At 32.2% G+C, this 60948-nt stretch overlaps 2 protein-coding genes across 7 annotated transcripts; both read left to right on the forward strand.

The window, feature by feature from the left end:
• Positions 1-13912: 13912 nt before the first annotated feature.
• LOC127701606 (uncharacterized) lies at positions 13913-21177 on the forward strand. Of its 2 annotated transcripts, none has more exons than XM_052205564.1 (7): positions 13913-14099; positions 14216-14310; positions 15391-15543; positions 17915-18004; positions 18382-18550; positions 18970-19002; positions 19459-21177. In XM_052205564.1, exons 2-7 carry the CDS (start codon positions 14251-14253, stop codon positions 19617-19619), a joined length of 666 nt encoding a protein of 221 aa, XP_052061524.1. In that variant the 5' UTR covers positions 13913-14099; positions 14216-14250; the 3' UTR covers positions 19620-21177. The 2 variants fall into 2 exon arrangements, with proteins under 2 accessions (XP_052061524.1, XP_052061525.1); XM_052205565.1 differs by having other exon boundaries at positions 13945-14099; positions 20929-21177.
• An 11453-nt stretch (positions 21178-32630) lies between these two features.
• On the forward strand, positions 32631-54947 carry LOC127701608 (uncharacterized). Of its 5 annotated transcripts, XM_052205569.1 has the most exons (8): positions 32631-32732; positions 32852-32946; positions 35412-35564; positions 36433-36522; positions 36933-37101; positions 37394-37426; positions 38166-38228; positions 54752-54947. In XM_052205569.1, exons 2-8 carry the CDS (start codon positions 32887-32889, stop codon positions 54766-54768), a joined length of 585 nt encoding a protein of 194 aa, XP_052061529.1. In that variant the 5' UTR covers positions 32631-32732; positions 32852-32886; the 3' UTR covers positions 54769-54947. The 5 variants fall into 5 exon arrangements, with proteins under 5 accessions (XP_052061529.1, XP_052061528.1, XP_052061532.1 ...); XM_052205568.1 differs by lacking the exon at positions 54752-54947 and having other exon boundaries at positions 38166-38409; XM_052205572.1 differs by lacking the exons at positions 38166-38228; positions 54752-54947 and adding an exon at positions 37865-38006.
• The last annotated feature ends 6001 nt before the right edge of the window (positions 54948-60948 follow it).

Genomic DNA, 60948 nt, shown 5'->3' on the forward strand with positions numbered 1-60948 from the left:
TTTTTGTTTGAATTTTGATTATAATGCCAAAATCACTGAAAATATTAAAAGAGATACGGATAGTTTCTTTCTCGCATTGTGTTTGAATCAAAACTTAGTTGAAACTAAGTAGAATTTGAATATTAAAGATCCTTGATGTTATACGTTTATATACCTTTATACTGTACGATACTACGCTAAAGCAAAAATAATAAAAAAAATCAATGTGCATATAGAAGTTAAAACTCAGTTTTACTTCCAGTATGTGTTGATTTGGAGAGTCCTCTATTTAATTTCTGTTGAAAACGTAAAATAAAAAAAAAAATACTTCTGATTTCATTGGACAAATTGTAAACCGGGACGAATATGTATTTCTCTGATCATCTAGATGTTTCAGTTATGTACATCCTATTTCCTTGTATTTTCTATCTTTGGAAGTTATCGTAGGAGTGACCGTCATATACGAAAATGTTTTAACAATATATTTCTGTAATATTAGAGATTTCCAATAAAATGACATACGTACCTAACTCGACGTACGCACGTAACGGGACCGGTTATTGCTAACCTATTATTTTTGTTAAATTCGTCACTCAAGTCTTAACTAAGTATTCTTAAACTATCAAACCCATTCACGATAAATTTTATCAATATCAAGTATTTCTAAGATGATGAAAAACGAAAGAAATCATGATTTTAATATATATCACGTGATTATTGAGATTCCCGCCTAAACTTCACTGTCATAAGACCACGTATATATACGTATATTTACCTATCATACGATTCATTTGAGTTGTCTTTCATGGCTTTGACCATGACTTTGTTTTTCGATATACTTTGCAAATGAATTTTATTATTTGATATTTGTCACGCTTTTATTTGTCGTTATCAGATTGGTGTCCCTTCTTTTTTTCGTTTTTTTTTTTTATGTTTTATAATATTTAATTTCCGTGGGTATTTATTAGATAGATTTTTTTTAGCAATTTCAGAAAAATCGAACTCAAAGTGTTAATCAGAATTTGTCTCTGTTAAAGTTGATAACTGGGATTGCATCATACTTTATTAAGCATCATTTCAAACGTTCTCTTCTTCTGCAGTTAATTTCGTTTATTTACAATCTCCGATTTTTTTTTCAACAGGGAAAACGTACGACAAAGGGATGTGTATATTTAAAAAAAAATTAATACAGGTCTTCTACTTCTTTAAATTTTAATAGTTGACATAATCTTTTCTTTCAAATGAAAGTCAACGAACATTAAAAAAAAGAATATTGTAATTGATAATAATGTATGTAAATAAATGTGTACACCAATTCGTTATATAGATTGTAATTTGGAAGGTGTACTTGATTAGCAACTGATGATTAATAATCTGCATATAAACATTGACCGCTGTGGATAGTAAACTATCAATTTATAGTATATAGTAATTGGCTAAAAAATATCCTGTCCCCAAGTATCTCTGATTAAAAGTGGATGAGAATGCCAATTTACATACAACTATAATGTCACTTAGTCTTTACGGGAATTTTCTTTTACTCTTACTTATCCAATAAGTGGATTCTCAAACTATCACACATATTGATTGAGTTCGCGAAAATTTTTAGTTTCAATTCATGTCTCGCTTTGGAGGTATATATGACAACTCTGCGACAGATCCATGCATATGATCACCAGTAAAGTTGATACACGACTGAAAAAAACACATTTTATATTCATAATTACTTTAAATATGTATATATTTGTGTAAACCAAGCTCTCTGAAGGAAGTTTTTTCCAGGTTGTTCTTATGTCGTGCTGTTGCACCACTGTCCCAGGCTGTAGGGGAGGGGGTTGAGCACTCACAAACATGTTTAACCCGGCCACATTCTTTATGTGCCTGTCCCATGCCAGGAGCCTGTGGTTCACTTGTTGTCGTTGATTCATATCTGTTATATTTGTTTTTCGTAAATTGTTTTGTTTTGTAAAATCAGACGGGTATTTTTTTCAATTGAATTGTTTCATATTTTTCAAGTTGGCCCCTCTTATAGTCGACTATATGGTATAGATTTTTCTCATTGATGAAGACCGTACGGTTGCCTATCATTATTTACATCCACTTCATTTCTCATTGGCAATCATACCACATCTCCTTATTTTTTTATTTTTTTTAACTAAATACGTTGAATATTTTCAGGTAACTAAACATGTAAGAATCCGCTTTCAGTACCTGGTGGTACTTCAAGATCGATACTCGGTATCTTTCATCATAGAAATGTAATTATTTTGCATGGGCTTCATTCAAATTTGATAAGTCGAGCGTCCAACTGAATTTTACAGTTTTTTCTTATACTGTGCTGTTACACCAGAGTGTTGAGCGCTGATAAACGTGTTTAATCAAGCCAAATTCTATATTGGCTTTCCCAAGTCAGGAGCTTTCAATTCAGTGGTTGTCGTTGGTTACTTTCGGTCATGTTTCGGTTATCTTTACTCGTGTAAAAATGTTTTTTTCTCTCGTTTGAACTGTTTACACTTTTCCAAGTCAATGCCTTATATACTAGTATCTGATAATACTGTATGAGTATTTGCTTATTGTTGACGACAGTACGAGCCACTGTAGTCGTTATTCACGCCATACCAAAGACTTTTTATTCATTTATCTGTATTTAAAATATCTGTTCGTCTTTTGGAAAGACCGGCGCACAGTTCTACTAGATATTAATAATAGCAATTCACAAAGAGAATGGAAGCTGTGAAACACCATTTTACAATAAAAACTGAGCTTTATGATACAAAGAAACAAGCAGAAAAAACAAATAAATTATGCAACAAAATGTGTTATCAAAACAAAATAAGTGTTGCTAGAATAATAATATATGCACATAAAGCATAAAATATATGAACAGGTTTTTTTTTATTAAATATGGGATTGACTGGTAGACGGCTAGCCTCGATTACGGGTTCAATTATTTTGTTGGACCCCCTGATCGAATGACTTTAAGACTCGATTTTTCGGCTTCTCCACCAGGCATGATGCATTCACGAGTAAGAGCAGGTATTGGTTTACTCGTAGAAAGACAAGTGTGTCTTTATAGCGGTTACGCTATCTTGTTACCTAGCATATAAAAATGCGACTCTAAGTGTTGGGCATGTACAAAAAGGTATATGCATTTATCATTATCATTTCATCATCCTTAATATATATGTAATATTTGTCGATGGATATAAGACATACATCAGTATCATCATCAACATAAGTACTACAGTTTGAGGCTCAATCTTCGTCGTAAGTATTATATCTTGAGGCTTCTTCGTCGTAAGTATTATAACTTGAGGCTTAATTCTTATCTGATATTTTAGCCAATTTATGCCAAGAACTTATTTTACGCATGCATCTCTATGCTACATAGTTTTTATAAATGTCCAAGTTAAAGCCAAAAGAGATCATAGAAGTATGTTTATCAAATGATCATGTCACAATTTAAACAGTAAGAAAGGGACTGACTCGTGAGACTGAAACGAAGCACAAAAACAGCTATTTCTAGTATTTCCAAATAAACTCCATGTACCGATCTGATAGTATCCACAGCTGCTGAATACTATCTTAAAAACAACTCCAACTAATAAATAGAGAATAATTATCCAGTTAAGAATATTGATCAATTATATCGTACTGTTACACCACTGTCCGAGGTCAAGGGGGGGGGGGGGGGGGGGTGCTGATATTTTTAACGCCGCCAAATTATGTATGGATGTGCCTGTCCCAAGTCAAAAGGAGCCTGTAATTCGTTTGTTGTTGTGTTTTCGTTCATTTTTTTTTAACATTAATTTGGCCGTTAATTTTCTCGTTTTAGTTGTTTTACATTTGTCATTTTGTGGCCTCTTTTAGCTGACTATGCGGTATGGGCTTTGCTCATTGTTGCTCATTGTTGAAAGCCGTACGGTGGCCTTTAGTTGTTAATTTCTGTGTCATTTGGTCTCTTGTGAAAAGTTGTCTCATTGGCAATCATACTACACCTTGTTTTTTGTGCATATTACAAATTAAGCATAAAAAGTTCATAGACAGTCTAGAAAAGCAAGACCTTTTGTCATGTCAAAAGCACAGAGTGTCTGTAGGACAATTAGTGGTCATGACTGTATAGCAGATTATATGTAGTTTCTATAAAATGTAATGATAATTTATCGGCAAAAGATACATGATGATTTGTTTTTTGGAATATAAATAAATAAATATATATATTTATATTAAAAGAAACATCAGAAACAAGAATATGTGTCCATTAGATTACACGTTAGTATAACATTTCTGTGTTAAGTGAGCTACTAAATCCAGGAAAAAAATCCAGTTCAGTATGTAGTCTTAAACTTTTAAATCTCATGCGAAATGGCTAATGTTCAAACACTGTTGTTTTTAAAACGTATTTATCAAAGTCAAACAACAATCATTGAATTTTTTTTTCGTGCATTACAATTTGTGATTATAACCGGATCCAAGATATTTGAAAGAGGGTGTAGTTCCCGATAATTGAATTTATACTGCCGAACGGAGCGATGCGAAAAATAATCTGGACGATTATATACTAAAAAAAAAACATGAGATTTTCAAAATTATACAGCGATCGAAAGGGGGGAGTACGCCCACTTCCCCTGTATCCGCGAATGCACGTTTAGGTTTACATGGACAAAAACCTCGTCCCAAACATTAGTATAGGTTAAGACGAAAAAGTATTATTTGATAAATATATCAATGATATGAATTTCTGCCCACGTCAAATTATCTTCAATTAAATTATAGAAAAATGATTTTTAAAAAATTAGTCGCGTACACCTTTTAAATTCGGGTGTGTTGGAATCTACTTTAAACGTTAAAACTTAAAAAAAAAAAAAAAAAGAGATAACCTTCTCGCTTCGGAATTCATTATTGTAATATTTTCATGCTAAATTTTGACTTGGTAGTTTTTAAAATTCATATTTTGAGAAGAACTAAAATATGGGTCAAGTGAAATGACAAGAAATGATGGGTGTATTTGATTACAAGTTGCTTACTTACTTATTCCATTAAAATATTTGTGTCAATAAAATCATTCAAAATTTAATGACAAAATATTAAACGATTACAAAATTAGTTGGGGTTGATTTTTACATAAAGTATATTCCAGCAAAAAATGTGTGTTCAAAGAGCAAAACATGCATGCAGTGTATGCTCCCCTCCGTCATGCTTCAATGCAATAGGACGAAATACGTTGAGTTAGGTCGGTTATGTCGAGTAAAGTCATTTTATTGGAAATCTCTAATAAACAATACATGTAGCTTATTCCATCATTTACTTTTAGAACACACGATATATATACTATCTAACTCCAAGGTAAATTCAAAACGAGGAAAGTCCATAAAACAAAAAACAAAAAACAAAAAAACTCTCAACTATATCAACAAACGGAACGAATGGAATTCAGCTGTCATATTCCTGAATTGGTATAGACATTTTCCGAAGAAATTATTATGTTTCGAATTGTAAACAACATAAAGAACATTACAATATTCGAGGAATGATTTGATATATTTGATACATGAATATAAATTAGTTTTTCTTGTGAAATGATCCATACAAAGCTATATAGATGATCCAAAGGGAAAAATATGAGGCAACAGTTAAATAAATATTCCGAGTCGTCGGACTTGATATGGAGAAGTAGCATCTATCCTAGGGAAAAATACCCTATGACGCGACTTTAACGTCTATTGAAAACCATTATACAAAATTGGTATACAAATATATGTGTGTATATACATATGTACTTCATGTGAATAATTGAAGGAAATAAAGAATACTGCATATTATTGAAATTGACAGATGGCAGAATTAGAATTCGTTTGAAGTACATTGATATGAACGAAAAATACCAAAAAAAATGTCTTATTCAGACACAACCACTAAACAGTGGAAATACATTAGTCGGAATAAAAAGGGTGGGATGAGCTACATGTATATAAACATGATAAGTATCTCTCATCACAATCATGCAATCCGGAGTTCCCCTGCTGTTGTTGGAATATCAGTCTCCGAGGGTAGCATCATCCCAGTAGCCAATACTTCGGTACTGACATAATTAATAGCAAATCTTTCGGAAATTCTTCAAGCAAGCCTTAGGCAATTGACTTTCACTTGCATCTAATGCGGTTAGAAGCTTTGCAATAGGTAATTTGTTACGAATTACAAGGGTTATTCATACCAGTACCCTGCCGTCAATTATGAGACAGGGTCTGTTGTCCTAACAAACCTAAGCTATTACCCTTGTCTTGGACCAATTGCGGAAAAGGCTTTGCTGTTTGGAATTATTTACAAGTTAAAGTAAAGACCACAGCTTTGTTGAAGGCCTTCCGTAAATTTATCCATCTGGATCTTTTAGCTCAACAAGCCTTAGGGAAGAACCTTTGACTTGCACCATATGCAGACAAAAGCTTTGTTGTGGGAATTATTGTTTTCGAATTACTTGCTGGGAAGCGAAAGTTACACCATATCTTATATTTGGCCCTATCTTATTATTGTTGTTACATATTTTTTTGTCCTCTCAAACCAGTAAAAGTAAATTTTTCTTTTAACGATGTCGGTTTTCTAATTCTACGTCACAACTTGAAATATTATGAAAAGAAAAGTGCGGACTTTTACAACTTGACAGCTTATATTTGTTACTTCAAATTAAGGAATCAAACTGGAATATTCTGTCTCAAACAATCAAAACCAAAGATTTTCACACAAGCATGGCTTTATGGATTTCATTATATCTTTATACAAGATATGTATATTTATTTGTTTACTTGTCTCATTATCATAAATGCAAAACAGTTACAAAAATATCAAAAAAAGGGGGGGGGGGGATAAAGAGATAGAGATTCCCGGTTGTCAAAAAGGATTAAGTTGGCTTTAAAAAAAAAATGAATTTTGTCTCTGAAAATTTATTTCATTTCGGTTTCCTATTGGAATGATTGTCACGTTTCGTGCTATTTATGTATTTGGTTCTATAGCTTTAAACATTTAAAGGTCTAATACATCATTGGCTTTCAAATGTTGGGCTTTGTGCGTTCCTGATGAAGGTAAATCCAAAAAAAGCGCTTCGGACGCACGACATTAATAATGTTAATTTCATTTACTAGTCGATACCACTCCTGATTGACATTAGCCCGAGAATGTATCACCAACTCATAACTATTTTCATAATATTCAAACATATCAATAAATAATCAAAGCCTTGTAGATAATGTACAAATAATTGACGTTTAAAATTAAAAAAAAAAAACAACATGTATTTGAAAATGAGAGCTTTTGGTAACAATTAACGAACAATGAAAGGAAAAAAGATTTTTAAAAAACATGCTACTGGAAGCTATTAGAAGTGTACTGACCGTTAATCCCCCTGCAAATTAAAGATGTTATAGTTTGACACTTGTCCTAACAATAGATATCGGAACCTTTTCTAATATCTGCAAGTACAACGCTTTTATTTTGCCAATACAAACAGATAGTTCATAAGAATTTTTTTCCGATAGCTTTTTGTTTCGCAAGCCAAACATAGAATAAAACAAAGAGATGAACATACCAATAACTTGATTTTGACAAATACTAAGGATTTGTAATCAGTGGGCAAAGAATGTCAGACAAAAACAGTGAAAGGCAAAGAGTTATACCAAAAATCGCGATATCACATCCTAAATTTTACGTCGATGTTGTTTATAAAGCCCGGGAATTAAGATACGACCCATGTTAACTAATTGATCCTTTGAATAAACTTATTTGAAAGGTTATTTATTTTAAACAGTAGTAAAATATAAAAAATTAGACAAATTAAAACAAAACTAAATATATTGCTATATATGTACAGTAATGAGAACTAAAGATGCTATATCCTATCGATAATGTGTGCTTGTAGTTTCGCATTTGCACAAGGTCGTGCGTTTTTTAGACTATTTATGACCTTTTTACACTAAACACATTGGATGTGTAATGGTTGATACTTAGTCTGAGAAAATGGATTGATTCATTAGTTGTTATTTGTTTTGAACTAGTTTTCAGTAACCGCGAGTACTCTTATTTCTGTGCTTTGTGTCTATTGTTTTAATGTTAGTTATTTTTGTGCCTGGTAGTGATCTTTTGAGTTAAGCCCATTATAACTGGTTTTGAGAGTTTGATCTTATGTCGCACCACTGTCCTAGGTTAGAAAGAGGGTCAGGCGCCCACAAACATGTTTAGTCCCGCCAAATTGTTTTTGTGTTTGTCCAAAGTAAGGAGCCTGTTATTCAGTAATTGTCGTTGGTTCATATCTGTCATATTTGTTTTCCGTAAATTGTTTAATTATAAATTGGGCCGTTAGTTTTCTTAAATGAATTGTTTCACAATTTTCTAGGCTTGACCTTTTTTATCCGACTATAGGGTATGAGTTTTTCTCATAGTTGAATGCTGTCCGATTGACTATAATTGCTTACATCCACTTCATTTTGAAACAGTTGTCTCATTAGAAATCATACCACATCTCCTTATTTTTATAGTGTACATAGTTGTTTGTTTTTCAGCGGTTTACCTTTGAACATGGTGTTGCCTTTTTCCAATGCATTGTTTTTATTGCAATCTTGGTAAAGTCCCAGGTTTTAATCGGTGATCTTTTAATTAAGGAAGCAGCACAACATGATCAATATTATGTGTGAGGAAACAATAAAGAAATCTCCTAAAAGTTACAAAAAATGTTGGATCGTTGTTAAAGGAATTCGCACTTACAATAGAATTATTCATGTGTAGTATCTTCATTTAACAAGATGTTACTCTTATCTGAATGCGATTAAAAATACATCAAAGTTCAACATGGTTCAAAAGGTTCACTGTGATATTTAAGCACTGTTTTTCATTTGATACCCTGCATTTTGAAAATTATCAAAAATATTACCTCATTATCCAGCATTTTAATATTAACAAAATATTCCATATGGAGCATAAAAAAGGATGCTCTATGATAATTATCCCTACTGAAACTGTAAAATGGGTTATTCCCTCAAACTATACAAGTTATATAATGTATCATGCTGTGATATAAACCTTTGATAATAATGTTTTTCCTCTATACAGATTTTATACAGTATTATTGGACAGGATGCAGACAGACTTTTATCAATATTTACTTTTAAAATTGTGTGATCATATTTCTAATACATGTATAAATTGAATATTAAACAACACAAAACAAGCAAAAAATGATTGTAACTCGAAATAACTTCCACAATGTCATATACTAATGAACATAATTATGTCTAAAATTCTAACTAACTTTGTTTTATGTTGGTTTTTATAATTATACCTATGAAGTTTAAAAGGAAAAAAAATCACTAATTTGAATCTTGTAGAAAAAAAATCAGTATATATATTTATATATTTAAGATCTGTTTTATATTGATAGTATGTACTAATAATGGCCTATATAAAAAGACTTTCTACCTACAGGTGTTAACTGAGTTTCCTCTATATTGCTTTACTTTCCTTTTGATAGAAGTAGTTTAGATATATTAAAAAGTCGTTCAAGAAAAAGAAAAAGAGGATTGCTGAACTAAAATCCATTTATTCTACAGTATTATATTGTGAAATCTTTTTAAGGTGTAATACCACCAAAACATAGTACACCCAGTTTCATGCAAAAAAGGGTTGAAATTTATTTAATATTTCCTTTAATCTGACAGCTGTTGGAAATTAACCCTACATTTCATTGCAGAAAGTTTCTTTTGGGTCGAAAACATGTATCTTGGGTGATTCAAAGCAATAGAATTTTTTAATTGGTGTTTCTATAAAAATATTGTGGAAATTTAAGGGGACATGGTTTTTAAAGCTTGTAAACAGGGAAATAAGGGGTGAGATGGATTTGATGGGTTAAATTCTGGTGATGTTTACTGCTGTATATACAATGAAATGTTATGTTGTATTTTCCCTGTTGTACTGGACAGGATTGAACTTTACTCACGTCAAGTATTTCTTTGTTTATACATAGACACATTCTGCAGAATTAACAAAAATGCCAATAAAACAAATTTAAGACTAATAGGGGAAAACAATTGTGGTATACCCCCTCAAACAAACCTTCCAATAATGAATTACAAATTTTCCTAAAGTATCCATAATTTTCTTTAAAAGAACTAAGCTTGCTATTTTATAAAAAAAAATATTACCATTGTTCAGTTAGCGGCATAACTTAAACAAGTAATTTTCAAAATTACCTATACAAGTAATGGTGAAAACGAGACTATTTTAAATATTACTTCTATATCATGTATAAGTAACTTTTGTTAATATTATTTTTATAGGTGTCATTTCATACAGGTTTTACTAGCTTTAACAAATTTTCACAGAAATCTGGTTATTTTTCCAATGAAATATATAACCAATCCTCCTGAAACACTAATTGCCTCTCTGACGCCACGCTTCTGGGTCAAATATTGGTCTCTTGGGACTATTAAAATATCATTTTCCTTGAAAATCTTAAAGGTAGACAATGATATAAATAGATGGAACCTTGTGATTTTATTAAGACTTGAAGTTATTTATAATTTGTAACACAAAACAATGACACATGTTCCTTAAATAATTGTAAGTACTAAGTTTTTCAAAGATGTATAGAATAACTTATAAAAGTAATATTTTTGTCATTATTTTCAAAGTAACCTTTTATCTCTATACTCATCTCAAACTTGAGAAATTCTTAATTTTTTTAAATAAAATGATATAAAAATTCATAAAACTACATTTAGCCCATGCTTCTATTGACAATTAAAATAACTTTTGAATTATTAAATAATTTTTAAAAACAAAAAATCCCTATAAGTAACTTAAAAAAGTAACTTGTTTAGTAACGCCCCTGACGACTTTTATGTAGCATTTTATATAGTATATACTATGTATAAATTATATTATCTAATTATAAGATTTGAGTATTTTTTTTATTATTAAAAGAGAATGACTATTAAATATGATAAGAGAGTATTTCAATGACTTTACTTTTTGTGGAGACTTAATATTTCTTTCTAAGCATTACACAGAACTATTGAAAAAATTCTTATCTATTTTATAGTTTTGTAAAATTCTGCATGTTATATTCGAATAGACAAGACGTTTACACTGGTGTAAATTGAGCTTCCTCTGTAATGCTTAACTTTCCTTTTTAAAGACGTGCTATAGCTTTGATTGACATCTTAATGAATCATGATAATTATTGTCACATAAACTACTGAGAAGAGTCTAGTAAAAAAGCTCCAAGCATCCCCCAAGCATGCTCGGAGCTTCCTCGTAAGAATAAATCTATGATCCCTTAAAGATTAAGGTTTTATTACAAGTATCAAATCAACTAAACATTATCAATGATCTTTTGAATAAGGTCATGGTTGGTTAAAGACTACCAGAAAGACAAGTACACCTGGCAATAATTTTATGCACAACATATAGTTGACCTGTTGCTTAACGTCTCCGAGAAACGGTCTTGCTTGCTGTTCGGTGTGAGCCAAGGCTCCGTGTTGAAGGCCGTACTTTGGCATATAAATGTTAACTTTTTATACGTTGTGACTTGGATGGAGATTTATTTCATTGGCACTCATGCCACATCTTCTTATTTACACTAATAAGGAAAACTAAACATTGACAAATAAACCTTGAAAATAAGGTCAAAGCTTGGTTAGATGAAAGCTATTATCATACCATACACCAAATATAGTTCGCATGTTAATAATAATATCTGAAAAGAGAACCTTAGTCTCAAATCGTACTTTCGTGTTGATTTGACCTGTTAACACAATTTGTAATGCATTTTTGTTATTCAATGTGTGCTTGTTTTGTGTTATATCTCGTCTCAATATTTTTTATATGTACCACCTTTGATAAGTATTACGACAAATTTTCACTTCTGTTCTCGTTCTATGAACAACATATTTATTTTTTTTAAATATTTCAGTATTCCTATCAACAAAATTATCATATTTAAAGTTACTTGTGTACGTTATTTTATTTAAAGCCATTTTGTTCCAGGTTGTCCTGTTTAAATTATTTCACACTGGTCATTTTGGGGCCCTTTATAGCTTGTTGTTCGGTGTGAATCAAGGCTCCGTGTTGAAGGCCGTTCTTTCACCTATAATGGTTTACTTTTTACAAATTGTGACTTGGATGGAGATTTGTCTCATTGGCACTCATACCATATCTTCTTATATCTACTAACTGCAGAAACTTAACCTTGACCAATAAACCATGAAAATGAGGTATAGGACAGATAGTACCTGCCAGACAGGCATGTTCAACTTACAATTATTACATACACCAAATATAGTGGACATATTGTTTATAGTATTTGAAATACAAACCAAAACACAAAAACTAAACATTGACTAATTAATCATGGAAACGAGGTCAATGTCATGTGAAACCTGTCATGCTGACATCTAAACCTTACAATCATTCCATACACCATATAAAGTAGATCGACTGCTTATGATATCTGATAAACAGACATAATCACGTAATTTTAAACTTGATCACTGATCCATGAAATGAGGTCCGGTGAATCCTGTCTGATTGATATGTAGACGTTGCAAGAAACTCATATAACACAGATTGTTATCCTACTGCTCATAAAAAGTGAAAAATTCACATGACAGCAGTCGCTAAGGTCGATATCAATGGACATAACAAAGGTCGATAACAATGGACATAACGAGGTCGATAACAATGGACATATGAAAGAAGGGCAATTCGTAATACAAGGATTGTAATTCTCATTCTGCTAAATTTTGTAGACGAGACAAAAACGACGCAATATTTTCCATCAATATAATGTAAGGGAAAAAAAATAATGAATAGTGTTATTACCACGTTCAAAGAAATGTTATTCGTCGATCGTCGTCAAAACATCAAAAAATAAAACAAACAATAAAAAATACAAAAAAAAAAATACCCGACTTCTAATATTACTACAATGATTTATTTATTTCGTAAATAATTATGTTTTCCATTCGTTTGATGTATTTGAGCTTTTGATTTTGCCATTTGTTAAGAAACTTTTCGTTTTGAATTTTCCTTATTAATGTATTGAATTTAATGAATGGCATTGGGGCAATGTGATATTGAAATTATTTATCAATTATGTTTTGGGAAGTTATGCAACATCTTTCACCTATATTTTATGCTATATTTGTACTCGATATTTGATGATGATTTTATTACATGATGATAAATAGAGTCAGAGGAAACCAAAGGGACATTGAAAGCTCGTATGTCGAAGAGACCCTAACATGGAATGGAACAATAGGAAAGAAGACGAAAAGACAAACAAGTCAACATATAGAGAGAAACACTCCTATGAAACTGGGTTAATATCAGGTGATTCAGAAGGACAATCATCATCATTTTACTAACTCAGAGGGGGGTGGACAGCTTTTGAGGGAGGTGGGAGGTTTGGGGGGGGGGGGGGAGGGGAGAAATGTATCCCCTGTCCACCCCTCTATTCAATACAGATGATATTGTGTATCACAAATTTAATTTTTTTAAAGTAAATCATGCAGTAAAAATGGAAAAATAATTAAATATCAATCGAACAAAACATCAACTGTAGACTGCATGGTGCCAACTAGATGTGTTTCGTATTTTTTCATTGGGTTGCTGTTTCATACATATTGACCTTGCAAAATCAAAATGATATTGTTTACCCCTTCCCTTAGTAAAGTTTATACAGAGTATTTTTGTAATAAGCTTATCAGACAAAATGTTAAAGTACAATTCCGTGCATCAAATTTGTTATTTGTTTCAGCTTACTTCTCATTCAATGTACACTAATCAATTGATAATTGCCTCCGCATGTTGGTTACACAGTTTGTGTGTCATTGAGTGTACTGTGTATTTACCAGCTTTTGTGAAGTTGTAAACTATATTAAATTTCATTCTATATCAGAGCGATCAACAAACAGAACCTAAATTATTAAGTGCGTTCGTAGGAAAACAAGATGAAATTAAAAGGACGATTAAAAAAGAAAAATTCTGAAAACTTTGAAACCGGATTTTAGGAGCATATAAAAGAGCACTTCTCGAGAGGCATATCATATTGTAGAGAAGAGATACTAGCAAATACTGTAAGTAAACAAACGTCGAATTTATATTCATTTGGGTTAAGTTGTGTTTTCGAATTTACTCCATAAGCTTTTGCTTTCGTTATGTAGATATGACAAATATTTCCGTATCTTTTTAGTTGCAGTATTTTAAACTTTAACAATTTACGAAATCATGAAGATTGCAGTGGCATTATCTATTCTGTTGGTCGTGTACGTGGAAACTGCACCTGAAGTGAGTATTATTTTCCTTTTATGATTACTTTCAATTAGTTGGCCTACCTGCCCATAATGAAAAAAGAAGACATGTTCGTCATCTTTGAATTTGATTTGGCTTTCCAACTGAGTTTAATTGTACTGTCACGTAACGTTGTTATTTTAGCGGTATTTAAACATTGCCATATAAGCGGGAGGTTTGCCTAGCCATAAAACCAGGTTTAGGCCACCATTTATTCTTAAAATGTTCTGTACCAAGTCAGGAATATAGCAGTTGTTATCAAATAGTTCGTTTCTATGTATGTTTGTATTTGATGCAGTTCAGTGTTTCTGTTGTTCCGTTGTCTTCCTCTTATAGTTGATGTGTTTCCCACGGTTTTAGTTTGTAACCCGGAATGTTTTCGCTTACTCGATTTATGACTATTGAACAGCGGTATACTCCTGTTGCCTTATTTTAATTCGAGCGTCACTGATAAGTATTATGAAGACGAAACTGCGTCTGATGTACCAAATTAGAACCTTGGTTTCTTCGATGATGTTATACATTCAAACATTTTGCAACAATGTTACATTAATTCACAAAATCAAATTGGTTTTCTTAGCTGCCTGTTGCTATAACAAAAGTTTTGGTATATAGTTGCGAATGTTGAGATAAAATGTTAACGGCCCCCGTTTATATTACGAGATTAATTCCTATTGTTACGACTTATTGATCTTAGATGTTGTTTTGGACAGTCTTTTATTCAGTTTTAAGGATGATAATCTGCCATATATAAAATTGCAGTTTTGGTCATTTTCTAAATCTTTACAATTTGTAGAATGTTTAACAAATACGACATAAAATTGCTTTAAGCTTTGAAGTGTGAACATCTTGAAAATTGCTTTGATATATAATTCAGTCAGGAAAATTAACCATAACCCTTCATCTAAAGCGCAAGCGCATATCATTTCATTTGATACACAGTCAAAGTGTTGCGAATATGACGTTTATAATCACAAAAATGCATTTGTCGAAGCCACTTTCAATTTATTTAATTTTTCTGTAACATTTGTAATGTAAGTCTTATTGTTTCATCACTGCTATTGTTCATTTCTGTAGGTAAATCATCTGATTGAAATTGATCATCAGGGTCAGGAAATACATATGGATGTTATACATGATACTATCGACAAAACTGTCATTGCAGTCATTGGCGATGTTTCTAAGTACAAGAATGGGATACCAACAGTGAATTTCCATGATTATAACACGGTAAGCATAGACTTTGGGTTTCTAAAATACAGAATAAAGTTTAAAACTTTCAAATATAACAATCTTTTATCGAGACATATTAAAACAAATATGTAACAGGACACGCATAACAATGAAGTATGAATAAGCAAAGGAATAGAAATCAGTGGAAGAGGCAACAAACAGCAAAGTGAAGAAAACAGTATCAAAGAGAGACACAGCAGTAAAACAACAGTTTACAGTGAATTAAAAATCGATAAACACGAACATAAAAATTGGGGTTGTTTCGGAAGAATGGTTTCTTCTCTACGCGTGGCACATGTGTTCTTATTTATTGAAAGTAGTTATTCTGTTATAAGTTGCATTACGTGAAGTCCCAATCAGAGATGTGTCTTCGATTAGTGAAACATTTCGTGTCATCTCCGACACAGATATTCCAAACTGTTCAACAAAATATAAGGCGTCTGAAAAACTTTCGAAGGGATGTATTTTTCTATTCAAAATTCTATGCACAATTGCTTCTTTTAAAGCAGCATACCTCTATCAAGGCAATCATAATTCAAAATGCAAAGTTCTTTAATATCGTGCAAACTAGATATGTATTTGACAGCGCTGATGGATGTTACTACAAAGAACTGGAAACTCCTAACTGACAAAAATAAAATCATCTCTTTTGTCGTAAATTGTAGCTCACGGCATCAATCTGAAGATGTTTGTCACGATATAAATCAGATTTATCTTTATCTATGTATTTCAAGATCAATGGATTAAATGCAATCAACTTAATCACTAAAGTTTGATAATGCCAGAATTCTGGTGGTTGTCATCGGTTGCTGTTGTTATATAAAAAGAATATGTGGTTTGATTGCCAATGAGACAACTCTTCACAAGAGACCAAATGACACAGAAATTAACAACTATAGGTCACCGTACGGTTTGCAACAATGAACAAAGCCCATTCCGCAAAGGCAGCTATAAAAGGCCCCGAAATGACAAATGTAAAACAATTCAAACGAGAAAACTTACGGCCTAATTTATGTACAAAAAAATGAACGTAAAAAAAAATGTAACACAGCAACAAACGACAACCACTGAATTACAGGTTCCTGACTTGGGACAGGCACATACACACAGAATGTGGCGGGGTTAAACATGTTAGAGGGATCTCAACCCTCCCCTAACCTGGGACAGTGGTGTAACAGTACAACATAAGTGAAGGCAACAAAAGTATACCGCTGTTCGAAAGTCATAAATCGATTGAGACAACAATAAATCCGGGTAACAAACTAAAACCGAGGGAAACACATCAACTATGAGAGGAAAACATCGAAACAACAGAAACACTGAAGTGAACAAAAAACAAACGACAATGCAACACACACAGAAACGAAATATAAGATAACAACTGCCATTTTCACGACTTGGTACAAAAATGGTGGGTTGAACCTGGTTTTGTGGCTAGCCGAACCTCGCATTTTTATGGCAATGATAAATATAACACTAAAATGATACATTGTACCATTACATGACAGGAACAAGTACAAATAAATGCAATTACATTCAGGACAGAGAAATACGCAAATAAACAATACAATAGTACATTTCGACATGCTAAACACAGAATAAAAACGAACACACAAAACAACATAGTGCAGCAAACAAAACAGCACAACAGAACCACGAACTGTCTTTCACACGACTGGGTCAACGCCGCAAAAGTGACGTCACAGGTAAATTTCTAAAAATTTTTGATACTGTTCAAGAACGAACTATAAAAATCATTTGAAAAAGGCTTAACTCATCAGATGAATACAAATAGAAATACATCTAACAAAAACACATAGTGGACGTTACGGGTACTTGTACATCCCAACATCAAAAAGACTCTAAGTACAGATATTAGAGTACTCGCAGTGCAGTTACTGACAGCTAGTTCAAAGCCAATAACAACTAACAAAAAAAAAATCATGCATCTAATTGATTTTATCATTAAGCAGGCCTTTGGTTTTTTTTCTTTTTCTGAAATGTTTCATGCCTTGGTATCACAAAGCTTACAATATGATATTGGTTTCGCTCATTGTTGAACTATGCGTCCTACTGTTGGTTTCTGGTGGAAAAATGTCTTACAGGCAAACATACCATATTTTTTTTGAAATTTGGTCACAAACAGGAGGTTCAATATTCTTCAAAGATTTGAAGGACACATAAGAATTTCAGTCTAAAATTAAATCTGACATGATGTTGAGTCAGCCTTTACATCTATGTCTTTGATATCAATTCGTTCTATTTTTTTATAATGAAATCGGTATGAATCATCATATAAAAAGTGCTGCTTGTAATTCAATGTGTTAAGAAATACTACGTAAAAGTAACTGTGTCATTGATATTTCAGGGTTACGGAGTACTAAAGAACATTAACAAAAAAGCGTGTATCTTAACAAAAACACCCGTTCCCATGGGAACAGACGAAAAGTACAGAATTGTAAGTCTTATCATTTAAGCTTTATATGCCTTTCCCTAATCAAATAATCATTCCCTATTTAATTTTAAATAAACAAATAGTGATGAAATATGTGTCCTTTAAACTTTTTTGACAGCGCAGTTTTATTTGATATCTGATTTATTGTCGCGGAATTAGTGTTATGATCAGAGACAACAAAGAAAACGGTATGCTATCATATTATGTTAGCATATATATTTGTATATATACTTACGTTAAAGATAGATGGTTTTCTAGGCTGCTCGGCTTAATGCAATAAAGTATATACACATACACAAACAAATTGATTTTTTGTTTAAACTAAACGATTGCACACAAAACTTATGAAGTCATTGACATAATGTATTATAATTTCACAGGGTGTTACCACTGAAGTCCATGATCATTTCCTAAAGATAATTCCTGTAAAAATGTTATATGATGACGTCAAAGCTTTAGCAGGAGAAAGGCCATCATCGTTTTGTAAAGACTACACGACACTGTATGCTGAAGTTACGCCAGTGAACAAACCCAGTAGACAGAAAAGAGGTACTTTATGTGGATTATCTTTCATCAGAAGATTTCCAAGTTGCATTGCATAGGCAAACTAGAAAAAAGTCAAGTTGACTATGTATTCCTCAATTACATAGAAAAAAAAACATTTAAAAATTTTGATTAGAATAAGGCTTTTTTAGTATTTATTTTTTTTCAGATAATGTAAATTCAAAGACTTGTAATTTCTGTATTTTACATTTTACAAAATATAATTACATAATATGTTAAGAATACGGTATTTTTAGTATTAAATTTTTTCAGATAATGTAAATTCATAGAATTGTAATTTCTGTATTTTACATTTTAAAAAATATAAAATTTCAATAATTGTTGGACATCAATTCGTGTGTATGATATTTCATGAAACGATTAGGAAACTACAGTAATTTGAGAAATAATTTTTTTAATTGAAGGTACCAAATTAGAGGACGCAGACACTGACGATGGTAGGTTTAAGATAGTTAAATCACTTAATTCATGTTAAATAACCTACGGTTGAACTAAGAAAAAAAATTTGATAAAATGTTTAAATATCAAATAATCGACAAACCTTCTAGTAGTGCTTCCTATTTAAGCATTTACCAGTCACCTGCTTGCATTTAATATAGAATGATAGATTGTGGGTTACAGCGTATATATTTGAGTGTGTGCTCAACACCGTTTAGTAACCAATCATTCTATGTTATATTTAACTATTATAAATATATACATGATATAGTAACAAACTGGGCAAACAGCTTTATCAGTCATCAGTTTTCTACACATGCCATGATTTGAATGTCTAGCTTAACCATTGAAAAAGCAAGTAAATGAAGCTAATAGTGATTTCAAAGTCTAGCTAGCAAACATTCTAACTTGAATTTATTATTTTTTGATCATTTATATTTGATTTTATAAAATAGACACGAAAGATGCCAAAGGAACATTCAAACTCATTAGTCAAAATAAACTGACAACGCCATGGCAAAAATGGAAAATACCAAAAGACAAACAACAGTATACAAAACATAATATAGAAAACTCAAGATTGAGCAACAAGAACCCCACCAATAACCGGGGGTGATCTCAGGTGATCTGGAAGGATACACAGATCCTGTTCCAGCTGTGACACCCGTCGTGTTACTCAATGTAAGTGCAAGCCCGGTGATAAGTCTAATACGGTAGGCTACATTCGGGTCACAAGGATTATATTGCAATATTGAAAATACATATATTCCTTCGAATTTTGATATGATAATGATTCTTTTTTTTTTTACAATTGTATCACATATATATTAAATATTATATATATATTATATATTATTATCCTCTTATATTTGATGCGTTTCCCTCGGTTTTGGTTTGTGAACCGGATTTGTTTTTATCTCTATCGATTTATGAGTTTCGAACAGCGGTATACTACTGTTGCCTTTATGTATGAAAGAAAATGTTAACTTCTAACAAGTGTCATTACAGAATATATTGACATGCATTCACGTATGATTTTCAATGAGATAATTATCTCTAAAGACCAATAATCAAAATGTGAACAATAAATAACCGTACCGTATAATTAGTTTGAAAAGGCACAAGGATTACAAAATACGAAACAACTCAAAAGAGAAAACCAACGGCATGGTTCTACAAAACACGAACAACAGTCATATGGCAGACGATTTAATTAAAAACGATAACTACTAATTCACATGCGCCTGGCTTGGGACAGTTACATACATAATGTGGTCAAGCATGCTTATGAGCGCTTAATCTTTTCCCTTAAATGTGACGGATGTGTAAAATAATAACATAAGAGCTGACTGTAAAATCAATCGGAAAGAGCTTGTTCCTTCTGTTTGGTACTTATCACAAAGATAATGACAGATAGATAAAGGAAACCCGGCAGAGATCTTAGAGTAGTCGAAATTATTAAAAGGTAATTCACAGCCAAATTATAACTAATTAATAAAATATGTTTTCTCAGACTAAATTGAACATTTATCTAGGAAAAAAGTTGCATTTTGCGCCAATAATGAAATCAATTCATGAGCTCTCATTCAGCAACAAAGCATCACCAGTTAAAACAAACCACACCCACTTACTCACATATTGTTGTCAATATTATGAAATTCTATGCGACTATCATACAAGTGATAGGCTAAGCTAGCTATAAAACCAGGTTTATTCCACCATTTTCTACATAAGGAAATGCCTGTACCAAGTCAGGAATATGAAAGTTATTTTCCGTTCGTTTGATGTGTTTGAGCTTTTGATTTTGCCATTGGATAAGAGACTTTATGGTTGGAATTGTCCTTGGAGTTCGGTATTTTTGTTATTTTACTTTTTTTGGTTAAATGTGCACAGTGTATTAAAAGTTTATTTCCCATTTTGTATAGTTGCTAGGAACTGGTGTCTATTTTCCCGTTGTGCGTTTCGTTTATCAGCATTTAATGCCGCCTTAGATGCATCTGAAAAATGAACGAAGACCTGCTAGTAGACCTGATACAGACTGTGATTAACTATCGAAATATGATTAATTGAAATGACTTTAAAATGTTCAAAGAATGACAATTGCTTTTAGTGGGTATCCGAACATACATACTTTATGTACTTTATGTGTATAATTAAAAAAAAATGATACTGAATACTGTTGTTTCTAGCCTTCATTCATCTTCCATAATATTGTTATTGTCAATAACAATGTATCAGGTTCTTCGCTTTAGGTGCAATATCACCAAATCATAGTACGTCACACCCGGTTTCATACGAAAATGGTCGAAAAAAATATTTCCTTGATTTGGACAGTTGTAGGAAATTAACCCTGTATTTCATTGAGAAAAAAAATTCTGAGTCATAAACATATATCTTGGATGTTTAAAAGCACCATTCTTTTTTATTTGCTGTTTCTATAAAATATTTAAGGACTTTAAGGTGCTATGGTCACTACAGCTTATTAACAGGGAAAAAAAGCCTGAAAATATGATAGGTTTACTTCCGGTGATATTTATTATCTTATATGAAACGAAATGTTATGTGAAATTTTCACTGTAGTACTGCACCGGTTCAAACTTTACTCATGCCAAATATTTCTATATTTGAAACATAGATAAATTCTGCAGATTTTTTTGAAAAGTGCCAATTTTACAAAGACTAATAGGGGAAGTCAATGGTGGTATTACTCCTTTACGAGAGCTCATTTCTTGCTATCTACAAGTCATGTACAATAAAATGATTTTTAAATATTTACTCAATTATATAAGTTTCCATCTATTGTTTTAATGAGCTTTTGATAAGCAAATTGCACAAAACGCCGACTTTAAATATTTTATGTACATCGTACATGTATATACATATATAAACGGAAAGTACAAAAAATCGGTGCAAAGATATTGTTGAGACGGAAACACTTAAAAATGTTTAACACACCGCTAAAATTAGTAGGAATGCCACACACCCCAAAGTAGTGACATAATGTAGGACGACAAGAACCGCATCTCATGCAAATCCAGGTTTTCAATTGTTATTACACTAGTTCTTGAACTCATATGAAGCAGAATTGTCAAACAATTTCTTAATGACACGAAAATGGATCTGCTAGAATTTGTAAATCTTATAGATATAGTTATCAAGTACTCGTACACGCTAATCCTTTTTTACATCAAGAACTTACATATGTAACTGTTAACTTGAAATCAAGGATATTGCAAACTATGTTCTGTCAATGATTGTACCACACGAAGCCAAAAAAGAAAAAGACCGTTGATTAATTGTTTATTGATTGATCAACTTACAGTGGCAAATAGTTCGTGTATTACAGAACAGATTAACAAAACATCAATAGGCAGATTCTGCAAAGTGTGTTGACTAGGACAAAGGGTATTATCTTTAGACTGCAACCGGAAAAAGGGTTTAGATAGGGAAAGCCATTTGGAATAGCAACCACCACCTACACACCTCCAAAAAAAGTTCTTCAACATGTAGAGATTACACTACCTTCATGAAGCGTCCAAACGGACGTGATCGCATATTTTATATATCCCAGAAATCTTTATCATGGGATTTACCGAAGATTTGAAAAATTCAAGGTGACCAAATTTTTTTACCTCTGTCATCCTCCCCCCTAAAAACGGGGTGAAAGGTGTCCGATAGAATGAAAAGTTCTTGATCCACTAGTGGCATCCGTCTAGTTGCTCATGTCAAGTACAAGAAAACTCATACCCATTTGTTTACAAAAAAAAACGTGTTTCACTGTTAATATGAACTATTTATCTTAGGGTGTGTATACTAAAATTAAAAAAAAGATATGTTAAGAGTACACATACAATCTCCTTTCTCGTGCTATTGAATTCTCCACCTTAACAGAATATTTTCTGAATCTACACTTGAAGACATTTTGAAAGATATAGTCCGACTTAGAAATTATTTGAATAAACAAATAGTCGATGTAAATCTGCTTCAGAAAAGAAAGAGAGAAAAACACCGAGTCAATGAAAATTACTTTCTTTGATTTATTCATTAACATTTTGGTCAATGTGTTTTCAAAATGTGACATTCCTAAGGGAACTGAATGGGCCTTTCTAAGCAACTTCTTTTTTATTTGTTTAAGGAGGACTTCATACACGAATTTTTCACGAATGAAAAGAAGTTAATATTTTCTTAAAAAGTAACATCATGTTCCGCTAGTTTGATGAATAAAGGCAACAGTAGCATAAATTGATTGAGAAAAAAAAAACAAATCTACATTACACACTAAAACTGAGGGAAACACATCAAATATAAGAGAACAACGACACAACAGAAACTCAACACTAAAATGCAACACACACAGAAACGAACTAAAATATAACAATGGCCATTTTCCTGACTTGGTACATGACATTTTAATAAAAAAAAAAAATGGTGGGTTGAACCTGGTTTTGTGGCTAGCCAAACCTCCCGCTTTTATGGCAATGTTAAATATAATATTAAAATGACAAGATTACATGACAGGACTACAACACACATAAATGGGAGAACATACAGGACAGAAACACGCACAAATAATATCTATCAAAAGGTACCAGGCTTATAATGTATACGCCAGACGCGCATTTCGTCTACATAAGACCCATCAGTGACGCTCAGATCAAAAAAGTTTGAAAGCCAAAACAAGTACAAAGTTGAAGAGCATAGAGAACCAAAAGTTCCAAAAAGTTGTGCCAAATACGGCTAAGGTTATATGCCTGTGATAAGAAAATCCTTAGTATTTAGAATAATTGATACTTTTGCAAACAGTAAATTTATGAAAATGACTATATAATAGATATACATGTTAACACCGATGTGGTGCCTAACTACAGAATAAAAACGAATACGTAAAACAACCGAAATCAGCACATAACAAAGGCACAGCCGGACAAAGTATTGTATGGTAGCCGAAGAAATCGACAATGTGACGTCACATTTAAATTACTATAAATTTCCAAAAAAATAGGATAGAGTTCAAGATTAGGTTTGTAATACTGATATAACATGTATTTATAACAATGAAAATTACAATACTTATTAATATAAAAATGTAGTAGTTATTAATTGTATTATCAAGCTATGTCGGTATTTCTTCTAAATCAAACTGTAAACCAAATACATCGTGTAAATTTAGTTGGCCGAAATTAAAATCTTATAAATGAAATAGGTGATTCATTATCTTTACCGTAACACACATATAGATCAGAAAAAATAAAATATACAACTACAAACGATAAGACATTTGACAAAATCCGATGGGAATAACAAATATAACATCAAAACTAAATACATGGATTTTGGATAGAAAAATCCGTGATACGTCTTATAGCAATGCGAATTCACACTCAGCAAAACAGTCACAATCGGGAATAAGTCACGTTCGGTACTTAAAATATAAGATGATGTAATGGCAAACCACAATCTAACACGTGGTAAAAATGTCCTTTTTCAGTTTGGACAAAGACACATCGTATGAATCAACCAATTCGTGATGGTGTCCATAAAATTTACGGAGTGTCATTTTTAATCTGTCCTCCTCATAACTTTGTTGGAGCAGTTTCTGCATTAGGAGCACACTCCTGTATATGTCGTCTGTATAGTGTGAACACGACGAGCATAACGTATCAACTGAGATATGTAAACACCATACGAAGGGACAGCGGGTATGTTACTGCTGAGACATGGGAAGTTGAAATCGTCCCGTTTATCATAGATTTTCGTGTGAAGTCGTCCATCTGTGTCAATATTGAGGAAAAGATCAAGGTATGAAGCAGTCCTTCTAGTATCAGTAGTATCCTTTATTTCAAGTTCACTGGGATATATGAGATGTAAATATTGGCTGAAATATATTTGATTGCATACATCCAATATGTGTCAACTTAAGGATACCACAAATACAAAAAAGTCTGTCTGAAAACTAAAATCCTCTTATAATTGAATAATTCATACATCGTGGAATATATTGAATGCATCAATCCAATAGAGTAAAAAGTAAAAAACACCACAAATATAGTTGATACTACTTCATATATTGAACTACTTCTAGAAATTAACAGTGATATTTGGATCGGAATTTAACTTTACAACATTCGCCAAATTGAACTTTTCTTTTTTATATAAGGCTGTGAGCTCGTAAATATTAATTAGAAATATTAAAAAAAAAACATGAGTGGGTCTATAAACACTTATGTTACATCTATCTCAAAGATCTAAGGCACCATGACAAATATATTGTTCCCGCAAATAAAGCCCCGAATATCATTTTCGGTGTGTGTAAATCACATTACATAAATTGTTTGATAACGAAATAAGGTATTGACAATTCACTTGGACACTCAATATATTCCCAAACGACATTTACCAAGGAGGAAACCATGAAAAATTATAGGTCAGTTTCTTGTTCCTTCGTAATTTAAGCCAAGGAGGAACAACGTTAAATTCTTTTAGAGTACTGGATACCAAAATACATAAGTGTCTTCAGAAACAACATATATTGCTGGATCTGCCAAGTGCTCCAGGAAACCTCTTTCCTCCAAACTTTAAACACAATGGTATTATCAGGCAAAGTCGGGCTTCGAATTTACTGAGTCGTTGTGAATCATATGTTAATACTAAATAATCGAAAGATATGTTTGAGTACATACAATTGAAGTCTCTTTCCTCTAGCAATAGAAAAGAATTGCAAAATTACCGAACTCTAAGGAAAATTCAATGAAAGGAAGGTCTATATAATTTGACTAATTCAAACGTTATCAACCAAATGAACGACTACAAAACAACTGTCATATTTCTTACTTGGTACAAAAAAAATTTCCAAACCAAATGGTGTGATAAACCTGGTTTAATAGTTTACTAAACCTCCACTAATATGACAAATGTTTATTGTTGCGTTTTATTGAAAAAATGGAATAAAACAGACTCTACAGACATAAAAAAGGTGAACATGACAAAAATTGGAATCCAGCGGTCTAAACTATGTAAACATTCTTCACATACACACACACACAACTGACTAAAATATACTAAACAAACACAGACGCCAACAAAAAGTTTTTGTAGTTGACAGTAAATTGACAAAGACGCCGATAAAAAAGTGTATGTAGTTTATAGTTCATAAAAAATAAAGTACTCCCTTGCTGGATAAAGTCAAATTAAGTAAAATAGAAATACAACGGTAAACAAAATGGAAATAACACTTTATAAACCTCATGAGTCCGAATAACATGAAAATGGTTTACTTCTTTACATCGTGCACTAGTTAAACATATTATAAACTTATAGACAAATTGAAAGAACTAGTTCAGCTTTTTTTCATGAAAAAAATGGACAATGTAGATACAAATATATTGTTTTTGGGAGGGATAAATCATACTTTGTAAAAGAAAATTGAGAACACATCAACAACTGAACTTGAAATAAAGGATACAAAATATATACTATTAAGTCGGCCTAAATTGACAATTAGGTTCGGATGAGAAAACAAAACGTTACGATAGAAGGTATGATAGGATATCATGAAAAGTTATAGGTCAGTTCCTTGTTCCTTCGTAATTTAAGCCAAGGAGGAACATCGTTATATTCTGTTAGAGTACAAGATACCAAAATACATAAATGTCCTCACAAACAACATATATTGCTGGATCTGCCAAGTGCTCCAGGAAACTTTTTTCCTCCAAACTTTCAACACAATTGTATTATCAGGCAAAGTCGGGCTTTAAATTTACTGACTCGCCGTGAATCATATGTTAATACTAAATAATCGAAAGATATGTTAGAGTACATACAATTTAAGTCTCTTTCCTCTAGCCATAAAAAAGAATGGCAAAAATACCGAACTCTAAGGTAAATTCAAAAAAGGAAGGTCCATACAATTTGACTAAATCAAACGTTATCAACCAAATGAACGACTACAAAAAAACTGTCATATTTCTTACTTGGTACAAAAATGTTCCAAATCAAATGTTGTGATAAACCTGGTGTAATAGTTTACTAAACCTCCACTAATATGACAACTGTTTATTGTTGCGTTATATTGACAAAATGGAATGAAACAGCCTCTACAGACATAAAAGGTGAATATGACAATAATTGGAATCCAGCGGTCTAAACTATGAAAACATTCATTACATACACACACACAACTGACTAAAATATACTACACAAACACAGACGCCAACAGAAAGCTTTTGTAGTTGACAGTTAATTGACAAAGACGCCGATAAAAAAGTGTTTGTAGTTGATAGTTCATAAAAAATAAAGTACACCCTTTCTGGATAAAGTCAAATTAAGTAAAATAGAAATACAACGGTAAACAAAATGGGAATAACACTTTAGAAACCTCATGAGTCCAAATAAAATGAAAATGGTTTACTTCTTTACATTGTGCACAAGTTAAACATTTTATAAACTTAAAGACAAATTGAAAAAACTTGTTTAGCTTTTTTTCGTGAATAAAATGGACAACGTAGATAAAAATATATTGTTTTTTTTGGGGATAAATCATACTTTGTAAAAGAAAATTGAGAACACATCAACAACTGAACATGAAATAAAGGATACCAAATATACTATTAAGTCGGCTTAAATTGACAATTAGGTTCGGATGAGAAAACAAAACTTTACGATAGAAGGAATGATTCAGCCTTCTTATTACTTTTTCTATGTTTCAACATTTCAGCAGCGCCTCAGTTTGGAATGATTAAAGATTTACCACTAGTCTGTTTTAGGATGCCTAATCATTGGTTATGACTCAATCGGTTTTAACTGGAGTAACACGACATATGTTTGAATATGAGTTTGAATATCCCTTTGGTATCTTTCGCTTCTCTTTTATGTCTCTTTTATTTCCTCTTATGGAGTAGAAGCTGCTAGCCCGTTGGAATCATTCGACTCTACTATTAGTTTTGTTTATTGACTCGGTTATTTTTTGTATAGTGCATTGTGAACTGTTTTTGTAGCTTGATCGGGAATAGAAATATAATAAACATTACCTGTCCTCAATCTTGGTTAATTCATTTTGCAATATGTATACCTAATTGAAGTATCGTTTAATTTGTCCTCTTCATGATTATCCAGAAATATGACACTGGACGTTAAGGAAATAACAATCAAGCAATCGTATTATATTTTGATTATATATATCTGGCCTTAGACATAATTTGGATGTCCCATTTCATATATCCAATTCAGAAATTAGTGTTTAAATTCTAACCATGTCTGTTTGAGGGCGATTTATTTATAAGCATGCATTTAGTCTTTAGCTTATCATTTGGTGAATTGGAAAGCTAGCTGTAGTCAACTCCTAAATTAGGATACTAAAGGAGTCTATCAGAAGAAATATTACAAGTCAAAGCTAATAATCCTTCCTCTTGTGCATGCCAAAGCATCATGACAAGTAACTAGAGTACAAAACATTTTGTCTTCAGCTATGTATTTTTGAAGGGTATATTCTTTAATAAGATATAAGAGGTACAGTAGTTTACCGATATAAATATCTCGTATGTCCATGTGACTATACAAACAAAGAATAAAAAATATGCAGTGAGAGCTGTAACTCCCTATAGATACCCACTATAGTTTTATAGTATCAAGGAGTACGAGTATAATCACACAAGGCCAAATTAATATTGCGTTAAAATTGTGTAACGAATATGGCTCTTAACAATTAGCTGATACATAACATGCACATAGGTTTTGCAGTTTATGTAAGGATAATTTGGTACAGACAAAGATCGAATACTAAATAGACAAGCACTATGCAAGATCAGAATGAGTGCACACATCCTAAAAAAAAAGAAACGGAAAGATATGCAGTTAATACTATACATAGATAAATCACGAAGATCGTGTTAACAATGCACGTTGGATAAAGTTGAAGATGGAGAACATTTTCTAAGTAATTCCCAATTTATAATCTCTTGAGAAAAGAGTTCTTTTTTTATTCTTAAAATGTCATGTATCAAGTCAGGAAAATGGCCATTGTTATATTTTAGTTCGTTTCTGTGTGCGTGTTGCATTTTAGTGTTGTGTTTCTGTTGTGTCGTTGTTCTCCTCTTATATTTGATGTGTTTCCCTCAGTTTTAGTTTGTAACCCGAATTGTTTTTTTCTCAATCGATTTATAAATTTCGAATAGCCATATACAACTGTTGCCTTTATCTATGATAAGATTTGATAAGTTGTTAAAAGTTTCGAAATGATGAACACAAATGCCAAGTTCAATTCGCTTTTTATTCAATATAACCTAGAGGTATAGAACATTATTGAAATTTATATTAATAAATGTTTTGAACTCAGAAAACTATCAATAAAGTACCGATATGTTTATATGTAACCCATTAAGAATATTTGACTGTAAGGACTATATACAAACTGTTATTTTACTTTTTTTGAGGCGATACCTTACGAGCCTATCAAGTCATGAAATTGATAACATAACAAACAGGCACGTATGTTCAAAACAGCATCATTCCGTTGTCGGCTGATGGTTGTCTTATTTAGGAAGGATCTGATAATAACATAAACGGGGATACCGTCAATTATATGGCTAGAGCTGTATTCCAACTTCATGTATAAAAAAGAAGAGGCGGTATGATTGCCAATTAGACAACTCTTCACAAGAGACCAAATGACGCAGAAATTAACAACTATAGGTCACCGAAGGCCCGAAGTGACAACTGAATGGCAGAATACTGAGACGACAAATTCACGCTCTGTTTCACGAAAGCAGGAAGAATATATACTTGTCTACCATTTAATATACGGATAGTTACAAACAGATCATACATGGTTACAAACAGATTTATACATAGCTACATACACATTCATACATAGTTACAAGCAGATTCGTACATTGTTACAAACACATACATACATAGTTACATACACATTCATACATAGTTACATCACATTCATACATAGTTACAAACAGATTCATACATAGTTACAAACCCATACATACGTAGTTACAACCATATACATACATAGTTACAAAAACATACCTACATACTTACAAACACATTCATATATAGTTACAAACAGATTCATACATAGTTACAAACAGATTTATACATAGCTATATACACATTCATACATAGTTACAAACAGATTCGTGCGTAGTTACAAACACATACATACGTAGTTAAAAACACATTCATACATAGTTGCAAACACATTCACACATAGTAACAAACAGATTTATGCATAGCTACATACACATTCATACATAGTTACAAACAGATTCGTGCATTGTTACAAACACATACATACATAGTTACAAACTCATTCATACATAGTTACAAACAGATTCATACATAGTTACAAACAGATTCATACATAGTTACAAACAGATTCATACATAGCTTACAAACACATTTACACATAGTTACAAACATATACATACATAGTTAAAAACAGATTCATACATAGTTACAAACAGATTCATACATGGTTAAAAACAGATTCATACATAGTTACAAACAGATTCAAACATAGCTACAAAAACATTCATACATGGTTATAAACAGATTCATACATAGTCACAAACAGATTCATACATAGTTACAAACCAATTCATACATAGCTATTAATCCAAGAATTCCAAGTAGTGAAGTTGAAATCGTGCTGTCGGCAGTCTTTAGTTTTCTATGTTGTGTTTTGTGTACTATTGTTTGTTGGTCTTTTTATTTTTAGCTATGGCGTTGTCAGTTTATTTTCGACTTATGGGTTTGAAAATCCCTCTGCTATGTTTCGCCTCTCTTTAACATTATCAATGATCTGTAGAATAAGGTCATGATTAGAAAGGGCACAAAATGACTAGTATAAAACAATTCAAACAGGAAAACCAGTCAAAGTCATATGAAACCTGTCATGCTGACACCTTAACAAAACAATCATTTCATACACCATACAAAGTTGACCGACTGCTTATGTTATCTGAGAAACGGACGTTAATCACTTGATTTTAACCTTGATCACTGATTGAAATGTCGAAGTTGGAAGGAACTCATACAACATAGATAGTTATTTCATTGATTTTTAAAAGTGAGAAATGCACATGACAGCAATCGCTTAACCAAGAAAAACGAGGTCCATGACAATGAACATATGAAAGAAGAACATTTCGTTACACAAGCCATCTTATAAAAAAATGACTGCTCCAGTTTTTACCCTCTAACATATAGAACTCTTCAAACGTTAACGACACCGACGTCGCTGTCGGGTTGTAATACGTATGTCTCTCATTCTGTTTCTTTTGTAGTCGAGACAAAAACGATAAAATATTTTCCATTAATATAACTTTACAAGAAAAAACGGCTAATCAAAAGTGTTGTCAGAACTTTCAAAGAAATCTTATTAGTCGATCGTCTTCAAGGTATCAATAAATAAAACAAACAATAAAAACTAAAACCTCCCAAAATCGACTACTAGTATTACTATAATATTTCGAAAATAAATATGTTTTCCATTCGTTTGACGTGTTTGAGCTTTTGATTTGGAATTTGTTAAGTGACTTTCCGTTTTGAATTTTCCTTCGAGTATTTTTGTTATTTGACTTTTTTCTCTTCAGTAAATGAAAATAAATACTGCACGACCACATAACGGAGTTAGTATATTAAAGTATTGAATTTAATGAATGGCACTGGGGCAATGTGATATTGAAAGTATTTATCAAATACGATTTATAATTCTTCATTATAAAAAATCATCAAGTGCATCTTTAACCTTATTTCTATAAACCAATCAATGTTCAATAGTATTAATTATGTGATGGGAAGTTATGCAACATTTTACACATATATCTTAAGCTACATTTCTACTATAATTATTCTTACCTATAATAACATGATTAAAACAAGAGGCAGAGGATACCAAAACTAACATCCAAAGCTCATAACACCCTAACATGGAATGGCACAATAGGAAAGATGACGAAAACACAAACAAGTAAACACCACATATATAGAGAACCAAAATTTAAGAAACACGAACTCCAACAAAACTGGATTGATATCAGGTGCTTCGGAAACACATTCATCATCATTTGACTCATTCAATACATATGCTATTGTAAATCACAAATTTAATTTTTCAATAAATCTTGCAGCCAAAATGGAACAATAATTAAGTTGATTGCAATATTAATCAAACAAAATATCAACTCTAGATTGCATTGTGCCAATTGGATGTCTTTCGTATTTTTTCATTTGGTTGCTGTTTTATATATATTTACCCGACAAAATCAAAAACATATTTTTTACCCCTTCAGGAAAGTTTATACAGAGTATTTTTATCAGACAGAATGTTAACAGTACAATCTCTTGCATCGAATTTGTCATATGTTTCAGCTTACTTCTCATTCCTTGTACACTAATCAATTGATAATTGCACCCGCATGTTGGTTACACACTTTATGTGTCATTGGGTGTACTGTGTATTTACCAGCTTTTGCGAAGTTGTAAACAACATTCAGTTTATATCAAAGGGAACAGAACCTAAATTCTTAAGTGCGTCGTAGAAAAACGAGATGAAATTAAAAGGACGATTAAAATAACCCAAATTCTTAGGTGCGTAGTAGAAAAACAAGATGAAATTAAAAAGAAAATTAAAGATAAAATTTTCTGAAAACAGAATATAAAAGAGTACCTCTTAAGAGGCATATCATATTTTTTGGAAAAGAGATTGCTAGCAAATACTGTAAGTAAACAAAGTCGAGTTTATATTCATTTGGGTGAAGTTGTGTTTCCGAATATACTTTAATCTATCAGCATTTGCTTTCGTTATATAAATATGACAAATAGTTCAATATGTTTTAGTTGCAGTATTGCAAATTGTTACACTCTACAGAATTATGAAAATTGCAGTGGCATTATCTATACTGTGGGTTGTGTACGTGGAAACTGCACCTGAAGTGAGTATACGTACTATTTTCTTTTTATAATTACATAAATTTTGAGAGTTTACCAGGCCAAAATGAAAATAATAGATATGTTCTTCAACTTTGCATTTGATTTGGCATTCAGAATGCTTGGATTCGAGCGCCACCGATAGGTATTATGAAGATTTGGCGTACAAAGTTAGAAGCCAGGTATTTGTGATGAGTTTATACAATAAACATTTTGCAACATTGTTACATTTTAAAAACTCAAATTGTTTTTGTGAGCTGCATATAGCTATAATAAACGCTAATTGCGAATGTTGAGATAAAATGTTGCGTTAAGGCCCCCGTTTGCATTACAATATTAATTCCTATGTTTGCGACTTATTGATCTTAGATGTTTTTTGGATAGTCCTTTTTGAACAACATAATAATATTTATTCATCAAATCTTGTTTGTTACAAATCTCACCAAGAGTTCAAGCTTCTCTTAATTTACCCTGTTATACTCCACTGATTATCCATAGAAATAAACAGCTGATTCAACTTATTAACTTATAAAAATGTACAATTGTCCTATACAAAGACAGTTCTTTATTTAGTTTTTAAGAATAATAATCTGCCATTTATAAAATTATAGTTTTGGTCATTTCCTAAATCTCCATAATTTGTAGAATGTTTAACATATACGACATATTGTTGTTTTAAGCTTCAAAGTGTAAAATTCTTGAAAATTACTTTGATATATAATTCAGTCAGTGCAAATTAACCATAACCCTAGAGCACAAACGCTATCTTTCCATTTGAGACAAAGTCAAACCGTTGCAAATATGACGTTTATAATCACAAAAATGTCGAAGCCACTTTTAATTTCTTTTATTTTTCTGTTCAAGACATTATCATATATATATATAATAATGTGGTGTAAGTGTACACTACACTTAAACTAAACTCTATTACATTCCCATTAAAAAAAAAACAAGGTTTACATGTAGTTTAAAACAGGTTTTCACTACACGCAGTCGATAGTCAATGTAGGCCTTGTGTGGGTTTAGTGTTCATAAAACTAGATATTAAGAACGTGGATTTTATTGTGAATATTTAAGAAAGTTACATATATTGAATATAAATGATTATAATAATGATATGAATTAAGTTATTTGCCTATTCATATGAAAGAACTCAAAAATTGTTTCTTTAAAAACAGGATTGAATTCAATTGGACCATTTGATTTTTAGTGGGAAGGGGATTATTTTCTGATAGAATATTCATTTTTCACACCGGTTGATCGTATGGCTTATTTATTTAGCGCAACGATTATTTTCACTTTTGGTACACAACTATTTCTTGCAAAGTCCAAAATATTTATTTTCATCATGTCTTGGAGCAGGTTATTTTAACGGTTAGTACCAGTCCAGACTATTTATTTCCGAAATCTACACCTGTGTGACTTGGGAAAAGAAATGTGGTGATTTAGATCTTCTTCCGATCGCCCGTAAAACCCTTGCCAAAGTGGGGGCGTCCGTTTCGCTGTGCAGGATGTCCAATTACTCAGCCACGTCGTATTAGAATGGGAATATTAAATTCGATGTTACGTGTAGATCGAAAGAGTGTCAAGATCTCTGCACGTTAAGAAACTTTGTAAAAACTCTTTGTGGGGTCCGTAGGTGGCCTGTTTCAAGGCAAACTTTCTGTACCTATCCAATATACTCTCATTTTCAATAGCAGTCCAAATTGCTCCGATCTTCTTCTCGGGCGGTCCCTTATACAGGACCTACTGTAATAATGGTGTTGAACATGCATGATACATTTGCCACTGAACGTTAAGCAATCAACAATCAATCAATCAATCCTATTTTTAATCCTTTTTTTCGCCTATTGTTTTAGCCCCCGGAATTGAACCAACTTTAGAACTATCAAAGTACTCAAAATGAATAGAACGATTTTTTTAAGGTACCGACCATTCGTCACCGTGGGACAAACCATTTGTTTTATTACTTAAAGTTTACTACAATTTTTTTTTTATTTTGGATAACATACAGGATCATTTTTTAAAATCCATGTTGGAACTACCCCCCGCCATTCATTTTCAAGGAATCAAACAATTTTTCTCACTTCCCGCCTGAAAAAAAAATGTTTTTTTCTTAAACAAGTATGGATTTAAACATTTCATCGCCCCCCTCCGGTACCACCCCCACCCCCCAAAAAAAATATTCATATGAATTGGTACACGCCTTACTGATACAAAAAAAAGCAGATAAATTGTTAAATTCAATTCTATGTAATGTAAATGTAAATTACGTGTACATGTTGTTTACTTGTGTGAACAATATTCATGTACAGTTAATTAAAACCGATGTACAGATGAGAACAAGTTTAATGTGAAACCAGTGTACATTACATGAAACTAATTGTAAACAGGTTTTCAGTACGCAACGTTTGGTGTGAACACGACCTATGTCTTATTGTTTTATTAATGCTATTGTTCATTTCTGTAGGTAAATCATCTGATTGAAATTGATCATCAGGGTCGGGAAGTACATATGGATGTTATACATGACTCTGTCGACAAAACTGTCATTGCAATCATTGGCGATGTTTCTAAATACAAGAATGGCGTACCTACAGTGAATTTACATGATTATAACACGGTATGCATAGACTTTCGGTTTCTAAAATATTGAATAAAGTATAAAATTTTCAAATATAACAATCTTTTATCGAGATATGTTAAATACAAATGTGTAACAGGACACACATAATATGAATGAACAAAGAAATAGATAACAATGGAAGGGACAACAAAAAGAAAATGGAAGAAAAACAGCATGACCAAAGTAAAATAACGAAGAGAGACACCGAAGTAAAACAACAGTATACAGAAAATTAAAAATCGATAAACACGAACATAAAAATCGGGGTTGTTTCGGAAGAATGGTACCTTCTCCAAACGTGGCATTTGTCTTGTTATTCATTGAAAATAGTTATCGGTTATACGTCGCATTTAGTGCAGTCAAATTCAAAGTCACAGATGTGTATACGACTAGTGAAACATTTCGTGTTATCTCCGACACAGATATTTCAAACCGTTCAACCAAATTTTATGGCGTCTGTAAAACTTTCGAAGCAATGTATTTTTTCTATTCAAAACCCTATGGGTAATGGTTTCCCTGTAAGCAGCATACCTCTATCAAGGCAATCATAATTCATGTTCAATGGATTAAAATCAATGTAATCACTGGTTGTCGTTGTTGCTGTTGTAAGTTTTAGCATTAAGCATACTTTTGTTTTTGTTTTTTCTCTTTTTTGAATAAAAATTTCAGAAAAATTAAATCTTACATGACAATGAGTCACATCTATATCTTTAATATCAATTCGTTCTATCTTTTAATAATGAAAGCGTTATGAATCATCATACAAAAACGTCTGTACTGTCTGTAGGAAATAATGAATAAAAAAGAGCTGCTTGTAATTCAATGTACAAAGAAATACTACGTAACTGTGTCATTGATATTTCAGGGTTACGGAGTACTAAAGAACATAAACAGGAAAGCGTGTATCTTAACAAAAACACCTGTTCCTATGGGAACAGACGAAAAGTACAGAATTGTAAGTCTTATCATTTAAGCTTCATATGCCTTTCCCTAAACATACAATCATTCCCTTTTCATTTTAAATAAATAAACAGTAATGAAATATGTGTCCTTTTAACTTTTCTGACAGTGTAGTTTTATCATTGTTGCCGTTGTTTGTCTGATTCATTGTCGCGCAATTAGTGTTATGAATAGCGAAATCACAGACAACAAAGACAACAAAGACAACGATATACTAACATATTTTGTTAGCATATACAAATATATCCTTACATTATAGATAGATAGTTTTCTAGAATGCTCGGTTATGTGCCATAAAGTATAGATACATACACATAAACGCATTGCTTAGTTTTTTAAAACTAAACGATTAGACAAAAAAAAACTTATGTACTCATTGACATAATGTATTATAATTTCATACAGGGTGTTACCACTGAAGTCCATGATCATTTCCTAAAGATAATTCCTGTAAAAATGTCATATGATGACGTCAACGCTTTAGCAGGAGAAAGGCTTGCATCGTTTTGTAAAGACTACACGACACTCTATGCTGAAGTAACGCCAGTAAACAAAGCCAGCAGACAAAAAAGAGGTACTTCATGTAGATTATCTTTCATCAGAAGGATTTCAAGTTGCAATGCATAAGCAAACTAGAAAAAATTCAAGTTGACTACATATACTTCAATTACATAGAAAAAAAAACAATTAAAAATTTTGATGCGAATAAGGCATTTTTTAGTATTAATTTTTTTCAGATAATGTAAATTCATATAATAGAAATTTCTGTATTTTATATTTTACAAACTAAAATTTCATCAATTCTTAAACATTTATTCGATTATGAAACTACAGTAAGTCGAAATATATAAATATTTTAATTGCAGAGACAACAAGAGAGGACACAGAAATTGAGGAAGGTAGGTTTAAGACAGTTACATCACTTGATGCATGTTAAATAATCTACCGTTGAACTTTAAAATAAATATTAAATAAAAATGGTTTAAATATCAAATAATCGAACAAACCTTCTAGCAGTGCTTCCTCTTTAAACATTTACCAGTCACCCGCTTGCATTTGATATAACAACTGATATATATAACTGCTCCATGCACACACGTGTGCAGTTTAGCAACCAAGCATTCTGTATTATATGTTAGTATTATAGATATAGTAACAAACTGTTCAAACAACTTTATCAATCGTCAGTTTGCTACAAGTGAAATGATTTGACTGGCACACAATAACCATTGAAATAGCAAGTAAATAAAGCGTATAGTGATTTACAAAGTCTATCTGGTAAACTATCTAACTTACATTTATTATTCTTTGCACATTTTTATTTCTTTTTTTTAAAGGCGAAAGATACCAAAAGGACATTCAAACTCTTAAGTCGAAAATAAACTGACAACGCCATAGCAAAAAGAGAAAAATACCAAAAGGACAAACAACAGTATACAAAACACAACATAAACATGCTTATTATTGTTCAACCTTTACCTTACATGTGACAGTAGTGTAAAACACAACATATCAGCTTACTGTAAAATCAATCGGAAAGTGCTTGTCATTTCTGAATGATTCTAAACACAGAAATATGTAACAGAAAAATAAAAGACACAGCTTATCAAAGGTTCTTTTCTCATTTTATTTAAACAGAGGCAGTTTGGTGTATATTTACCAGGTGTGCATTTCGTTTATCAGCATTTAATGCCGCCCTAGGTGGATCTGAAAAATGAGTTTAGACCTGCTGGGAGATCTGGTGTTGATTTTGATGAAGCGGCGAAATATAACTAAATAACTGGAAATAATTATACGGTATGTCAAACGTGTGGTTATGAGAGTATACATACTTTATCTACTTTTATGTATATAATGAAAAATAAAAAAAATATATGATGCATACTGTTTTGTCTAGCCTTATTTGTTAAAACACTTGCTCAGGTTTGTAGCTTTAGGGGAGCTAATTTCCTGCCTAATGTTTTTTAAAAGTCAAATATAATAAAAATGATTACCTATCATTTACTCCATTGTATTAGTTTCCTCCTATTGTTTCATGAGCTCTTGAAAAAAATTTGCAAAAAACGTCTACGTAAAATCCTTACAGTATACACATATGTTTAACCCCGCCACATTATGTGTGTATGGTCTGTCCCAAGTCAGGAGCCTGTAATTCAGTGGTTGTCGTTTGTTTATGTGTTACATATTTGTTTTTCGTTCATTTTTTGTACATAAATTAGGCCGTTTGTTTTCTCGTTTGTATTGTAGTCCTGTCGTGTAATGTTGTCATTTTAATGTTATATTTAACATTGCCATAAAAGCGGGAGGTTTGGCTAGCGCCACAAAACCAGGTTCAACCCACCATTTTTTTCTTAAAATGTCCTGTACCAAATCAGGAAAATGGCCACTGTTATATTATAGTTCGTTTCTGTGTGTGTTACATTTTAATGTTGTGTTTCTGTTGTGTCGTAGTTCTCCTCTTATATTTCATGTGTTTCCCTCGGTTTTAGTTTGTAACCCGGATTTGTTTTTTTCTCAATCGATTTATAAATTTCGAACAGCGGTATACTACTGTTGCCTTTATTGAATTGTTTTACATTGTCATTTTGGGGCCTGTTATAGCTGACTGTGCGGTATGGGCTTTGCTCATTGTTGAAGGCCGTACAGTGACCTATAGTTGTTAATTTCTATGTCATTTGGTTTCTTGCGGAGAGTTGCCTCATTGGCAATCATACCACATCTTCTTTTTTATACATATATAAACGGTGAAAACCAAGGTCGGTGCAAAGACATTCAGACAGAAACGCTTAAACATGTTAAACATTTTAGTAAAGTTAGTCTGAATAACATAACTTTAAAAACTGTGAGATAAGGTTCGAAGAGAGGAACCGAATTTCATGCGTATCCTGGTTTTTCATTGCTAGTTCTTATACTCGTATGTAGTTGAATTGATAAACACCTTTCTAAAGACACGAACATGGTATCTACTTGCTTTCGTTAATTTCATAGATATAGTTATGAAGACCTCTTGTACGCTTATCCATAACAAATATGTTATGGCGATTGCCAGTCAGCAGGGGTTAAGAACATCAGTTGTTCCACCTGTTAGTCAAATGCGTTTTTGCTAAAATAAACTTTTTCACTTTTTTGGTCTTTAGGAAAATGTTGTTTGTGCTGTATTTAGACCCCTCTATCAAGAAATTTGTTTTGCATGCACACGTATACAAATTGCGGTTTTTATTCAACGCAATCATAGGTTTGAACGTTGTTTTCAATTTAGACGTGTTTATATATATATATATATTATATATATATATATATATATATATATGCACGAAGATAAAGCCCCGAATAACATGTTTTTGTGTGTTAAACACATTACATGAAATGTTTGATAACGGAATATGGTACTGACAATTCACTTGGAAAGTTGTACAGACATTGTTAATAGTTGGTTATGGAATATCTGTGTGACAGATGACAACAAATATGTTCGTACCTACAATTCTGTCCTCTGTTCCTTGACTTTGACTTCACCGAATGAGACTTATCATTGGAATTGTACTTGAATGAGCAACATGACGGTCGCCCATATGAAACAGGAATTATTTACCTTAAGGCTTCCAGAACACCGGAATTTTCCCCCTGTTTCTGGTAGGGTTCGTGTTGGTCAGTCTTTAATAATATATGTAGTGTTTTGTAGACTTGTTCGACTTTTCATTTGCTGTCATTTTCACTGGCATTCAAGTGAGAGATTTGGCTAGCTTTAAAACCAGGTTTAATCCCGAATTGTCTACTTTCTGTTCCAAGTCATAGGAATATGACAGTTGTTTTCCTTTTGTTTGATGTGTTTGAGCTTTTGAATTTGCCATTTGATAATGGACTTTTTGTTTTGAATTTACCTTGAGTTCGGTATTTTTGTTATTTTATTTTTGCGTGACGTTGTTAGTCTTTTTTTCGACTAATCAGTTTTAAAAGTCATATTGATATCTACCATTCTATCGTCTCTTTAAATGATATTGTAGTTACATTCAGGGAGAAGCAGCATTTGGAGTACGTATATCTTTCAGTTGATACGGTATCTAATACCTTACGTTTCATATCATGATTTCCTTCATTGAGGGTTACTGCTTACAAGGAAGCTATTGTACGGAAAGTTATAACTGTAAAATGGAAAACATACAATTCACACTTTTATTCTAATATGTAATATGTAAGCCTGACATTTGGCTAGCCATAAAACCAGGTTCAATCCACCTTTTTTCTGAAGATGTTCTATACCAAGTCAGGAATATGGCAGTTGTTAGCTACATTCCGTTTCTATGTATGTTGGCGTTTGCTTTTTTTGTAGTTCAGTGCTTCTGTTGTTCCGTTGTTTTCCTTTTATTAGGGATGTGTTTCCCTCGAATTTAGTTTGTTACCCGATTTGTTTTTGCTTAATCGAATTATGACTATTGAACAGCCGTATACTACTGTTGCTTTTATGTATAAGACTTTCAAGGTTGAAAAATAACCGTATTTGTCTTATTAGAATCGAAATAATTCATGGCAGCCGGAGATATGTTTTTATTTAACCATGGATTGGGCATTTATATTCGTATTTTGACCCTAGTTATGACTGGGGATAAACAAAAATTTCAAATATGAATACCCATGGTTAAATGAAAACAAATCTACAGCGCCGATGAATTATTTCTTAATTTACGCCATCATGATAAAGTTAATCATTATAGAATATCTGTCCCATATATGACCAAGGACATGATGAATTTGTCGTAGTTATAATCCTTAAATATGACTTTAACCAAATGTGACTTATCATGGATTTGTCATGTGAGACAGTAGGTCGGTTGCCAATATTGGGGATGAACTGCTTAACATAAATAAGCAATTGAACGCCCTGAGCGTCCACGTCGAGAGAATTCCTATGTTGATATACTGCCTTGTTCCGAATGTTTTGAAGCTCCATCAGATTCAGTTGGGTTTTGCTGCGACTTCTGTTCAGAAAAGTTGTTACATTTTCAATGGGACTTCCAGAACAAAGTAAGCAAACAATCCCTTTCTGAACTGGGGACAATGGCCAGGTATCAGAATCATGTCCTTGTCTAACACTTGTCACATATGCAACAGTTATTGACTCGAAATCAAGCTTCATGTCAACCCTGTATACAACTATGAAGAAATGTATAGACATGTCAAAAGAATTTTGACAGAATTTAACGATACAGACCTTCAATCAACAACTTCACGCCGTATCACAGCAAGTCAAATGGTCAATGCCTGAAGTATTTCAATCACAGATTCTGAGACTTAGTGTATTTTACAGACATTCCCGTTTTATAGCTTGTATTGACAAATTGTGGGCTGATGGAGGTCTTCGCGATCTTATGTTTGATTCTGGTATCGATGCTGGTACTAAATGGTTTAGGAGAACAGTTTAACTGATCGGTTAAAGGTTTAAAAAATTGAAAACAACACGTTTAATAATTTCATGCGTCCGAAGCGCTTTTCTGGATTTTCCTTCATCAGGAACGCTCAAAGCCAAACATTTGAAATCCGAGGGATGTATAAGTACCGAAACATTTGAAGAGCTATATGACAAAAATACCTAAAACAAATAGCCAAATTCATCTAAGGTCAACTTTGCCAGAGGGAGTTGAAACCTTAGTTTCTTTATAATTTCAAAATTTATAAAAGACAATTTTAGAAAGGTTTGTTATAAATCATAAGCTGATGATACCCTCGGGGACTGATAGTCCACCAGCAGAGGTATCGACCCAGTGATGTAAAAAAATGAAAACAATACGTGCTTGATATTCCACTTTGGTCAACTCGTAAATCCCAATGAACGTTTTATTCTGATGAATATACAATTCACTTAAACACAGGAACTTTTAACGGCATTTAGAGTGACATAGCAACCGAAAAAAAAAACAACTATGCAGTATGGGTTTTGCTCGTTGTTGAAGGTCGTATGGTGACCTATAGTTGTTAACTTCTACGTCATTTGGTGTCTGGAACAGAGTTGTTTCATTGGCAATCATACCGCATCATTTTTATATTAGGTACAATTTTAATATCTAAAATCTTAGTTCACGACGACAACTTTCCGTTCATAGATTTTGGGCAGGATGTGATAATCGAAAATATTAGGCAATGATGTCATGTAACATTGCAGGAATGTCACGTTTATATTTCCATTCGTTTCAATTGATCAATGAAATGGACGCGACTGTATCCATACATCAGAAAAGCTATCGCAACATTTTATACGCGTAAAATATACTTTTATTAACCATCTAATCTTAAATTTTAAGGTGTTAGTGAACGGTATGTCTTACTTTTTTTAAATTCCATCTCATGAATAAAATAATAAATATGATTAAATTTTATTCGAAAATTGAAATGAACAAGAATTGAAAAAAAATACAAGTAAGAATTACACTTCAAATTGTAGCTATTATGACTCATTAGAAAAGTATTTCACTTGACCCATACATTTCATTTATTTGGTACTCATAATTTTTAATGTTATTATATCAACATGAAGCCTACATGTATCAAAATAATTGAATCTGAAGCGACGATGTGTCAAATGTTTTTGCTTTGTACGTTTTCAGGACACAACAGTAAGCCCGAACACGTCTTAACGTAAAAAGGTGAACCCGACTTTCTTTTTTTTCTATAAGATTATTGCCAATTTGTAGGATTTTCTCCACAAAAATATTGTAGGTTGCAATTCTGTAAATACAGACAATGCAATTTCCCATAGGAACTCCCTTTGCGGCTAAAACTGTGACACTTTTACTATGAAGTTTCGTGAAAAATAATATCCCAGAACGGAAAGTTTATATGCACTACTATTTTATTCAAAGGTCAAAATATAGGGCTGTGCGGCATATTTTCAACATTTATATGCCCTGAACTTCTAAGAATTTAAACTTATACTAAAATTCTATACTACCCTTACCTCCATTTTTGGACCTCCTAAGAATTAAAATTTAGCCGCTACCATGTTTTTCTATACTGGTTACATTCCCAAGTGATGTCTCTATGAGATGAAACACAGAGATCATCAATAGGAACCAGTACGTTAACAAATTAACATACCTATGAATATTAAATATCTCCCCAAAAGAGGCGTGGTTTGAGAAACAGCTGTATTTACAAAGTGCAACCTATACAAACATTTATTCAAATAGAAAACTCTCTAAAAACACTTTTTCTCACAACAATACTTATTTATCATAATTATAGCCTTAAAGAAATCACTGCATATACTCTAAGTCTCCTTTTACAGTACATTTTATACCCCTACCACTGTTTCAATTTTTTAAAGATTTTGAAAACAAGACTCTAATTATTGCCAGCTTACCCTATGTGCATGTTTTCTGACATGAACTGTCTAAAACCTGTTTGAAACTATTCTGATAACAAATTGAAAGCATTTTAGAATACTAGAAATGTATTGTTAAGTAGTTAAGCATTCCAACATTCAAGATTATACAAAGTATCCAATCCTGCCTGTGTCTCCAGTCCACATCTTACTGTATGCCTATTTGTCAATGAAAGTTTACAATTTCTGCCTCAAATGGTCAGTTTAGAATTCTTGTCACAACAGTATCATCCCTAACCATATATCTAACATAAGTTAGTTAATATATGTCCTAGAAGTGTTTAAACAAAGCCATATTTGCAAAAGTTGTATTTATGAAGATATCAGTGTGGTGCATAAATTCACTAAAAGTTTGATTGAAATGACTGTTTACATCTGATTTTTGCATAACTTCCTAGCACAGTTATTGTTTACTTTATAAAAGACCTTCAAAATAAAAATCATAGCATTTACAAGTTAAATTATCTGTTTTATGACTCAGGGGTAGGCATTTTTCTCTGTTTTTTTGCACCTGGGGCCTCACATTTCCTATTTTTTTTCCCTGTTTATAGCAATGTGGAATATTTACTACATATTTAGGATAGAACACACTATTGTAAGTTTTATTGAGGTCTTTTTGTAATTTTAGCTTGTACTTTTTTATGCCGCAGTCACAACAAAGCACATTTAGGCGTTACGGCTTACTTTTGGGTATTCGACAGGACAAAAACACCCCACCAAAAATATTTAGGAAGGATCAATGAGTTGCAATTACTGCGAAGAGTAAATATTAGCACTTCTAAACAATTAAAATTACAAATAGGCATATTTTATGAATTTATTTTGAATTCAGGGCTTTAAGTAAACCATGCATACTGTAAACTGTGAATTTATGCTGAGTCATCATAGTTAAGGCCCAGGATTTTTTCTCAATCTTCATGAAATATTTATAAAACTTCATATTTGAGTTAAATTCTTTAAAATCTCTGAGATAAACCAGATTTTGTGAAATTCTGTATGTTCTATTTTTTAACCCTATATAGGTTGCAATTCTGTAAATACTGACAATGTAATTTCCCATAGGAACTCCCTTAGCGGCTAAAACTGTGACACTTTTACTATGAAGTTTCGTGAAAAATAATATCCCAGAACGGAAAGTTTATATGCACTACTATTTTATTCAAAGGTCAAAATATAGGGCTGTGCGGCATATTTTCAACATTTATATGCCCTGAACTTCTAAGAGTTTAAACTTATACTAAAATTCTATACCGCCCTTACCTCCATTTTGGACCTCCTAAGAATTAAAATTTAGCCGCTACCATGTTTTTCTATACTGGTTACATTCCCAAGTGATGTCTCTATGAAATGAAACACAGAGATCATCAATGGGAACCAGTACGTTAACAAATTAACATACCTATGAATATTAAATATCTCCCCAAAAGAGGCGTGGTTTGAGAAACAGCTGTATTTACAAAGTGCAACCTGTAGGTGGAAGAGATGCAAATTAATGCTTTAAAAAGATCAATCTGTTATCTTTTTATGGAACTATTTTCAAATGGTATTTGCACCTACCTTAATCGACTATTTTGTGAGAAATTGTCTTTTTTTAAAGTTTATAAATATCTCTTAGATCCATACCATAATTTGAGTATAAGCACGTATATAGGATGCAAAAAACCTAAATCATTCATTTACATTTAACCTTTTAAAGGCCGCTGAAACAGGTGTAAACAATTCAAGTATACACCAACTTGTTTTATCTTCTCAAATATAGAGTTCATTTCTTTTGTTTAATTTCAACTGGCTATCAGCCTGAGTCATATTACGATATTAATAAATGTATTTACAAATAAAGAGGTCAGTTGATAACTATATATGAATTTATAGTAATATTAAATCCTAATGAGGTCGATAAACTAATCAACATCTTTTGGGGTTGTAATAGAAATAAGCATCAGTCAATGTGATTGCTTATTTATTATAAACGACGAAAACGGCAACATCAGACAATATAAACAATGACACATACACAGGGTGTTGCGCTATCTGCAAGTTAGTAACCTTTTGTGGTCGAAAGTTGACCTTGTTTAATGCCATTTTGAGCTTCTTTGTTTTAACGGTAACCCACCAATTTCCTCGGAAAATGCCAGTGCCAAGTCAGGAATATGACAGTTGTTTAACGCTTGTTTCGTTGATTGATTGCGTTTATTTTATCAGTTTTTATTGACTTCCCCTTTTTTTATTCTACCTTGGAGTTTTTGTTATTTTGTCCTTTAGATATGTTCCTCAGATCAAACACTTAATACTCACAAAGAGGAACATGTATGTTTTAATCAACATGCCCTTTTTATTGGTGTGATGTCAGCATACACAGAAGTTAAAAGTTTACACAAGAGAGCAAACGCTGAAATGTGTCGCCTTGTTTACTCATGATGGTTCATTTAATTTTCGAGGTCTTAAAGATAAAGGTTTTATTACAAGTATCAAATCAACATAACATTAACAATGATCTTTTGAATAAGGTCATGGTTATTTAAAGCCTACCAGAAAGTCATGATTTCATGCACCACATATAGTTGACCTGTTGCTTAACGTATCCAAGAAACGGACTTGCTTGCTGTTCGGTGTGAGCCAAGGCTCCGTGTTGAAGGCCGTACTTTGACATATAACTGTTAACTTTTTATACATTGTGGCTTGGATGGAGAGTTGTCTCATTGGCACTAATGCCACATCTTTTTATTTATATTAAGAAGGGAAACTTAACATTGACAAATAAACCTTGAAAATGACGTCAAAGCTAGGTTAGATGAAGGCTACTATCATACCATACACCAAATATAGTTCACATAATAATAATAATATCTGATAAGAGAACCTAACTGCAGAAACTTAACATTGACCAATGAACCATGAAAATGAGGTCTCGGACAGATAGCACCTACCAGACAGACATGTTCACCTTGCAATCATTCCATACACAAAATATAGTTGACATATTGTTTTTAGTATATGAAATACAAACCAAAAAAAAAAACTTAACATTGAATAATTAACCATGGCAATTAGGCCAAGGTCACATGAAACCTGTCATGCTGACATCTAAACCTTACTATCATTCAATACACCATATAAAGTTGATCGACTGCTTATGATATCTGATAAACGGACATTATCACGTAATTTTAAACTTGATCACTGATCCATGAAATGTGGCCGAGGTCCGGTGAATCCTGTCTGATTGATATGTAGAATTTGCAAGAAACTCATATAACACAGATAGTTATCCTATTGTTCATAAAAAGTGAAAAATTCACATGACAGCAGTCGCTAAATTAAGACAATGAGGTCTATAACAATGGACATATGAAAAAAGAGTTATTAGTACAAGCCATCTTATACAAAATATGAATCCTGCAGGTCTTTTACTCTCTATTTATATAAAACTTTCTACAAAACTTTTACGACGCCGACGTCGGTGCAGGATTGTAATTCCTATGTCTTTCATTCTGCTAAATTTTGTAGACGAGACTACAAGGATTTATTTATTTCGTAAATAAATATGTTTTCCATTCCATCAATATAAGTTTGCAGAAAAAAAACGTTAAATGTATTGTGTTGTTACCACGTTCAAAGAAATGTTATTCGTCGATCGTCGTCAAAATATGAAAAAATAAAAAAAAAAAAAAAAAAATACAAACAAAAAAACAAACAAAAACCCGACTACTAGTATTACTACAATTATTTACTTATTTCGTAAATGAATATGTTTTCCATTCGTTTGATGTATTTGAGCTTTTGATTTTGCCATTTGTTAATTAACTTTCCGTTTTTAATTTTCCTTCGAGTTCGGTATTTTTGTTATTTTACTTTTTTCTCTTTAGTTAATAAAAATAATTACTGCACGGCCACACAACTGCGTTAGTATATAAATGTGTTGAATTTAATGAATGGCATTGGGGCAATGTGATATTAAAATTATTTATCAAATATGATTTATATTCCTTCATCATAACATATCAACAAGTGCATCTTTTGACCTTTTTTCTATAAACTAATCAATTTTCAATGGTATTAATTATGTTTTGGGAAGGTATGCAACATGTTATACCTATATTGTATGCTATATTTCTACTCGATATTTTTTAGGTTATTGTAACCTATTACGTGATGATAAAAAGAGGCAGAGGATACCAAAGGGACATTCAAAGCTTGTTAAGTCGAAGAGACCCTTACATGGAATGGCACAATAGGAAAGTCGACGAAAAGAAAAACAAGTCAACAATACATATATAGAGAACCAACATGTAAGAAACACTCACATAAAACCGGGTTGATATCAGGTGCTTCGGAAGGAAAATCATCATCATTTTACTTATTCAATACATTGATATTGTGTATCACAAATTTAATTTTTCAATAAATCTTGCGGTCAAAATTGAACAATTATTAAGTTGATCGCATTATTAATCGAACAAAATATCAACTGTAGATTGCATGGTGCCAATTAGATGTGTTTTGTATTTTTGTCATTGGGTTGCTGTTTCATACAAATTAACCTTGCAAAGGCAAAAATATATTGTTTACCCCTTCCCTTAGGAAAGTTTATACAGAGTATTTTTGTTAAAAGCTTATCAGACAGAATGTTAAAAATACAATCCCTTGCATCTAATTTGTCATTCTTTTTAGCTTACTTCTCATTCCATGTACGCTTATCAATTGATAATTGCTTCCGCATGTTTGTTACACATTTTGTGTGTCATTAGGTATACTATGTAGTTACCAGCTTTTGTGAATTTGTAAACAACATTCATTCTATATCAAAGCGATCAACAAACAGAACCTAAATTATTTAGTGCGTCGTAGAAAAACAAGATGAAGTTAAAAGGACGATTAAAAACTTTGAATCTCGGTTTTAGGAGCATATAAAAGATCACCTCTTAAGAGGCATATCATATTGTTTGGAAAAGAGACTACTAGCAAATACTGTAAGTAAACAAAAGTCGAATTTATATTCATTTGGGTTAAACTGTGTTTTCGAATTTACTCCATAAGTTTTTGCTTTCGTTTTATAGAAATGACAAATTTTTCCGTATTTTTTTAGTTGCAGTATTTCAAACTTTAACAATTAACGGAATTATGAGGATTGCAGTGGCGTTATCTATAATGCTGGTTGTGTACGTGGAAACTGCACCTGAAGTAAGTATTATTTTCCTTTTATGATTACATTCATTTAAGACCTTGTTGATAAATATTCCGTATCAACTTCACAAATAATACATGATGGCCTTGAAGTATAGATTCTGCATACTGACGTTGTTTATCATCTTAACAACGTGTAATATTGTTCTTTCATTTGTCTTTGTTCTATTATTAATATTACTTTTACTGTTTGGTTTGTTCTCTGTGATATCCATTTGACGTGGCTAGGTACTTATACATCCCGTCAATGTGTTTGTATTATCTTTCATTTTTGCTGGTGTGTTTTGTATATGCGACTTTTTGTGTTTCTGTGGTTCTTATAACGTGACTCTGTACTTTAAAAGATCCCGTCATTATGTTATTGTTCTATTATATGTCATTATGTTATTGTTCTATTATAAATTTGAAAATACTTTGAACGACAAACGACAAATTTATTTTACTCGCGTAGTGGTATTTACCATATGTGGATTCTTAAAAATCTAAAGAACTTCTGGACAATTTTAAATCTCGGTCTATTTCTGAAATTAATTCTAACATAACTTTTGATTTTTTAACCCTGTATACCAACATTCCCCATGTGAAATTATAAAATTGTTTTGAATAAACATTGAATGACAAACTTTTTTCTTATGTGACGTTCACATTTTCTGACGTCAGACACGCGAAGCAATGAATGTGGTTTTTAATTTGATAGATGCTTTTGTGCTTTTTTTGTAAATAATTGTTTGTTTTGATATTGTAACACAGTGATGACTGCTGTACCCATATTTTGACTATTTTATTTATAATGTCTGTTTTGTTCACGCATCGTTGTAAATATAACGGAATTTGATAAAACTGTCGTACAAGTGAGAGGTTTAGCGCTATAAAACCAGGTTCAATCCACCATTTTCTACATTTGAAAATGCCTGTACCAAGTCAGGAATATGACAGTTGTTGTCCATTCGTTTGATGTGTTTTGTCATTTGATTTTGCCATGTGATTAGGGACTTTCCGATTGAATTTTCCTCGGAGTTCAGTATTTTTGTGATTTTACTTTTTAGTTGGCTTACCTGCCCATAATGATTTTATAGTGATTATTTGATTACCAGACCAAATATTTCATGTAGTTTAATTATTTGCTAACCTAGGACTGTATTTTTGATTATTTGATTATCTTGTTTAAAAAAGTAATTAATGATTATGTGATTATATTGGCAAATAAAATTGTGATTATGTGATTACTTGGACACCCCCATGAGGGGCCTCCGTAATGTTATCATTTTAGCGGTGTTTTTAACATTGTCATATAAACGGGAGGTTGTCTAGCCATAGCGAGGTTCAACCCACCATTTATTCTTAAAATGTCCTGTACCAAGTCAGGAATAAGGCAGTTTTTATCAAATAGTTTGTTTCTATGTATGTTTGTTTTTGATGCAATTCAGTGTTTCTGTTGTTCCGTTGTCTTCCTCTTATATACTACTGTTGCCTTATTTGGATTCGAGCTTCACTGATTAGTATTATCAAGACGAAACTGCGTCTGACGTACCAAATTAGAACCTTGGTATCTTTGATGAGTTTATACACTCAAACATTTTGCAACAATGTTACATTAATTCACAAAATCAAATTGTTTTTTGAGCTGCATGTAGCTATAACAAAAGCTTTGGTAGATAATTGCGAATGTTGAGAGATAAAATGTTGAGTTAACGGCCCCCGTTTGTATAACGAGATTAATTCACATTGTTACGACTTATTGATCTTAGATGTTGTGATGGACAGTCCTTTATTCAGTTTTTAAGGGTGATAATTTGTCATATATAAAATTTCACTTTTGGTAATTTTTCTAAATCTTTATATTTTGTAGAAATTTTTACAAATACGACATAATATTGCTTTTAAGCTTCGAAGTGTGACCTTAAGACATCTTGAAAATTGCTTTGATATATAATTCAGTCCAGGAAAATTAACCATAACCCTTCATCTAGAGCGCAAGCGCATATCATTGCATTTGATACACAGTCAAATTGTTGCGAATATGACGATTATAATCACAAAAGTGTCGAAGCCACTTTCAATTTCTTTTATTTTTTTTCTGTTTAAGACATTATCATATATATACGACCACAATACGCATAGAAAATGCGGCATACTATTGTTTTCCAGTGTTATGTACAGGCATGCAGAAGTGCTAAAAACACCATTATTTACTACCTACATAAAGTATTCTTAAAGTGTTCAAATCCGTTATGCCTTCACACCTTTCAAATTAGGAGTGTGTAGGAGATACAAAGTGGGAATTGTTAATGTTTCTAAACTAAACAAATTTTTTTTTCTTCTCAAAAGTCTGTCTGAATAACGTGAACTGCATCTTTTCAAATTTAAATTAAAAATAGTTCTGGTTTGATTTGTAATGTTAGTCTTATTGTTTAATCACTGTTCATTTCTGTAGGTAAATCATCTGATTGAAATTGATCATCAGGGTCGGGAAGTACATATGGATGTTATACATGACTCTGTCGACAAAACTGTCATTGCAGTCATTGGCGATGTTTCTAAATACAAGAATGGCATACCTACAGTAAATTTCCATGATTATAACACGGTATGCATAGACTATGGGTTTTAACAATACTGAATAAAGTATAAAACTTTCAAATATAACAACCTTTTATCGAGATATGTTAAATACAAATGTGTAACAGGACGTACATAACAATGAAAAAGTATGAATGAACAAAGGAATAGATACATGGGTAGCGGCAACAAACAGCAAAGTGAAGAAAAACAGCATGGCCAAAGTACAATAACGAAGAGAGACACAGTAGTTAAACAACAGTATACGGAAATTAAAAATCGATAAACACGAACATAAAAATCGGGGTTGTTTCGAAATAATGGTTCCTTCTCCACGCGTGGCATTTGCCTTGTTATTCATTGAAAGAAGTTATTCGGTTGTAAGTCCCAGTCAGAGATATGTCTACGACTAATGAAACATTTCGTGTCATCTCCAAACCGTTTAATCAAATTATATGGCGTCTGTAAAAATTTCAAAGGGATGTATTTTTCTATTCAAAACCCTATGCACAATGGCTTCCTTGTAAGCAGCACACGTTTATCAAGGAAATCATAATTTAAAACGCAAAGGTCTTTAATATCGTGCCAACTAGGAAATATATAAGCCATATAACGGCGCTGAAAAAATGGAAAATCCTAACTGACACAAATAAAATATCTCTTTTGTCGTAAATTGTCACTCTCAGCATCAATATGAAGATGTTTGTTACGATATGAATCAAATTTATTTTTATCTATGTATTTTAAGTTCAATGGATTAAATGCGAAGGACGTTTAAGTATTTCTGTGGAGAAGTAAATTTATCATAATGATGCGTCAGCCTTTACATCTTAAGTTATAATATCAATTCGTTCTATTCTTTGATAATGAAGGCGTTATGATTCATCATATAAAAATGTCTGTACTTTCTGTTGAAAATAATAAATAAAAACGTGCTGCTTGTAATTCAAAGAAATACTACGAAAAAGTAATTTTGTCATTAATATTTCAGGGTTACGGAGTATTAAAGAACATTAACAGGAAAGCGTGTATCTTAACAAAAACACCCGTTCCAATGGGAACAGACGAAAAGTACAGAATTGTAAGTCTTATCATTTAAGCTTCACATGCCTTTCCCTAAACTTCAATGATTTCCTTTTAATTTTGAATCAATAAATAGTGATGAAATATGTGTCCTTTAAACTTTTTTGACAGCGTAGTATTATCGTTGATGCCGTTGTTTGCCTGATTTATTGTCCCGGAATAAGTGTTATGAATACCGAAATCACAGACAACAAAGAAAACAATCTACTTACATATTATGTTAGCATATATATATATATATATATATATATTATATATATATATATATATATATATATATATATATCCTTACATTAAAGGTAGATAGTTTTCTAGGATGCTAGGCTTATTGCAATAAAGTATAGATATATACACACAAACGCATTGATTAATTAAGTAGTCATTGACATAATGTATTATAATTTCACAGGGTGTTACCACTGAAGTCCATGATCATTTCCTAAGGATAATTCCTGTAAAAATGACATATGATGACGTCAAAGCTTTAGCAGGAGAAAGGCTTGCATCGTTTTGTAAAGACTACACGACACTCTATGCTGAAGTTACGCCAATGAACAAACACAGCAGACAGAAAAGAGGTAATGTATGTGGATTATCTTTCATCAGAAGGATTCCAAGTTGCTTTGCATAGGCAAGCTAGACAAAAAAATTCAAATTGACTATATATACATCAATTACATAGAAAAAAAAACAAATAGAATAAGGCATTCTTAGTATTAATATTTTCAGATAATGTAAATTCACAGAATTGAAACTTCTGTATTTTATATTTTACAAACTAAAATTTCATTAATTTTTCAACATTAATTCGATTATGAAACTGCAGTAATTCGAGATATACAAATATTCTAATTGCAGGGACAACAAGAGATGACACAGAAATTGAGGATGGTAGGTTTAAGATAGTTAAATCACTTAATGAATGTTAAATAATCTACCGTTGAACTAAAAAACAATTATCAGAAAAAAATGATTTAAATATTAGATAATCGAACAAACCTTCTAACATTGCTTCCTCTTTAAGAATTTACCAGTCACCTGCTTGTATTTAATATAGAATGATAGAGTGTGGGTTGCAGCTGATATATTTGAGTGTGTGCTTCATGCACACACTATACAGTTTACTAATCAAGCATTCTGTATTACATGTAACTATTATAGATATAGTAGCAAACTGTTCTAACAGCTTTATCAAACATCAGTTTGCTACCAGTGCCATGATTTGACTGGCTATCAATAACCATTGAAAATAGCAAGTAAATAAAGTTAATAGTGATTCCAAAGTCTATCTAGCAATCTATCTATCTAACATTTATTATTTGTTGAACATTTATATTTGAAAAGAGAGGCGAAAGATACCAAATGGACATTCAAACTCGTAGTTGAAATTAAACTGACAACGCCCTGACAAAAAAGGACAAACAACAGTATACAAAACACAACATAGAAACTTAATCGTGCAACACGAATCCCACCGAAAACCGGGGTGAACTCAGGTGCTCCTGAAGGGTACGCAGATCCTGCTCCAAATATGGCACCCGCCGAGTTGTTCAATGTAAGTACAAACCCTGTGATAAGTTTTATTCGGTAGGTCACATTTTGGTCACAGGTCATATCTTAGGTTTTGATAAAATTGCAATAGTTGAAAATACATGTACATATATCCCTACGAACTTTGATATGCTAAAGAATGTGACGGGGTTAAACATGTTTATAATCGTTCAACCTTCCCTTACATGTGAAAATGGTGTAAAACACAACATAAGAGCTTACTGAAAAATCAATCGGAAAGTGCTTTTCATTTCTGATCGGTTCTTAAGACAGAAATATTTAACAGAAAGATAAAAGACACCCGGTAGGGATCTAAAAGTAGTCGAAGTTACTGAACGGTAAAATAAACCACAACCACTTGTAAAATGTGCACAGTGTATTAAAGGTTTTTTTTCTCATTTTATTCAAACAGTGGCTTGGTGTGTATTTTCAAAGTGTGCGTTTCGTTCATCGGCATTTAATGCCGCCCTAGGTGCATCTGAAAAATAAATTTAGACCTGCTGGGAGATCTGATGTAGAATTTGATGAATTATTGAAATATAACTAATGGAAATAACTATACAGTATTCGGATAATGGCAATTGCGTTGTGTGGGTATGTCACAAATGTGGTTATTCGAGTATACATACTTTATGTACTTCATGTATATAATAAAAATTTTAAAATTATACTGCATACTGTTATGTCTAGCCTTCTTTGTTTGGAACAATATATCAGGTTCGTAGCTTTAGGGGAGCTCATTTCTGGCCTCTTATGTTATTTAAAAGTCAAGTGCAATAATTTATTCATATACTCCATTATATCAGTTTCCTTCTATTGTTTCATGACCTCTTGAAAATTAAAAATTGCACAAAACGTCGACGTAAAATCCTTAAAGTATACACATATATAAGCGGAGAGAACCAACGTCGGTGCAAAGACATTCAGACAGAAACACTTAAACATATCAAAGTTCCAGTAAAATTAGTCTGAATAACATAAACTTTAAAAACGATTAAACAAGGTGGGACACGAGGAACCGAATCTCATGCGCATCCAGATCTTCCATTGCTGTTCTTATACTCATATCAAGCAGAATTAATAAACACCTTCTTAGAGACACGAAAAATGGGATCTACTTGAATTCGTTATTTTTATAGATATAGTTATGAAGACCTCTTACACGCTAATATTTTCATTGAGAACTTACATGTATCCTATGAACTTGACAATAAGGATACTACAAACTGTTCTTTCAATGAGTATACCAAACGAAGTGACAGGCAGTTGATTAACTGTTTGTTGATTAATTAACGCATAGTGGCAAATAGTTCGTTTATTTCAGGATAAGAACAGATTAAAAAAAAATATATGCAAAGTGTATCGACTGGTTTAAAGGGCAGTATTTAGGCTGCAAGAGGCAAAGACAGTAACTCATATGGTCATCTGTGATAAGGGAATTATGTATTGATAATACCCATTGCTTGATAATGGATTCGGGTATCGACAATTAAGTTGCAAGTCATACAAATAATCAAAGACACGTATTAATAGCGGAAATATTGTACTATCATAGATCTGATAATAATACTTTGAAATTTCACCCATGGATGATCAGGGTCTTCTTTAACTATATCGGATATCTATGTTGCATATTTTTTTTATAAATGGCATTTTATAATTGCGTGCTAAAAGATTAAGGAAACCTCTTATCTTTTTTTTTTGCACAAAAGACGGGCTTCATTATTGATATGAACTATTTTATCTAGGGGCAGTTTGAATTTGATGTGAAAATCATAAAAAAGATATGCTAAGAGTACCTACAAATAAAATCCCCTTTCTCGTGCAATTGACACCTCCAAATTTACACAGTATTTTTCAATCTAAACTTGAAGACTAATCAAAAGAATTGTTAAACCTCTGTCATACTTCCATGACAAATATATATATATATATATATACACGTAGATAAAGCCCAGTATAACAGGTCTATGTGTGTTAATCACATTACATAAACTGTTTGATAACGGAATGTGGTACTGACAATTCAATTGGAAACTCAACATATTATTTTTTGATACTTACCAAAGAGGATGACCAATCATAAGGTATGTTCTATGTTCCTTTGTTACTTTAACCAAAGAGGAATAACTTTATCTTCCTTCAATATATTGGATACCAAAATTATATAACTGTCCTCACAAACAACATAATATTTCTGGGTCTGTCAAGTGCTCCACGAAACCTCTTTCCAAACCATCAACATCAACTGTATCAGCAAGCAAAGCTAAGCTTAAGAGTTACTGTTAAGCTGCATAACTCTAGAAGCGGTGTGAATCGGATATTGTTGATACTAAAATTAATCGAAAGATCTGTTTTATATACAACATAACTCTCTTTCCTCTGGCAATAGCATGCAAATATTTGAGTTTTCTAACCTTTACACTAAGATATCCGGTTCTAAATTTAAAGACAGATTGAAAGTTGAACTTTGTTTCATGAAAAAAGAATGGTTTACATAGATACAAAAACATTGTTTGAGGTAAGAATAAAGCATAATTCGTAAATAAAAACCCACTGTGATTTACACAAAATAGTTCTCTGAAATTGACGTCATCAAGATGCTTGATTTGTTTATCGACAACATACGTGTTACGTTTGGAAGACCATTATGAATGAATGAAAAGAAGTTAGCATAATCCTTTAACCTCACGTTCCGCTATAAAGATGATATCCTCTCACTAAATACTAGTCATTCAAATACAAGTTAAACGCATCCCTCCCATCGAACTTGAAATAAAGGATACCACAGATACAATTAAGTCTGCTTCATATCTTGACTAACATCTAGAAATTTACCATGAGGGTCGGTTGAGAAAACAAACTTTTACGATAAAAGGGATGCTACTGAACAAGGGTTTCAAGTGGAAAGTTGTACAGACATTATAAAGAGTTGGTTATAGAATATCTGTGTGACAGATGACAACAAATATGTTCGTACCTACAATTCTGTCCTCTTTTCCTTGATTTTGACTTCAGCGAATGAGACTATTCATTGGATTTGTACTTGAATAATCAATATGACGGTCGCCCATATGAAACAGGAACTATTTACCCTAAGGCTTCCGGAGCGCCGGAATTTATCCCCAGTTTTTGGTGGGGTTCGTGTTGGTCAGTCTTAAATAATATATGTAGTGTTTGGTGGACTTGTTCGACTTTTCATTTGCTGTCATTTTCACTGTCATTTAAGTGAGAGGTTTAGCTAGCTATTAAACCTGGTTTAATCCACCATTTTCTACATAAGGAAATGCCTGTACCAAGTCATAGGAATATGGCAGTTGTTTTCCTTTTGTTTGATGTGTTTTAGCTTTGGAATTTGCCATTTGATAATGAACTTTCCGTTTTGAATTTACCTTGAGTTCGGTATTTTTGTTATTTTACTTTTTGCGTGTCGTTTTCAGTCTTTCTTCGACATATCAGTTTTGAAAGTTATCTTGATATCTTCCATTCCATCGTCTCTTTTAATAATATTGTAGCTACATTTTCAAGGAGAACCAGCATTTGGAGTACGTTTATCTTTCAGTTTATACGGTAGCTAATACCTTACGTTTCATATCATGATTTCTTTCATTTAGGGTTACTGCTTACATGGAAGCTATTGTACGGAAACTGAAAAATTGAAAACATACAATTCACACTTATATGACGACCGATATATAGTCAACCAGTATAATCACAGTATATCGACTTTTAGCGCAAACGCATAGATACACAAAATTGGCTGTTTTGCGTAACGCTCACATTATTTATTAACTCAATTTACGACATCAAAACCCAAGTTTTACGTAGGCCAAGCTTCAAATACAATAAATATATCTGTGTTCTAATGCAAAAAAAAAAACCTTCAATTTTAGTTATTATTTCGTTGTAAAATTTTATAAAACGAAAATTCCGCGGAATGATGTTATCGTCTTTGGCAACATGTGTATGCTTCGGACGTCAAATATTAACACCGTGCGTTTTTATGCTTTTTGTACGCGTCAGAATGTAATATAAGATAAAAAGAACATTTTTAAATTAGAAATGTGAGGGTTTTTTTATTATTTAATAATATAATATTATTTATATTATTATATGGGGGTAAAACGGAACAGCTAAAACAGTATTGTGTGTATATTATTTATTTATTTATGTATTTCTCTGTGCTCAGTCTTCTTGCGTTTGTTTGTACTGTATTCCTGTCACGTAGTGTTGTCATTTTAGTGGTATTTTTAACATTGCCATTTTAGCCGGAGGTTTGGCTAGCCATAAAACCAGGTTCAACCCACCATTTTTTTTTTTTAAATCAGGAATATGGCAGTTTTATCTACAGTCCATTTCTATGTATGTTGGCGTTTGCGTTTGTTACAGGTTCAGTTTTTCTGTTGTTCCGTTGTTTTCCTCTTATAGTTGATGTGTTTCCCTTGGTTTTAGTTTGTTACCCGGATTTGTTTCCTGCTTAATCGAATTATGACTATTGAACAGCCGTATACTACTGTTGCCTTTATGAATAGGACTTTCAAGGTTGAAAAAATACCGTATTTGTCCTATTAGAATCGAAATAATTCATGGCAGCCGAAGATTCGTTTTTATTTAACCATGGCTTGGGCATTTATATTCGTGTTTTGACCCTCGATATGATTAAACAATCGAATATAAATGCTCTTGGTTAAATGAAATCAAATCTATGGCGCCCATGAATGATTTCTTAATTTACGCCATCTTTATAAAGTTGGCCATTATAGAATATCTGTCTAACGTATGAGCAAGGAAATGTTGAATTTGTCGTAGTTATTATCCTTAAGTATGACTTTAACCAAATGTGAATTATCATGGACTTGTCATGTGAGACAGGAAGTCGGGTGCCACTATTGGGCATGAGCTGCGTAACCTAAAGGAGCAATTGGACTAGTGTAAAAGTTTTTTGAAAGGGTTCGTGTTGCTTCTGAATTGGTTTCTGTACATTTAATTTTTTTATGTCCGCGTTGTTAAAAAAATAAGGTCCTGTCTATTTGTACTGAAATATTGTAAAATAAAACGAAGTGGTCTGCAGATGGCCTATTGAAAGGCCAAATTTCTGCCCCTATCAAATGTTTTCGAGTTAATCTTGGTAAATACATTTTGCAATATCTACTTTATTGATTTATAGTTTAATTTGTCCTCTTTCTAAACATCTGTAAAGTATGACACTGGACTTAGGGAAACAGCAATGAATCATATTTTCTTTTGGCTATAGTGTTGTATGACGTTAGACTTAATTTTGATTTCCCCATTGATATTGTCTTGCAAAAATCAGGTGAAGGATGTCGATTTTATTAAACTAGAAATACTAGAAATCCAACTCAGGAATTGGCATGAAGGTTCTACCAAGTTTGATTGAGGGTGATACTAAAAAAAACTATAACATCGATAAGATATTGATGACCATGGTGTTTTGTTTGTATTATTCATGTTATTTGGTGGCTTATAAAACTAGCTTTGGTCAACTCGTAAATTAAGCTACTATGGTGTCTGTCAGAAGATATATTACAAGCCAAAGACAGTAATCATTCCTCTTTCGCATGCCAAAGCATTATGACAAGTAAGTATAGTACATTAATTTCGTCTAGAGCTTCAAATTTATGAAGGGTATATTCTTAAATAACATGTAAGAGCTACAGTACTATAGCGATATTCAAAACTGTTGTATCCATTTTGATTATACAAACAAATAACAACAAAAAATGTACAGAAAGCTATAACTTACCAATGATACCTAGTATCAAGGAGTACGAATGTAAAAACTCCATTTCAAATTAGTTTTGCGTTACAATTGTATAACAAACTTGTCTCAAATCAATTGGTTGATACATTACATACTAATGAGTTTTGCAGTTTATATGATGAGGTAAGGTGATACCTTACAAGCCTATCAACTAATGAAGTTGATAAGATAAACAGAGGTATGTACGTTCCAAACGGTATCGTTCCGTTGTCAGCTAACAGTTATCCTTTCCAGGAAGAGTCTGATAACATAGAAATTAATACGGAAACGGTGGACGAACACTTTCCATTCTAAGGCTAGAACTATATTCTAACTGCAGATTGAAATGACTGATTCAAGCTCTGTTGAATAGATAAAAGTTAAACGAGGGCAGTAAAACGCTCTCAAGTCTACCATTTCATAAGCCAAAAATGTGTCATGAGCGTCCACGTCGAGAGAATTCCTATATTGCTATACTTTCTTGTTCCGAATGTTTTGAAGCTCCATCAGCTTCAGTTTTGGTTTTGCTGCGACTTCTGTTCAGAGAAGTAGTTACATTTCCAATGGAACTTCCAGAACAAAGTAAGCAAACAATCCCTTTCTGGACTGGATTTAATGGCCAGGTATCAGAATCATGTCCTTGTCTGACACTTGTCACATATCATCAGTTGTTGAATCGTTGTCAGGCGACATGTCAACCCTGTATACAACTATGAAGAAATGTATGGACATGTCGAAAGCAGTTTGACAGGATTTTGCTATACAGACGTTCGATTAACAACTTCACGCCGTATCACAGCAAGTCAAATGGTCAATGCCTGAAGTTTTTCAATCTTAGATTTTGAGACTCAGTAGATTTCACACACTTTCCCGTTTTATAGCTTGTATTGGCAAATTATGGGCTGATG

Source organism: Mytilus californianus, unplaced genomic scaffold (genome assembly GCF_021869535.1).
Source record: "Mytilus californianus isolate M0D057914Y unplaced genomic scaffold, xbMytCali1.0.p SCAF_5, whole genome shotgun sequence".
Lineage (NCBI taxonomy): Eukaryota > Metazoa > Mollusca > Bivalvia > Mytilida > Mytilidae > Mytilus > Mytilus californianus.

Bases quoted from the DNA above. Each gene is read 5' to 3' on its own strand.
- LOC127701608 (XM_052205569.1), top strand. From the start codon at position 32,887: ATGAAAATTGCAGTGGCATTATCTATACTGTGGGTTGTGTACGTGGAA. The intron at 36,523-36,932 runs GTAAGTCTTATC...AATTTCATACAG, and splicing joins CAGACGAAAAGTACAGAATT to GGTGTTACCACTGAAGTCCA. The intron at 37,427-38,165 runs GTAGGTTTAAGA...TTATTTAAACAG, and splicing joins GGACACAGAAATTGAGGAAG to AGGCAGTTTGGTGTATATTT.
- LOC127701606 (XM_052205564.1), top strand. From the start codon at position 14,251: ATGAAGATTGCAGTGGCATTATCTATTCTGTTGGTCGTGTACGTGGAA. The intron at 18,005-18,381 runs GTAAGTCTTATC...ATAATTTCACAG, and splicing joins CAGACGAAAAGTACAGAATT to GGTGTTACCACTGAAGTCCA. The intron at 18,551-18,969 runs GTACTTTATGTG...TTTTAATTGAAG, and splicing joins ACCCAGTAGACAGAAAAGAG to GTACCAAATTAGAGGACGCA.